General features: G+C 35.5%; 2 protein-coding genes across 6 annotated transcripts in view; one reads left to right on the top strand and one right to left on the bottom strand.

The window, feature by feature from the left end:
• Positions 1-8606: 8606 nt before the first annotated feature.
• LOC117918292 (mediator of RNA polymerase II transcription subunit 15a-like) lies at positions 8607-55560 on the bottom strand. Of its 5 annotated transcripts, none has more exons than XM_034834818.1 (14): positions 55354-55560; positions 40040-40109; positions 39481-39592; positions 38755-38875; positions 37545-38396; positions 28451-28537; positions 23204-23265; positions 19203-19277; positions 17795-18994; positions 17336-17674; positions 14581-14781; positions 14379-14467; positions 9367-9583; positions 8607-8854 (listed from the first exon to the last, which is right to left on the bottom strand). In XM_034834818.1, the coding sequence occupies exons 2-13, from the start codon at positions 40102-40104 to the stop codon at positions 9376-9378; spliced, it is 3411 nt and encodes a 1136-aa protein (XP_034690709.1). In that variant the 5' UTR covers positions 40105-40109; positions 55354-55560; the 3' UTR covers positions 8607-8854; positions 9367-9375. The 5 variants fall into 5 exon arrangements, with proteins under 5 accessions (XP_034690709.1, XP_034690708.1, XP_034690707.1 ...); XM_034834817.1 differs by lacking the exon at positions 8607-8854 and adding an exon at positions 45924-46082 and having other exon boundaries at positions 8983-9583; positions 55354-55559; XM_034834816.1 differs by lacking the exon at positions 8607-8854 and having other exon boundaries at positions 8983-9583; positions 55354-55559.
• An 11569-nt stretch (positions 55561-67129) lies between these two features.
• The window catches only part of LOC117917246 (beta-galactosidase 6), a 14220-nt gene continuing 12648 nt past the window's right edge, over positions 67130-68701 (top strand). The window contains exons 1-4 of the mRNA XM_034833455.1: positions 67130-67314; positions 67619-67714; positions 67802-67914; positions 68011-68077. Coding sequence (XP_034689346.1) covers positions 67150-67314; positions 67619-67714; positions 67802-67914; positions 68011-68077 — 441 coding nt within the window. The 5' untranslated portion in view covers positions 67130-67149. The remainder of the gene's footprint in view (positions 67315-67618; positions 67715-67801; positions 67915-68010; positions 68078-68701) is intronic.

Raw genomic sequence — 68701 nt, 5'->3', positions numbered from 1 at the left:
GAAAGAGCTTTATTACTGAAACAAGAATCACAACTGGAATGGAAATAATCAAACTTAAAGTTTTTCTTCCACCTCAAAGAATCTTCTCTAGCCCTAAAGAAAATGGCAAGAGTCTTTACTATTTTAGCTCAATCTTTCTCTTGCTCATGCTCCAATCTGATGGTGTTAGAACCTTGGGGCTACCTATCTTGATGCCAATCCATTCTTCCATGAATGCACAACAAATGTTGAAATTCCACATTTTCAAATACAAAGTGTTATAGTGGGATTTCAAAGAAACGAGCTTCATTTTTTAAGCTTCTCATTACCCTCAGGAGTTCCACTATCGTTTCAAAGAGGACTAAGAGTGCACTTTGTGAAGCTTCTTTTCTATCTAAAAGAAATAGGATTGTGGAGCTGTGAAGTAGCAAAGCCGACTATAGATACACTCCACTTGCACTTTTAGCTTAGGTTTCTTAGTTAGGAACTTGCCTTTTAGTTATAACTTGTCCTATTTGGTTTTGTAAAGGGTCAACTAGCCTAGAAGACACAAGTGGAAGTTGGCTTGGTGCCCTATTCGATTAAATGTTTCATACTTTTTTAACTTACCACGTGGAGTTCTCTTAGGTGTCTACAACATATCCAATCAATCTCGTGATGAAGATAATTTCCAATATTCTACTATGAAAGGTATCACCACAACAACTCAATTTATCAGATAAACTACTCAAGGCTCCCATGGTTTAGTAAATGAGATTCATGTGTCTAATGAAATAGCTAGGGTTGATAATATAAGTCTAACAACAATTATTGCTAAGACTGCTTTCTCTCTTTTGTTTGTGGAATTTGCCCTTCAAACAAGCTTATTCATGCCATCAATGCCATTTGAGGTGAGTTCCTCTTAAATTGAAACTTGCATTTTCCCAGTGTGTTAAGGGGTTAAGCTTGCTTAAAAGCTCTCAAGAGTTTAGATGGTTGGAAGCTCAACTATACAAGTTCTCGGACGATGTTTTTAAACAGAACTTTGATAAGCAAAAGGTGTAAGCACCGCGAGGTGTGAAGCGATCTCATACTAAACAAAACCCTTGCATCTATTTGATGCATCATCACATAGCTTTCATCTAACTCCTCAAGAATCATGTCATTTGTCTATCATGTGTTGCCACCAAAGTCATAAATACTCGAAGTAAGCCCGTTTAGAGATAAGGGCAAAACTTTTGTCAAAGTCTTTATATCCCTAAGGCCTATTACTAATGTGAAATCATTTCTTTTCGTCGCCTTATCTGAGATGATAGTTATCTTTCTAAGATAAAATTTGAATGGCAAAGCCAAAAATAGAAATCTCATTCCCTTAACTACTGATTTGATGGAATGCCTATGCCATTCTTCTTTCAAAGGCAAAACCTTTATTAAATTAATAAATAAAAAGGCTAAGGTCAAGCGTTGCCTTACTTTTTCCTCTTGTCTTTTTCTTCATCCTATCCCTTCTCTCTCTTTCTTCACAAACTCAAGTCCACCACAATCCAACGTCAACGTTTTCACCAAAGAGATTTGAACCTCGAAATAAGAATTCCTTTAAAATTGGGAACCATGGGTTTTTAAGATTGCCAATACCCATGTTTCCCGAAACAACACATTTTCCACTCCTTTCATTTAGAATATCTTTTGGAAGAGTTCTTTCCTTTCCTTAACCTTCTCGTTTCACTTGCCAATTCCACCTTAAGTAAGTTATAGTGCTTCCCAAGAAGGATGAGCTCTTTGAACTATAAACTCCAAGACAAAGGAAAGGTCTCCTCCGAAGAGGATTCAAGGGGTGCAACTTCTCAGGTCGGTCAACGACTTCATAACCTTGCCCTCTATATGATGATGAGTCTTCGAGCTCAAAGCTTAGCCCCCTTCACTTGGATAACTGACCATACTCTCTTTTGGAGGATTCCTCAAGGCATTGTTTTTGTACAAGTAGTAATAGTATAGGATAGGATAGTCTGACAAGTGAGTATTACATTCCTCAAGGCATTGTTTTTGTACAAGTAGTAATAGTATAAAAAGGGAAAATTGCTATTAAATGCGTAGTTGGGGGAAGAGAGTAGGTAGTTCAAAGAAATATTCCCCTTTTCGTACGCTCAGTAGGTTAGTTCGGTACCAGTGGATAAAAAACAACTGCTTAAAATAGCTTGAACAAGAAAAAACATTAGTTGAACTAAAACAGTTTATGGAAGATCCAAAAACTTTAAGCATGGTCAAGGCTTTTATTGATTAGAAAGAGGCATTCCACTCTTACAGAGCCAATAGACGAGAAAATACAAGACATAATCCTTAAGATCGAGTGTATTGCATAAGTCTTTCCCTTATCATTTGGAAGAATCACCGTTCCTATAGAAGCATAAATCCAAATGGATTTCACTCATAGCTCATAGAAAGAGATTGAAAAACATGTGTATAGCATATAAACCTTTTTCCTTCTTGCGAACCACGAGAGTGCATAGTGCCTAGAGGAGCAAAGCTCATTTTCCTTTCAGGGTAAAACGTCGCATAAAAAAAGATTGGCTTATCAAAAGTCCGATTCCTTCGCGAACAAAATTCAGAATCAACAAGGGTATCACCTCTCTAAACCCAATTCTTTTATCTTTTGAGCCACTACATGATCTACCACCAACCTTGAATCCAAAGCTAACTTATTTTCAACTTCAACATCCAACATAGGGAGGGATCTTGGAGGAGTTTCTAATCTACAACCACCCTGAGGAAGCCTTTGCAAACAAAAAGGAACATTGTAACAAGAAAACTAATATAAAAATTAGAATCCTTTACAATCTTATTAGCTTTATACACAAAACTAAAATAAAATAAAGAATTTGAAAAAATATGGATTTAAATATTTATTGTATTTCAACTTCTTCATTTTTTTTTCATTATAGAATAATAAGAAAATATAAACTATCTTTTTTGTTTTAATAATTTTTTATCCTTATATTAAAACAATATTAATTAATCTCCTTAAATGTATTTTTTCCAATTGTTCAATTTTATTGTATTGGCAAAATTTCTGGAGGCTCCAATGACTCGTCTTAATGCAGCACAGTTTCAGGTGTGTCATTCAACGTCCCAACCGAAAGCCATCATGGTTTTTTCGATCACTTTCATTCATTGAATTTTCCCTTACAAAACATTAGCCCCCATCAAACAAGTATCCAAGGGAATATACCTTCTGGGGTACCCACATCACATGGGGTTCATTGACAATCAAAGCGATATGTGGACCTTCACTGTCGGTTGACTCCATCACAACCCTTCAATATCCAATGCCTTTATAATACCACATGGGACATATTAGTGAAAAAAACTCACGGATTTTCAAGTTTTAACATTGAATTAAAAATTTTATATTTTTTGAAAATATTTTATTAATAATAAGAGACCATAAGAATACTAAAAATATGAATGGTATCGTAATCATATTGGAAAATTTTAGATGATGGATTTTGGGATCGCATATTTGATTGTTGTTTTTGAAAATTGTTTTTTTTTTTTTTAACGGTTTTTTTGTGTTTTAAAAAAAAAAAAAATTGTGTTTGGGAATTGAATTCTAGAAAACAATTTTTGTTCTAAAAAAAAAAAGACATGTTTGGTTGAGTTAATAATTTTTTTTTTTACAATAAATAAAACAACAAACATGTTTGAAAGTTTTTTTTTAATTAATAAAGTGTTTTCTTCCATTAATTTGATATTATAAATATATAAATAATTTTCATATGTACAATTTTGAAATCTTTACATCAGTTATAATTTTCTTAAATAAATGATGGTTTTATAACTATGTGTAAGTATATTAATTTCAATAATTTAAGGAAGAAAAAAGGGTTTGCGGGTGAGAGTGTGGTGGTGGGTGGAACTCACCTTTGTGAAAACACAAAAAGTAGTTAAAAAATACAAAAAAAAAATTGAAAAATAATCTATTATTTGAATAGTGAAAAAATAATGAAAAGATTTTTTTTTTTATTATTCTAAAAAAAGTGGTTTTTAGAACATGAAAAATATAAAAAATAAAAACACACCCCTTCCTCAAACAAATTTATTGTATTTTTTACTTTCAAGAACAAAAAACAGATCTTGAAAACAAGAACCAAACAGAACCTTACTTCCATCCATCCGCAATTATGAGAGACAAGGTTTTTGATAAGTGTCTTAATCTACTTCCCTAATCAAAGAGAAGAAAATTGAAACTAAATGAATTAATGGGACGGTGTGGATTAATCGTTTTATAGAGAGTGACAGCAATTAAGAGGAGGGTGAGAAAGTGGCATGATTCACGTGCTGTGGTGAAGGTCCACATGTTTCTATGATTGGGACTGTGATTCACGTGTTCGCTGAACTCTATTTAATAATTGGTATCATCATCTTCTTCGCTATGGAAAGTTGGAAACATTTCAACGAAGCTATGGACCTGCTCTCCAAAGTTTCAACTGATTCTTTTTGGAGACAGCGGACAGGAAAATATCCAGCATTAATTGAAAGTGTTATCCTTTTCTTTTGTTTTTTTTTATTATTTTTTTATTTTTTTATCCATTTATGAAAAAAAAATTATCAATATTTGATATGATAAGAAAGAGAGATATCGGTCTTATCAGACCATCTTTCCGTTTGGAATGCCAGATTCATTTTGTTTCAAGTCTTTATGACCATGAGCTTCTAAAGAAACTTCTCATCTTTTATCTTATCCTATTAAAACTATTCAAACCTATTAGGGTTAATTACTTATAAATACCTTATTATAACCCTTTTGGGTTGAAGTGTATTCATTAGAGCAATTAAAGGTTACTGCATTGCGAATGTGGATCAACTTGTAGGTATTAGAAAGTAAATCTTCAGGGTAAAGTGCTAAAGTAAATCTGTATAATTTGATCTCAAATAGTGGATTTGGATTAACAGTTTTAGACCTTATGGTTTTTTTATCTCCACAGTTACTGTGGGGGTTTTTCATGTAAAAAATCCTTGTGTCTCATTATGTATATTTATTATCTTGTTTGCATTGTCTACAATTGAAAAAATTGATATTCCCTAACATCTCGTAGGGAAAAATTTTGTTATAATATACAAATAATTTTTTAGTGTTACCCAACTTGACTTCCGAGCTTTTTCAATAACTTTGGCAACCAACTGAGTCGTAGGTTATCTATATAATTTTGTGGGATAAGTCGAAGCCTAATTTCCATGAATATCATTATATATTTTTCTCATTAACAAATTAGATTTTGGAATCATGGATTAGACCTTGAACTTAGCTTGGGTCATGTTTTGAAATTTAAGGTGTGACATTCAACTTCTCAAACATATCTATTTATGATGGCCTTATAAAAATAGTTGTAAATTGATCTTCTAAACTATAAAACTCAAATTCAACTTTATTATCTTTTACAAGTTCCCTAATATAATGATAATTGATATATGTGTGTTTGCTTCTACTAAAGAACATTCATATTCTTTGTCAAAAAAGCATACTTGTTATCACACAATTTGAGAGGATAAATGATTTGACATGCTATCAACGTGGCTACTATGCGTTTAACTTCCATAGTTGATAGTCGATAATTCTATAACTTGTTTCTTTAAAGACCATTATAATACTCTTTTTTCATATATACACATATATATATATTATTCATATTCCCAAAATTAATTTGGTTGGTTTTCCCATAAATCGACTAATAATTCTCACTCAATGCACATATGGTATAATAGAAGTTAAATAGTGAAAAGTTCCTATTTTTCCTTTCAAATATAATTCTCTTGTGTTTTCCTTCTTCGTCTCTAATCACTTAGCAAAAACAATGTTAATTGTTGGTAATGTTTCATCTCGAATCATTTTAGAATGTCTACGACATAGTTCTTCTAAAAAAAAAAAACATCATTTGTTTGTTTAAATTGAATGCCAAGAAAATAGGGTATTAATCTCATATTTGTCATATCAAATTATAGTATCATTGCCTTACTAAAATCTTCAAATATACAATTTCTTATGAAATTAGTTCATCCGCATAGAGGCATAAAATAATTATATTACCATTAGAAATTTGACTTGATGTTAAATGTTCACCTAATAGGAGTCTTTTGAAAACCATGCTATAGCAAATAAGTGTTAATCCAACAAAAAAATGTGGTGCTTTTTTTAGTCTATTCATTTTTTTTTTTTTTTTTGAGTTTATAAATTTTCTTCTCTTACTATTCCTTAATATATTTTGGTGGTTGTTCAACAAATTTTTTTTTTTCAATTACACCATTTGGGGTTGGCTTTACATCTTTTTGGTGAATTTTTCCTTTTTTTTAAGTCTCAAGTGAAATTATCATGCAGATGGTGTCTAACTTGGCAATTTATACAAAAACTTAAAAAAATTAATAATTAGCTTTGTTTGTAGCCTATAGCCACTAATCTTACCTTAAACTAGTTAACTTTAAAATTAGATTTATATTTCATCTTATAAACCCATTTAAAAACAAGAAGTTTCTTTCAATTGGAAGAGTGGTTAATCCTTATGTATTGTTGCTCCCTATTGATTGACTTTTATTCATTTATTGCTCAAATCCACCTCTCAAGAAATTTGGTATGAATTTATTGATAAACAAAATTTAATTGAAGCTCATTGGTAATTTCAGTTTTATTTTATAGCTTCATAGTCCTTTGAACATATTAACACGATATAAGAATGTTTAGATGTCCTTGTGATTTGAACTCCTATTCCATCTTTAAAAATAAAATAAAATAAAAAGAGAAATTTTAGTAGGAGAAATTATGCTTGATATAAGCATATCTACTATAAAATCATTCTTATACTCAATTGTCTTTCATAAAGTCTTCATCAATTGAAACTCGTTTTTCCTATCTTTCTAAGTTCATGCCCAATTTTTCATTCTCTAATAATTTAACAACTACTTACAATCAACTTCCTTATTTTTGGATTATAGAATTTATAACTTTTGGGGACATCACTATAACTAACAAAAATATGCTTCTTACTTTTATTATCAATCTTCTTTATAGCCTCTTGCGTATGTAGGGATATGCAATACACCCAAAAATGAACAAGAAAAAAACATTTGGCTTATGTTAACTCTTACTCCCTCTTCTGTTCTTCAAAAAACTTCTTTCATGGGGCACTTGTATGATAAGGATGCTACAAAGGTAATAATTTTTTTGCCTAAAAAGCTTTTGGAAGTGACTTAACATTCAACATGAGTATTGTCATCTCCACAATTTTCTTTTCTTTTTTTCCTCGATTATACCATTTTTTAAAGGCATGTAGCTAAATGTCAACTGATGTCAAATATCCTAAATTTTTTAATAGTTATAAATTTAATTAAAGGTGAATTCACCTCCTTTATCATATCTCAATGTCTTGATATTGCAACTACTTTGTTTCATAACAAGACTTTAAATTCTTTAAACTTGCCAAAAGCCTTCAAATTTTCCTTTAACAAATACATCCAACTTTTTCTTACAAAATCATATGTAAAAGTCAAAATATATTTGTTACAATTAAGAGATTTTTACATTATTAGGGTTGCATATATTTCTATGCACCAAACTTAAAGGTTGCCTATCTCATATGGATTTCCAATTGGAAAAGAATCCTTATTTTGTTTCTAATCTAGCTCCAATGGTGCTTACTCTACTTATTCATTCTGCATTTTAGTTCGACATTCAAACTTATAGTATCCATACCTTATACATTTGAAATACTATATGTGAGACTTGTATTTGGATTCTAAGGCATTTCCCTTTCCTTTTGAAGAATTTTTATAAGCATTGCCACCTCTATTGGTAGAGTTGTAATGTCCCCCTCTTCCTAGGCCCTAACCATGATCTTTACTATCTTGTTGGGCACCATAACCTCTTATATATATACTTACTTTATAACACCTACTTCGAATTTATAGAATTAAATTTTTTATTCATTCATTACTCATGTGAACACAAACAACTCATCAAAGCCTCAACTATGAGGGTGAACACACTATTTCCTTCTTCAATAATTACAAAACATATTTGACTAATTAACATTTCTCTGTTTTCTTAGACTAACCTCGAAAACATTATGCCCACTCTTGTTTTGAAGTTTTTTTTAGGACTTTGAAAACGTTATTCCTATTAGTATTTTTAATGTTTTTAAAAAATAAGTCTAGCATTAGTGTTCCTAAGAAAAAGAACCCACAAAACGTTCATGAGAATAGCCTTTTGTGTCATAGCTTTGTTGCCAATAGCATTTTTGCGATAGGGCTTTTTTATGTATAAAGGGTGTAACACCACAAATGTATGTCCTGCTGGAATGGTGAGTAATTGATGGTGGAAAAAGTTGAAGTGGCGGGTAGTGTTTATCGCATGTCCTAGACTATAGCCCAAGGCCGTCAACAAACCTCAACTATATCATGAGATGCTTGAAGCCTACACATAAACTAAGGATGCATTTGGTAAATGGAAATATCAATGAAAATATTTGATTTTCATAATAATGAATTTTCGAATCTCAAATCTTCGAAGGAATGGGTATTCAAATATATAAAACTATGTACAAAGAAATGAAATCACGATATAAAACAATAGAATTGAAATATAAAGCAATGAGACTATGATATAAAGCAATAAGACCATATATAAGATACAACATAATCGTACACCGACTACAAAACAGTAGGACCGAGATAGGACCAAGGCGCTTATGTAACACCCTCTAGTTGGTATTACCTTTTTGTAACATGGAAGTACCTTGTCAGTAACATAGCCAAACCCTCTTAGAAAATTTTCTGTTCAAAAAGATAAACTGAGGCAGCCTGACATTGGGACACCTTCAGTTGCAACACACGGCATTTCGGACAAGAATCCCTGCACCAAATCAATTTTTCATATGCTGCGCTGCCATATCATCATATTCTTAGTTGGCCATCCTATTTGGAAGACCATAATGATTATCAAATCTTTTAAATGTGTCCAGTTCAAAGCTACGCACAAGATTTTGCCAATATGTTCTAAGATTGTCTTTTATGTAGAGAGAGAGAGAGAGAGGAGCTTCATTATACATTTTCAAGTTTCTACCAATATATTTCTAAGATCATCCTTGGATGTACAACAAAACCAAAGAGAATATCCAAGGAAATCCAAGTTGAAACAGTTGGGTATACACACATGAGGCTTGTTCCTTTCATGGATATCAACTCAAATTCATCTTTGCAAATTATGTCACACCCCTTGTTCCATTTTGGAAAAGTAAGAACAAAAATAAAGGTGAAAAGGTAACCCAAAACAGTTTCTAAATCTCATAAAGATTCTTCTATGGCTATATGGAGCATATCATATGACTTGGGAATCTGGAAGCAATGAGTTGGCAACGCACTTACACACAATAATCAAGCAGCACTTAGACAGTTCTCCCATGTTCCATAGGTCGTGCTGAAGCTCCCTCCACCACTCTGCTGTGCATACTCACAAATGACTGCACGTGCACAATCATCCCAAGTCCTTGCTATCTGCTCAAGCGATATTGGTTCCAGAATGTTCTCGAGGGAGGTGCTCAGCTTCAACTTTGCCTTTTCTGACAGATCTTCATACTGCCCACTGTCAAAGTGAACCAGAACAAAATTTTAGAGAGAGCTACACCAAAACAAATTGGGAGAGAAACATACTGCCAAGTTAAATTCTGGAATGATTCAGAAAATTTTCCTCATCCACTAGTAGTGAAAAAATTAAAAGACAATTTTATGAACAAATGTAGTTCAGAGATAAGTATTTTTATATTGTTTCTCAATTATTTGAAAGAATTCAAAATTACATAAACCATTCAGATGTATAAAAAATGTGATGGGTATTTGAGAATAATTAAACTGTTGATATTTACATGGTCAAACAAAACCAAATGAATGATCCAGATTAGGCACAAGGAGAGAATGAAATTGATGAAGCTTATGGGTGCAAATAAATTAAGAAGGAAAATAAGCCACTAAGGAAACTCAAACCACTATAATTTTATTATCAAAAAAGCTAAAAATAAAAAATAAAAAGAAGATAAAGAAAGAAAAGAGAGAAAATCGCTTTGGAGTACTTTTTGGACATCAATTTTCATCATCCCTTTGTTCTACTATAATTAAAATTAGATTTCATTTATCTTGTCTAAATCCTAGTTGTCCTCAAATCTCCATAGTACTAAAATGAAGTTTACATAACAATATCAACCATGTTAGCAGTTCATGGCAAACCCAGTTGAATCATCACATCTGATGTAAATAGGTTTAGGCTCAAAGCATACTAATGAGATACTCCTATATAGACAATTCACTTGTTGACTTTTCATCTTTCTTGTGCTACTTACGATGCCAACATGCATGACCTTCTCAATACAAATATGGTATTCCTTGTAGATGATGATGATGACAATAAGGAGAAGAAAGGGAGGGAGGGAGGAAGAGCAGCAACTTCTAAATTGTGTGTAAGAAAACCCCCTCTGCAACCTTGTACTAATGAAAAAACCTGAGCAATACTTTATCTTAGCCATTGAATCAAACTAACTCCAACCATTAGTTAAAATTAAAACCTAACCAAAATGACCAAGATATCCTTATTTAACCACTTTTATAGTAACTAAACAGTACTGCTAGAGGGAATCATAACATACAGGCAGGCTACAAGAAGAAATTGCATATTGCTGTGCACTTGAGAAGTTCCCATGTTAATTGCCGGAAGAGCAGAAGCAAGTTGGCTGATCTGAACCAGGTTAAAGTAGAAGAGCCAGTTTGTGGGGACTGTCAATTAGATTCAAAATGCCTATCCAATTTGGTAGGGTTATATCATGCCCATTCTCAAATTCAATATTAGGATTAGTTCAACTTGAGCAATTATTGTGTAGGATATCTCCCATGTAACTTCATGTTCTTCAAGAAATGCATCAAAAGCTTTCTATAGATCATATTAGAGATGTATTAGAACCCTAATGCTTTGAGATCATTGTTTTCATACCAAATTGAGCCCATCATTCTTCAAAGAAAAGAGGCTGCAAAGATCTTTACAACCCCTCTGGTAAACCAACGAAAAAAATAAAGAAAAAACCTTATGAATAAGACATTCAATCAAACTATTTGGACCGTCAATTAAAATTAGAGGAATAAAAGTGGGATGGGAATCCCTCACTCAACCACCTGGAACAGTAGCATTAATAATATATTACAATACCACTGTAGTAAGTTGGAACCCCCCACTCTTTCTTTGTGTGTTTCTTTTTCTTCATTATTTGCCTTAGCTACTTCAAAGGAGGCTTGGATGGGGGACTTGTGGTCTCACTCTAACAGTAGAGGTGTGTGGACTCCTGGATTCTCTAGGCATCTAAACGATTGAGAGATTGAGAATGTGGAGCACTTCTCGGCAAGACTACTTGTTAAGGGGCTAGTTGAGGGAGGAGGGGACAAGGTGTGCTGGTTGAATGCAAAGAGTGGAACTTTCTCTGTTAGGTCCCTTTACTCTAGCCTGGAGGAGGGGAGATCTAAGTCGTTCCTGTCTGGTATGTGTGGAATGCTTGGGTTCCACCTAATATGAGTTTCTTCACTTGAGAGGTGACTTGGGGAAAAGCTGACTCTTGATCAATTACAACGGAGAGGTTGGTCTTTCGCCAATAGATGTTTTCTTTGTTACACTCACAAAGAGTCAATTGACCACATCCTTCTACATTGTAACAAGGCAAGGGTATTGTGGCAGCTTTTGTTTTCTCTGTTTGGTATCCCATGGGTGATTCACTCCTCTATCAGAGACACTTTGTTAGGTTGGCATGACTCTTTTGTGGGGAGGAAACAAAAAAAAAAAAGTTTGGGGAGCTACTTCTTTATGCCTTTTTTTTAGATAATTTGGAAAGAGAAATAAAAGATCGTTTGGGAATGAGGAGCTCCCTGATCATAGACTGGAAGTCCTGTTTCTGTGTAGTTTGTATTCTTTGTCCAAGTTGTTTATAGGTGATAGATCGATATCCTTTTTTTATTTCATTGATTGGTTGGGTTCAGTTTGAGGGAGGGAGTATTTTTTTGTTTTACCCCTTTTTTTGGCACTTTTTTTGCGGCCATTGTATATATTGTGTGTACCTTGGTGCGCTTTTCAATTCAATTGCTTCTTACCTATCCGAAAAAATTAATAATAAAATATAAAAAAATATTAACCCACTCAAAGATGAAGAGCTCAAAAAATGCATACTAAATAATCTAAAGAAAACTTCATGTCGAGTAACAAAGAAAGTTGAGTTGCCCAGCTCAGACAAGGAACAAAGAATTGGATCTAGGTTGTGTAACTTTGTAATGATGATGCATTTACCCTCTATTGTCAAACCTGTTTTCCACTTGACAAGATGCTTTTTTTAAAAAAGAGTTTCAGGCTCCAATGTGCCTAGAATTTGTTGAACAAACAAGGCAGGAAGACTACACATGTAAGTGGTTGTGTTTGGAGGAAGGATTTCTCATCCTTCTTTGTATTTACTTATTTTATAGTATAAAAATGCTTCTGATTTAATATATATAATCCATCAGGACCTAGATAGTCATGGAGATCAAAGGTCAAGCATTGAGTGATAATATAACTTGGCAGGTCCAGCTTATAATCATTAAGTTTCACTTTTTGGAGGATCTAGCAATAACAATTCGAGTTAAAATTTGCTGCACAGTTCTAAAATAACCAAGTGGGTAAAGAAATGAATTCCTTGGATGTTATCCCTGAAGCCACCTCAAAAGTAAACAGCCCACCTATATGGTTCAACTGAATATATGTATTTTTTGCTTATGACAACACCTGATCACATCTCTGACCTTGCTCCTTTTCCCAATTCATGACACTCAACCTCTCATGTTTGTTACCATCAGAAGAGAGGTCCCCCAATATTTCAAAGGATAGGAAAGCTTAGTGCTACTTTGACCACATTACCCAATGTCCCTGCAATTAGTAAGTGTAAGTTTCCCTTTAACTTTTTGTAAAAGAACAAAACTTTATTAAACAAAAACACATCAAAGAACAAGAAAACAACACACCATATTTACACATACTATATTAATAATATTTTTTTCCTAAAACAAACTCAACTGATACTTTCCTGTGTTATATTCTCTTTATGGCCACAATTTCCTTGTTCAGATACTTTATCTACGAGCATTCCTATTCATTCATATATTCATTCTTTACGTACAAACCCTTTTCCTAAAGTGGGAACAGAAGGCACAGGCCAAGTTGGACGAGTATTTGCTTCAGGTAGTGGAAAATACAAAAAATGATAAAGGTTTGATGAATCCCTGTCCAGCATAGTATCTTCTGTAGTAGATGTTGAGATTTGAATATAGGAACATATTCATCATATGCCCAGAATTAGGACAGACAGTGACAAATTAAGTGATCAAGAATTTGGAATATTGTGCATTGTAAAAGAAGATTCAAGAAAATTTGAGCCGAACAAATGCAACCCTTGTTTTTCGAAAACATTATTTTTCTCTTCCTCTTTGAAACAGGAACGTGGAACAAGGAAGAGATGGGACTATATTTGCTTTTTTTTTCCAAAGTTATTTACAATTTAGGGATTTGCGACTCAGGATGCTTGTGAACAATTTAGGAATTCACAGTTCAGTTGTGAATAATTTGAGAAGTAAACCAGATTACACCATGGGTAAAAGACTTTCCAACAAATCAAGGTCAGCTAGACAAACTAATATTTGATACAGGGATAAGAACAAGTCTATCAATTTTTCAGATAATGTTAGAAACATGTCAAAAGGTTAGGTATTTCTAAATATTTTCATAGTTCTAGAACAATTTGGGAAAAAAAAAGGGCCAACATTAAAGGCGAAAGTTTGAAAATTTTTCACATGGACAAGGAAAACTTGAAAACTGTGTCTGGCCAAAAATTGGCAAAATTTGACAGAATGCAGATCAATTTAGATTAGGACACAGCCAACACTGTCACCTGAGAACTTTTGTGGAAAAAGGGGTTCACTATTGGTGTTTGAGCATTCAGAACAATGAGTGAGTTAGGTGCCTGACCCTCATACACAGCTCAGCTTGCATGCACTTCCACTAAAGAATGGTAGGTCCCATGTTTGAGTACTGTGCTTATCCGGTACATGGTTCTTGGGGAGGGATCATGTTTCAATGGTTTCTCCCTTAGAGGGCTAGTGGGTTTCTTCATTATTGAGAGAGTGAGAGAGAAAGAGAGAGAGTGCAAGTTGCATTAGTTTGTGAGCTTCAAAAAGTTGGGTGTGGAAATGCATAGACACACTATCACAATGATGAAAATATGACTCCTATCCGAAGTGAACAAAGAATTGCTTCAGGTGGTGCATATGGTTTCTCCAGGAATAATCTGCATAAAGCATGAAACTAAAATACCACATTATCTTACCTTACATCCACAGGCAACCTATCCAGTAGCATAGGGGAACAACTGGGATAATTTGTGGGAACAAGCAAATGTAAGGGCAGAATTGGCATCTGCATAACAATACAAAGAAGGAAAAAGAAAAGTAAGACCAAAAATGAGTACAGGAGAAAAGAGTAATGTACATAATTATAGATCATGTTAAAAAAATAGTTTGAAAACACACCACTTTTGCTGAAGCTTGGTGTGACTTTGAGTTTGAATAGGCAACCACAGTACTGAAGGAACACTTGACAATGGTCCCTTCACCACCTTCAGTTGCAGCAATAGCTGCATTTCCTGTGATATCTTCGTCACTGAGATCTACCACAGTGTCTACCAGTCGCTGATTGATCTCCCTTATTTCTTCCAAGAGAACATGATTGGCCTGAAACATGTAAAAACTTATTTCTTTTATAAAAACTCAAAGAGACATTCTAACCCAATGTCCAAACAAGTTTAAAGTGGGAGTTAATTTTCATGGTCACGTCTGCCTTGTAGACTACTAACAGAAAGAAATAATAGTAGTGCAGCACTAATTAAAAATTGCTCAAAAATCAACATTAAGGTAGAATGTGATTTCTCCACCTCATAATTATTTCTAATATGAGATAAATCATAGCATGAATACTACCCCCAATCTGATAAATCTGTCTAATCATGAAGCCATCATTGCCTGTCAATTATGAACACGTATACTGCCTAAACACAATTATAATAGTTAACGATTGAGATGCCATTTGTACCACAACTATATCTTACTTTCCCATTGTAGATGAAGATGAAAAACTGTCCCACAATCTTGATTTGTTTTCCTTTTTGTAGGTGAAAAGAGCTCCCATACATGCAGGCAATGGGAGAAGAATAGAATTTTGGCAAGATGTTTGATGCAGTGGTTCTCTTGTAAAGGATTCCTTTTCCTCTCTTGCTGCTGTTAAGGAGGCATGAGTAGTAATTTGCAGGAGGTTGTGGGCAGCTAGGTCCTTCAAAACGCATCTTTCTGAAGACATTTCTAAGATCCGAAGTTGGATAGCATGAAGTTATTTAGGAGTCTTCAAGTGTTTAGGAGGTGCAATCAGGACAAAGATAAACTAGTTTGGGAGGCTAGCAAGAAAAAAAATTGTCAGTATTTCCCCAAGAAGATAGTGTAAGGCTCTTGGGTTTCTTCAAAAGCGTCTTCATTTTTTATTTTATTTTTGATGTGCTGTGTGAGAGGGTGGTTGGCATATTATTGCTCTTTATAAAAGAATGTAGAAGAATCAACTAACCATGTTCCTACTATGAGCAAGCAAGGGGATTGTGACACCTTTTGTCCTCTCTTTTTGGCATCTGTTGGGTCCTCCTCCCTTAAGGGGTTGGCATTAAATTTTCTTGTACAAGAAGAGAAGGAAGGTTTGGAGAACAACTTCTCTTTGTTTGTTTTGGATGATGTGTCAACACTCAGATCAATCTCTAAGGGACTCCTGTATTTGTACCCTCTTCCATTGGTCTTGCAGCATCTTCAAGCTGGCCCTTCATCCTTGATCAACTTCATTAAATGGTTGAGCGCTAGGTAGTGGGAATGTTGTGGTTTGTGCTTGTCCTTTCCATACCTTTTATTTTATTTTATTTTAGTTTTTGTAGGAACTTTCACGATTAGGAGTTGGAGGTGGTGGAATTGTTTCCTTAGCAAATTCAACAATGGGGGTTATAGGGAGGCTTTGGATATTTTGGTGTAAATATGTTCCAAAATAGGCAGCTCTCTGTTAAATCCTTTGGTAAATCACTATCAATGGGTCGCTCGATGGCTCCTTTATACTTCTGCTAATGAAGTATGGGATTCAGGGGCTAGATTGAAAGGCGATTTCTTTGTCCAGTTGGTATTTTAAAATATTTTGATGACTGACCTATTAATGAAGAATTAGTCTCAATTAATTGATGCAGCTTGTTTGAGTAACAGGTAAACTGGCCTAACTACATTCTTATATATTGTGGGAAGGCCCATAATTTGTGGCACCTTGTCTTCTCCTTGTTTGGGTGCTCTTGGGTGTTGCCATGGCCAATGAGGGATCTGTTGTTTGGTTGGCATGGTAGCTTTGTAGGAAAGAGATGATCTAAGGTGTAGATAAAGGCTCTTTTGTGCTTGTTTTGTATATTTGGAAGGAGCACAATTGAAGGGTGTTAGGACACTGAATGCATCAATATGGCTTTAAAAGAGTCTTTCCTTTCTTTTTGACTGGTCTATGATTTTTTAGGGATGATAACTTCCTTTTTTAGGAATTCATTGGTGCTCAAAGAGGGTTTAGGCCATGTGAGGGCCTTTGCCTTTGTTGTTGTCTCATTCAGTTATTTGGCACTCTCTATGGTATATATACACCTTCTGTACCATGGTTCTACTCCTTCTTTTGGGCACCTTTCAACATCTCTCTTATTTGGCTATCAAAATAAATAAGTAAATGAAATAAACAACACCCATAGCAACCAATTTCAGAATCTGCTAAACATACATACACACACACATATACATATATATATATATAAATGTTAGTGATTGAGGAGTACTTTTCCTATCAACACCTTCCAAAATCTCAAAGAAGAACAATGAACTAGCTATTTTATGAAGGCAAATGCATTCATAAAATAGGCATAGAAAAGATGAATATGTTCAGATCCATAACTAAAAGATCATGGAAAATAAATGCCTACAACTTGGAGAGAACAAAGAATAAAAATCCAAGGTACTAAAATTAAAAGTTCAATTGAGTATACGGCTCTTTGAATACCATATTTGCAAGACAGGATTTGTTTGGTGATAAATAATTCAGGCAAGAAAAACACAAAATGCTGATGATAAAATCAACTAAGTGTATTGCTATGTTATATTGACACTGTTATTATTGCATGACATGATATGCTTGCCTAGTGCACCTGATCATGACAAAGTACAACAGCAGTTGCAATACCTCAAGCTTAGGTTTCTTCATGCGAAATGTCACACTCAACTCCATATCAGATGTCTCTGAATCAGTAAATCGCTTAATTCTATCACTTATGCCACCAGATAAAATCCTCAAGGGTGCTGTAGTTATACAGCGATTCACTTTCATTTTTCCAATAGTTCCATCTTGGTTGCCAAAGTCTCTTGCTTCCAAACAAACTTTGGTTGTTGCTGACATATCCTCACCAATTGCAGCTCCAGCCCCATTTCCTGACAACGATCCTGCTGTCCCATCAGTCAGATTAACAACTGACTCAATGTCATTAATAGAAGCACTCAATGCTTCATCTGACATTGATTTCACCTGAAATTTAACAATGATGCCAAGATTTTGTTATAGCTATCAGCAATTACCACCTAACAGAAGCAAAGAAGAGCATGCACCAAAATAATCAAAATGGAAAATGTATCAGCTTAGACTGACCAATTCAATTAAGCGCTGAAGAGGCTCTTCAAGCAAGGATGAAGATGATATCCCAGGAGTGCTGATAACAAGGGATGTTGCTGATCCCATTAGACTAGTTGCTTGTTGACCTCCAATGTCTCCAAGCATAGGATACTGAGAAAAGGGAGTTGAAGGAGAAGGCACATTGGACAGTGAGTCTACAACTTTCAAAGAGGTTTCAGTTTTTTTAGAAGAAACTAATATATTTTTCTGATCAATCTGTGGAGAACTTTGAGGAATCTGATCAGAAACAGGCTGAAGGAGTTGGGGCAAAGAAACAAAGGAACCTCTAGACTTCAACTGATGCTGATTATAAGCCAAATGCTGACTTGCTGAGCAATGTTGTAGGACGCCTGGTGCAAAATCCAAAGCTTGCTTGACCTTTAACTCATCTTCTTTATTCATTGTATTCTGTGGCATTTTATGGACACCCAATTGTGCAGGTTGCTGCTGCTGCATGATATCTTCTTTCTTTTTCAACTGCTGCTGCGTCTCATGCTGTTGAAATTGTTTCATCATCTGTTTTGCATCTGCCATTTGCTGTTCTTTTTGTTGTTTAAGATGTATCTGTTGTAGTCTACTAGAATTCAACCTAAGGGGATCAGTATTGTGCTGTGGAATATTCACACTGTTTTGGGATAAAGATGTGTCATTCATTGATTGTTGGGGAGCGCTTACAGGAATGTGTGGAGATCCCACAGAATCCTGCTGCAATGGTTTCACTGCATGTAATTGTTGTGACTTTGATTTGGTGCCAGACAGTTGTGGATTCATTATGTTTTTCTGTGCTGTTGCAACCTCAGATAAAGAGGATATAAGATCATTGTGCAAGTTGTCCACATTGTTTTTCTGCATGGATGATACAGTACTCTGTAACTTCATAGGCTGCAAATCAGACTCCACTTGAGGAGTTTGAGATTGTGACCGCACTGACTGCAAGGAGTGCATATCAGGCATGGGAAGTTCCTCTTGCTGGACAGAAGAATCAGGCTTTCTGGATCCATTTGAATATAGAATACCAATTATACGATTCTCCACCTTCTCCAATTTCTCCTTATAAGCAAGTGAAATCCTACTTTTGGGGACCTGTAAAAATTTTATAAGAAACTCCAATGTTGACATTACGTCTTTTAACTTCCGAGATTGATCTCCCATTGGTTGTTGAGGAAGAGAGACAAGCTGGAGAACATTATGAAAGACATATTAACTCTTAATACCTAAAAAAAATAAAAATAAAAATAAAGAAGAAGAAGAAAAGAAAAACCAAAAACAAAGCAAAAAAAAAAAAAAAGCAAAAAAAAGGAGCAGAGGAAAGAAGAATAATTTTCATAAAAATGTGGCAAAGCATTTACACAGTGAATTGCAAAGGTGTATAGTGGTAGAGTACCTGCTGGTATCTAGCAGCAAACTTCTTATAGATTTGAATCAGTTCTGGTAAGTACATATCATTCATACTCTTAATCTGCAAGATACAGTCATCATCATTGTTAATGATTTAAAGCTGTTGATTCCTTAGGACCAGGATATTGAAAATTTTCCATATTACAAAAGAGCCTTGGATTTAATCAATTTTAGTTTTGAAAGGCTTGTTTCTATAGATGAAACTCTTTATTACCAATAATATTTTTTTTCTCCTGATCAGAGGAGCTGTCAATAATATTCAAGAGGCAATGAATGCATTTGGAAAGAATGTAAACACTTTATATACTGTGTTTCAAGTGCAGTTTTATTTATATTTCTAATCTTCTCTTTTTTATAGGTAAGTTGTAATTAATATATCATACAAGAGGCACCTATTAAAAAGGAGACACAACCTTAATACACAAAGTATACAAGGAGTACCAAAACAACAGAAAAGAAAAAAATTAAAACAGTTGCAAAGCAATGTCCAATTCCCCGCCCAAACCATCCATGAAATGTAGAAGCAATTGATTTACACCATCCAGAGGATCTTTTGAGATAATAAAAAGAGATTTTTCAAAAGAATATTTCATTGTCCAATCAAAATGCTCCACTTCTTCAAAAGTCCTTTCATTTTGCTCTTTCTAAGCAAACCAAAACAGCATAACGCTCCATCCCTTTCTAGCAAAATCCTTTTGCCAACTTGGTAACAGGTCCTCTACAAAGTGCGGCTGGCCAATGCGAGAAATCACCTCCCAATGCAGCCCAAGCCAACAAACAAAAACAGAAAGAAAAAAAAAACACACAAAACAAAACAGGAAAAAACAAACAAAAAACACTCTTCTTAGTTGGAAAATAATTTCCTTAAGAAATATTTATTCTTGGATACAGTGCATATCAGCTTACAAATAGACCCGCAATGAAAAACCACAGAATGAATATGTTACAAAAACATCTCAACCATCCTCAACTCCCAATCTTGAGAACAGCTCAAAAACCTCAGCCACATGTAAGCCTGATGCATATCTTATCCTCACAAGTCAGCCACCCAAAACAATTTCTTTGCATCAAAATGTTAAGGTTCAAAAGCACTCTTTCAAGCAGCGCCCCTGTCCTCCCCCCACACACAACAACCACCCTTTTGAACTTATCCTCAACCTATCACCCTATGAAAAGATAGTTCTTGCTTAAATACATACCAACATATCCTAATAGCTCTCCAAAGCCCCATTCCCTAGGCCTTCCTCTGCTCCTAAGAACAATGACACACCTTAAATTTGACTAATAAACCTCCATAACCATCTTCTCAATAATGCCTTAATAAGCACTAACAATATACAAAAGCCCAGGACACTTTCAACTTGTCAAAACAAAAAGTCATTCATTTAACCAAAAGGATTTTCCTCCCCATTAACTTACACCAAAAGGAAATTGCTGCTGAGTCTTTTCAAACCTAATTTGAATTGCCTATGGACTATAATAGAAGACATAGTAAATGGATAAACTAGAAAGGGTAATTTAGATGAGCATAACTTTGCTCAGCAGATAAGGCATATTTCCAAGAGGTCAATCTCCTATTAGAACACTCCTCTAAAGGTCCCAAATAACATTGGGCTTAAAGGAAAGCCTTCAATAGCAAGCTCAAATAGGTAGATGGTAAATTCCTTACACTAAATTGAAGCAACAACACCAATCAATATGCATTCATCCACATTTCCCACCATGCTTACTTGTATTCGGGGTTGACTTTAGGTCTAGAGCCTCAAAACATAGAGAAATCCACCTCTAATAAGAAAATTTGTCTTCACTTGGCCTTTGGAAGGCAAAAATCGGGGCTTGGAACCATATAGGAGTTGTACCCACTCACATTATGTTTGCACGACTCAACCATGCTAAGTGAGCCCAGCACACATCTGCACACTACGTTCATCTCATTCACCCAAGCATCAACCACTTATGGCCAACCACATTACCCTTTTATGCATGTCGTACATTCCTCCTCATCTCCCATTCGCTCTCAAAACAGCACGCGTGCCCCAAACCTCCAACAGGAGTTTCAGTTCCTTCTAAGACTATTGGTGATGTTGTTGACCACCCTCCTTTGGTACAAAGATGCATCACCAACCAAAGAAAGGCAAGTGCCCCATGCATGGCAGCCCATGTCCCTCACCCTTCAACCAATCAACACATGGGGGAGGCATAAAAGCAAGATTGGATAGAAAAGAAGGTAAGCGAACTCTCTCTCATTGCCTTTATCTTTCCTTTCCTTGTGTGAAGCTTGTGTGAAGCTTGACTTAGCCATTAGAGGAGGATTTCTGGGATCCTCCCAGATCTTCTTTTTGTTGTTAGGGGTGTCCTACATTGGAGTCTTGCAAGTTTTGGAAGCAAAGGATTTTACAGTAGCAAGCGGCCAAACTGGGCATATCGGAGCAACACCAACTGAAAAAAAGTATCATCAAATGCAAATGAGAAATCTCCAATCCCCTAGCTTCCTTTACGTCTACCTTAACCCATTGGTGAAACTACCCTCCACTGCCTTGGCAATAAAGCAATTTACAGCCTCCATCACTAGAATGAAAATGAATGAAGAATGAGGTCTCCCACTTCAAACTTCTTGAACTATGAAAAATATTAATCAAGTGTCATGTTTTAAAGAGCTCTAAGATTATAAGCACTTAATAATGTTCTCTTAACACCTTTAATTCTCAAAAGAAACTTTAATTATCAATATAAAAATATGTTATATTTTAAAAAACTTTCAAGATTAAATCTTAAATTATCTATCATCTAGCACTTTTGTTTCTTCAAGCTTAGAAATAAAAAATAAAAAAAAAAGTTATCTGCATATTTTTCACAGTTCAAATCTAGAAATTGTCTTTATCGATTACTGATAAGTTTAATACCATTACATCGGGTTGTAACTTAATTGGGCTAACTAGACCTACAAGCAAACATTGGCGAACCTGTTGTTTGATCAAGTTAAGGTTTGGTTTGAAGAACATATACACATAACAAATAAAAATAAAAATAAAAATAAAAATAAATAAAGAAAAACCAAAGAAGAAGAAGAAGAAGAAAGCAAAAAAGCAAAAACTGACCTCAATTCAATTAGGGTTTGGTCTAGTGACAAAAGCACTATTAGCCTAACCAATTTAATAATTTATCATCATATTTATGCTTATTATTTAGGGAAATTAGAAATATATTAAATAGGCACAATGAGAAGAGGAGATGTAACCGATGGAGATAGGAAATGCAGAAGGCACATAAAAGGGAAAGCAACCAAAAAAAATAAGGACCCAAATTCAGCCTCACCCCTAATGAAGCTACTATGAAATCTAAATAGGACATATTTGTATCTCCTAAGGACCCCTAGTTCATGGGAACAAGCATCCTAAGTAGGTTTTTCAAAGCTAATGTAGTTAGCTCCAAGTGGTTAAAAATCCTTCTATTACGTTCTTTACATAATGCACTAAAATAAACAAGATGGGTTTCTACTTCAAACTCTCTCATGACCCTTACCCACAAAACTATGATGTCATCCATGCAACATATCTTTAATTGATTGAAGAAGCACCTAAGATAAGCCAAATAGGAAATGAAAGTGCATTTACGAAAGTGGTTAACTATGTTTTTGATAACGTAAAGGAAAGATTAGGCATTGCACGGTCTTTTTAGAACTTAAAGAGGCATTGTTGTGTAGCTAGTCCTAAACCATGTTTTCCTAAAACACCAGTTGAGCAAAGAGCACAATTGTACAATTGATAGGCATTGCATAGATAATAGCACCTAAATGACATAATGATTGGATTTGATCTTCATTAACTCACCTTAAGCACAAAATAATTAAATTTGGTAAACATTCAAAACCATTAAAGAAGTATTGACATAATCATGCCACATATGGTATCTATGAAAAAACAAAGGTCACAAAATAAGGTTTAAGAAAATTCGTTGCAATATAATGTAGGGAAAAAAAAATATTACCTTTTGATAGACTTCCTCTTGCCAGTCACCTAAATTTGCATGCCTTTTCTCTGATGTGGGATCTAGTGCCACAAGAAATTAATAAATATACACACTTTGTTTTGGATAAATTCTCAAACAAGAAATTATTGCAAATTTAATTTCAACTTCTAAAGAAAATGAAAATGTTCAAAATAGGAAATCCTAATGAATTGATTTCCAACCCAATCAGTACATGATTACTAAATTACAAATTAAAAGAATAGCAAAGGAAGTTCTTTTGGGGTTAACTACTATTTAGGAAAAATTGTGGAGTCAATGAACAATAGAGAAAGATGTTTGTATGTGACATGTCAAGCTTTGCATACTTATGGTAACTTTACTCATCAAACCTTCATACGAATGACACCTTTGATTGTATGAGACTAATGATCCACCCAAAAACTTAAGTAGATAGGGAATGGGTTAAACCATTTATATTAAACTAACAAAGTGTTTTGGTATAAGTAAACAAATCTGCAACTAAAGATGGAGCAAGTCTATAGAAGTTAAGTTAATTCGCCTAATTTATTCGAGAACTAGTAAGGGAGGCAAACAACCCCAATTTAGCCTATATTAATTGATATGAACGGTAAGAAAGAGAGCACAGAAAGTTGGCATTTTCTGTCAATTATAAAGGGCCTTCAAGCAAAGAAAGGAGTGAAAAGACAAGGAAGGAGGTATTGTTAGCTAATGAAGTTAAAGATTCTTTCTTGGAATGTTAAAGGGGTAAATGGAGAGAAACAAAAATTATATAATCCCTTATCAGGTCTCAAAGGGTTGATTTGGTGTGCTTGCAAGAAACTAAGGCACAATGTATGTCAATTCAACTAGTAAAACATAGTGGCGGACAAATACTTAGACTGGGGAGCAGTGGGAACCAAAAGTACTGCTAAGGGAGTTGTAGTCATTTGGGATAATAGGGCCCTTAATCTTGTAGAGAAGAGGTGGGTGCCTACTCCAACTCCTGTTGCTTCAAGACCTACAAGGATTATTTCATTTGGTTTTCTACTGGGGTATATGGGCATGTGCTTAGTAAGGAGAGGGTGGAGTTTTGGAATGAACTGGCTGACATTCAAGGTCTCTGGAATGACCCTTAGTCAGATTTCCAAATGAAAGGAAGAATTGTTCCAGGAATTCTTCAACAATGAAGCAATTCTTTGAGATAATTAAGGAGTAGAATTTGTGTGATTTGCTTCTAATTGGAGGACCATATACATAGTGTGAGGGTTTGAATAATCAGTCCCCATCAAAGCTAGATCAGTTTCTTGTCTGAGAGGATTGGGAGAGTCACTTCAATGGCATTATTCAAATCCTGGCTAAGCCAGTCTCCAATCATGCCCCTATTTTGCTAAATGAATGTGAGGTGAGGAGAAAAACTCCTTTCAGGTTTGAAAATATGTGGCTCAAAGCACAAGGGTTCAGAGGGCGGAGTAAAAAGTGATGGACAGGCTATAATGTCAGAGGATCATTCAGTTATGTGATGGCTTGAAAATTGAAAGCTTTGAAGAAAGACATACAAGCTTGGAACAAGGAGGCGCTTGAGAATGTCATAATTAGGAAAGCAGAGGCTTTGAAGCAGATTGGCTATGGGATTTAAGGGAGAGGGAGGCTCTCCTCAATGTCAAAGAAGCTAAAGATAGAAGGAGAGTTGTGGAGTGTAACAAATTGATTGTTTTTTAAAAGATTTCTTAGAGGCAAAAATGAAGAGAGTTGTAGCTGAGAGAGATAAGAACACTAGTTTTTTCTTTTTCTATAAAATAACCAATATGCGCAGAAGAAGGAACCATATAGATAGAGTTTGAGTGAACAAAGCATGGCTTCCTGAGGATTCAGAAATTAAGAAGGGGTTGCAAATGCTTTCCCTAGTCTCTTATCAGAGTTTAGGGATTGGAGACCTAGGATCACTAGGATGGATTTTGTGTCTCTTAAGAGTCGGACTCAAAGAGATTCCTTTCTTAGGGGAAGAAGTGTTTTCCGTCTTGTCATGTTTGAGTGGGGACAAATCTCCAGAGCTAGATGGTTTCACCATGACTTTTTGGCAGAATCGTTAGGACTTTGTCAAGATTGAAGTATTGGGCTTCTTCAAAGAATTTTTCAAGTGGGGCTACTTTGTAAGAAGTTTAGTTGTTACGTTTTTTTGTGTTGATTCCTTAGAAAGTGGGTGTCAAGGATTTGAAAGATTTCAGGTCTATTAGTTTGATGGGAGGGCTATACAAGCTGGTAGTCACTCATAGGCTGAAAAGAGTTGTGGGTTAAGTAGTACCTAACTTCCAACATGCATTTGTGAAGTGCAGATAAATTCTAGATATCTTACTGTTAGAGCCCATAGATTTAAAGCAAAATGGTAGCATTATCAAAGTCATTTGTAAGCTTAAAAAAAAAAAAAAAAGGCTGATGATCATGTTAACCGGGGTTTCCTACTATTCATCATGGAGAAAATGAGATTTGGTCAGAGATGGATGGGATGGATAAGTGGTGCACATCTTCAACAAGTTTTTCAATCTTTGTTAATGGAAAGGCAAGAAGATCTGCTTTCTCCTTATTTATTTGTGTTGGCTATGCAGGCATTCGATCATCTAATTATAAAGGAAAGGGAAGGGGTTTCATTTCTAAGTTCAAGGTGGGGAGGAGAGGCAAAAGGAGTTGAGGTGACAAATCCTTTAAACACTAACGATACCATCATTTTTTGTGAGGTAAGCCAAGAGCAATTGTTGCATTTAAATTGGATTCTCATGTACTTTGAGGCGATTTTAGGGCTGAAAATCAATCTAGAGAAGAGTGAGCTTATCCTAGTTAGGAGGGTAGAGTATTTGAAAGTATTGGTGTTTGAATTAGGTTGTCAGATGGGTAGGCTTCCTTATACTTATATAGGACTTCCTTTGGGGGTTCAAGTTAAATCAACGACAGTGTGGGATGATGTAGTGCAAGAGAGATTTCAAAAAAGATTAGCCACATGAAAGAGGCAGTATTTGTCGAAGGGGGGAGGCTTACTCTAATTAGAAGAACACTTTCTATTGCATGTCCTAATTGGTAATTCCAAAAAAGGTAAGCTTAAGGATAGAAAAGATTCAAATAGACTTCCTATGGGAGGGTGGAACTCTAGAGAAAAAGCTTCATTTAGTTAAGTGACCAATAGTGTGCAGAACTAAGAAAGAAGGGGGTCTTAGCATCAAGAATCTTTCTATTCTCAACTCTACTCTTTTAGGCAAGTGGAGTTAAAGGTTTTCCTCAAAATGAGAGTCCTCGGAAACAGGTTATTACTAGGAAATTTAGGTAAGAAGAAGGAGAGGTTGGTGTCCCAAAGTGACAAGGGAAGGTTTCGGAGTGGCTTTGTGGTAGGCCACTAGGAGAAATTAAGAGTTTTTAAAAAGAATAATTCATTTTATTCTAAGGGGTGTGAGGAGAGTAAGATTTTGGTTGGATAAGAGGTGTGTCAAGTCATTGCTAACAGAATCTTTTCCCACTTTATTCAGCATACCAAGCTTAAAAAGATGTGTGGGTGGCGGATATGTGGGAGCAAGAGGGAGGAGGGGTCATTGGAGCACATGCTTTCTTAAATAGTTTCATGACAAGGGGTTAAAGATGGTGAGGGCCTTTTTACAAAAACTTCAAAAGCAAGTGGTGATTTAGGACTCTAAGGTAGGATGCCTTGGTTAGATAGATTGCGAAGTTCTCAATTAAAGCATACTTTCTGCTAGAGTTACTTGGAACTCATGGATTCTAACAAGGGTGAGATTTTTTACATGGGAACCAACCTAGGGAAGAATATTGACTTTAGATTAGTAGAAGAGGAGTGTTTTTAGGGAATAAATGTTATTTGAGTAAAAGGGAAGAAAAATCCATTGATCACATTATTTTACATTGTGCATCAGTTGGAATCTTGCGGCAACTGATTTTTTTCTTTGTTAGGAATTGACCAGCTGATCCACTCTTCTATAAGACCAATGTTGTTCAGCTAGAACAGGCAGTGCTTTGTCAGGGAGAGGTGGAAGAAAGCGTGGTTGGATGCCCCTTTGTGCCTTTTTTGAACAATTGGTGGAAAAGAAATGGGAGGGCTTTTGAAAGTATGGAAATTTTAGAACAATCGCTCAAATCCTATTTTACATGCAGTTTTTTGGATTATGTTAGGCACTTGATAGGAGAAACATCAATTCTATACTGGATTTTGTTGATTGGTTAAGTACAATGTAGGCATGGGAAAGATCTGTGCTTTTCTTTTTCTACTTTTTCTTGGTGCTCCTCATATAACTCTATATACTTTGGTGTGCCCTTGTTGTAGTTCCTTTTGTATCACCTCTTTTTATACATTTTATATATACCTTGTGCTTGTCAAAAAATGAATTAATAAGTGTAGAGAAGGACAAGAAATACTTTCCAAACATACAAATGTTGATCGAAAGATGAGAAGGTAAATCAGCTCCTCAAAATGAACAGCAAAACAGCTGCATAACTAAGGATGTAACACTCAGGGTAAAACAATTGGCTATAAAAGAAACTTGTTGCTTAGCTCCTTCCTTAGCTAAATCATTTGTTTAACATGAATAGCTAAATGAGGAGCTCATGCGAAAAGCAACATAAGGTTTTTTGTTAGGCGAGCAAAAAATATAATTTTTTTATAAGCAAGCAAAGATATTTTATAAGAGTTTAACAAAACGCACAACAAATACACAGGTTGTATATAAAAAACACCAAGATACAAAATAAAAAGGCAAAAAGCTTAAAAAAACAAAAGCCTTTACAAAGTCCCTAACCAATCAATAAAATCTATCATGGTTAGAGGAAAGCCCCTCTATAAACATCCTAACCCACAGCATAAGGTTACCAAGAAAATAGGATTTAAGGGTTTGATCAAACAATTCTTTGATTCTAAATACTCTCAAGTTCCTTTTCTTCCACAAAGACCAAAAAACACATAATAGTATAATCCTTCACTTCTTTCCTAGAAAGGAACTGTCATCCCAAGAGGAACTTTTTTACTAAACTTAATATCACCCAAGCAATCCCGAACAAGGAGAACACCAAATTCCATAACACTTTAGCTCTAGCACAACATAGAAGGATGTGATCTATTGACTTTTCATATTCCTTGCAAAGAAAACATCGATTCACCAAAGACCATCCCCTCCTATGCAACCTATCCAACATCAAAACCTTTCCCCAATAGGCTTCCCATACCCTACTTTGGTCGAAGCCATCACATTTAAAATAACTTGACTAAAAGTTTACCTTTTTTTGCATCCATCCAATCCATCTTGTCCTCCTCATCCCTACTCATAGCCTTGGCCAAACAAGCAAAAATAATATTGACAACACCTAGTGAATAGGCACATCAAATTACATAAGGCATATATAAAGGGCACCAGAAAGAAAACAGAAAAATGATTAAAAAAAAAAGAAAAAAGAGGGGGGATAACAAAAATAAAAGCTAATCTTAGCCCATTTTCAACCAATTTACAAAATCAACCATAAAAGTAGAGGTCCCATCATGTAGCACCAAACCGTTCCCATACATCCACCACCCAAGCTTCCTTAGATAAAACAACAAGGGAAAAGATTCATTCAAAGAAAAAGCATCACTAGCAATCCTTCTAGAAGTTCACCATCCTTTCATTTCCCATAACAAAAGAAGTTCTACTATTGATAACACCCCACCTTCTCTTGATTGCCTTCTATAAACCTACCATAAAACCACCCCTCTTCTTCCCCAAAATTTCCTATAACAAGCCACTTCCATAAGGATTCACTCTTACAAGCATAACACCAATTCCACTTGCTGAAAAAAAGTCTTGTTGAGGATAGAAAGATCTCAAATACCCAATCCACCTTTCGTTTTCCCTTGTAGGTAATCAACCATTTCACAAAGTATGGTTTTTTCTCTAGAACTCCCCCTCTCCACAAAAACTCTTTTTAAATTTTCTCAAGCCTCGGACTCACCATCCTTAGAATGCCAAATAAAGATATAAAAATAAATGAGCAAGCTAGATAAGGTGTTATTGATTAGAGCAAACCTCCCACCTTTAGAGAGATATTGTCTTTTTCACATAGCAAGCCTTTTGTGAACTCTCTTTGACCAATCACAAACTAACAGTGATTTAAAGGAGGCAGAAGTAAGTAGTGGGAAGATGCCCTCCTTACAACCCAACAAACAAACTAACTCCTCCACATTAGCTACCCACTTGACTGGAAATTAACTCACTCTTCTCCGAGATTTTACATAAAATAATCTTGAAGAAGTCAAGAACCAAACTCTTCTAAGACCCAATCTATGAACGCTTTCCAACTTAATGATATTAATTGTTGATTTCCGTGTGATTATCCCTAATTTGTTGGGATTTTGATTTTATATTCAAACCAGGATTTGTTTCTCACTCTCTGTTTTGAGTTTTTTTTTCCTTTTCTTAGGCATGTATCTCCTAGATTGTAGCTAGATTTTTATTTGGCAGATTCAATTCTTAGCATATATAGTTTCAATGTTGTACATGCTCAATAGAGAAATATAGAAAGACACCAAGTTTCTACTTGTATTCTCCGGCGTCTGTTTATTTTTTGGGCAACAGGTGACTTGAACCCCCTGCTGATATCTCGCCATGAATTGTCTTCTCTAATCTAGTCGCAATTTGTCCTAGGTTCATGAGTCCAACCACAATCCAATCCAGACGCGCTTCAATCCTATTACAAATTGATCCAGTCCAGACGAATCTTCCAGAATGACTACCAATAGTCAACAATTAGTCTCTAAAGTCAACTCTAGGTTGGAGACTGTCACTTCCAATGACCACGAAAGATTCGATGGCTCTTTTCTTCCCATCACAGGTCACGAGTTGAATGGGAATAATTATCTCCAATGGTCTCAGTCCGTTCATATGTATATTGGTGGCAAGGATAAGGATGGCTACCTCACTAGAGAAATCATTCAACCCAAAAGTGATGATCCTAGATTCCGAACTTGGAAGACAGAGAATAATATGGTCAAATCATGGCTTATCAATCCCATGACCAACGAGATCAATGAAAACTTTCTTCTCTACAAGACCACAAAAGAGATGTGGGATGTTGTTAAAGAAACATATTCCACCAAAGAAAATACAACAAAACAGGTTGATATCGAGACTGTTCTTCATGATCTCCGTCAAGGGGATTTAACCGTCACCAATTACTACAATATTCTTGGTCACCACTAGCAACAATTGGATGTTTATGAGGAGTGTGATTGGAATTGCCCTGAAGACGCTGCCAAGAATCAAAAGATTGTGGAGAAAAGACGGCTTTTCAAGTTCTTATTGGGCCCCAACAAGGACCTTGATGAGGTCCGTGGGAGTATCCTTGGTACCAAACCCCTTCCAACAATCCGTGAAGCCTTCGCAGAGGTAAAGAGAGAGGAGAGCCGGAAGAAACTCATGTTAGGCAAGCAAACTGCTGCAGCTACTACTGAAAGCTCTGCTCTTGCAGCCCGGGGTCAGTCCAGCAACAATGGAGGAAATCAATAGCAACGAAAGGGAAGACTTTGGTGTGACCATTGCAAGAAACATGGTCATACAAAGGATGCATGTTGGGATATCTATGGTAAACCTGCAAATTGGAAACTGCGGTCAAATGGACATGACAATCGAGCGAACAATGCCACCACCTCTTCCACCTCTCAGCCCAAATCAAACCTGTTAAGCAAAGAGCAGTTAGATCTTTTACAGAAACCACTCCAACAGTCACAGCAACCTAAACCACCTCAGCCCCCTTCCATAATTGGTACTGGTTCTGTTGCACAAAAAGGTAATTTCCTGAGTGCTCTAAATGCTAAAAAAAAAAAGGACAAGACCATGGATTGTTGACTCTGGTGCATCTGACCACATGACGGGAGATGTAAATGATTTTGACACATATGATCCTTGCTCTTCGAATTATTTTGTCCACATTGCTGATGGATTATTGTCCAAGGTTGTTGGTTTCGGTTCAATGACTGTTTCAAAGGACTTAACTCTTCACTCTGTCTTACTTGTTCCAAATCTAGATTGCAATTTGTTGTCCATTAGTAAACTGGCAAAATACCTTAAGTGTGTTACTAAATTTTTCCTAATCACTATGAATTTCAGATTATGGATTCGGGGATGATGATTGGCAATGCTAAGATGCATGAGGGGCTCTACCTACTTCAAGCTAATGAGTATCCTAATCCCAATCATTCTCAAGCCAACAATTCTCAAGCTCATTCTGTTCAGCCCTCCATTTCTGTTCTTTCCATTCGTAGTGATAATAAAAATGATGCCATACTGTTGTGGCATTATAGATTAGGCCATCCAAATTTTGTGTATCTTGAGAAAATGTTTCCATGATTACTTAATAAAAATTCCAAGTCTTTTTAGTGTGAAATTTGTCAAATGTCTAAACATGTGTGTAATTCTTATCCTAACCAAATTTACAAGACTTCTAATCCTTTTTCAATGATACACAGTGACATTTGGGGTCCATCTAGGATCAAGAACATTTCTGGATCAAGATGGTTTGTCACCTTTATCGATGATCACACTAGACTCACTTGGATATTTCTCATGATGGATAAATCTGAGGTTAGCCAAATCTTCATAAACTTTCATAAAATGATCCCAAATCAATTTTTTGATAGGAAACGACAAAGAGATATATTGATAGAAAAAAGAAGTACAAGAGAAGCATGACGAATCCTCCCACCAATGAAAATCTAAACTACAAGAATACAAAAACAAGAATATACAAAGAAAAAAAAGGCAAACTCACTAGGTTAGACCAACCCATTGGAGCTACACACTGCTAGTCAATCAAGTTGTAACATATTAAAGGGAATCCCCTTAAAAACCTTGGAACAAAAAGCCCAAAGAGAAATAAAGAAATAAATAGAATCCCAAAGATTCTCTGAATTTCTTGCTTTATCCTCAAATATCCTCGCATTTCTTTCCCGCCACACAACCCAAATTAAAGCAATGCACGCAGCTTGCCACAAAACTATCCCTCTCTTAGATAAACTAAAACCCTTATAATTGATGTACATCATGTCGAAGATGCTCCTCAGGGGAACCCAATTCATCTTGGCTATCTGAAATAATCTATGTCACAACCCCATCGTCAAAGAGCAATGTAGAAAAAGATGATCTGCTGATTCTCCATACATCATGCACAACTTACAAATGTCAGGACTAAGAGCCTTGTAGGGTCTTCTCAATTGTATCAAGTCATTAGTATTTACCTTCTTGTTTGCCACTAACCAGACAAAGGACTTGACTTTGAAAGGGACTTGAGAATTCCAAACGAACTTAGTAGGGAAAACTGGAGAAAAACCAGAAAATTGGGACAAGGCTAGAAAGAAAGATTTGACTATAAAAAACCCTGAAAAATATAAAGACCAGGATCTCGCATCTAAAACCAATGGTGATAAATGCAAACAATCAAGTGACCGAATGATCCAAAATCAATTCCAAGCCCAAATTCAAATCCTCAAGACCGATAATGGAAGAGAATACTTCCATTCTGCCCTAGGTACTTATTTGATGAATAATGGAATTGTACACCAAAGTTCATGTGTTGATACTCCTCAACAAAATGAAGTAACTAAGCGGAAAAATAGACATCTACTTAAGGTTTCCCATTCCATCATGTTCACCTCTAATGTTCCTAAACACTTCTAGGGTGAGGTTGTTCTTACTACCGCTTATCTCATTAATAGAATGCCATCTCGTACTCTCAACTATCAAAGCCCTTGTCAAGTCCTTCTCCAATCCTATCCTAATTCTAGGCTAATCTCCTCCATTCCCATCAAAGTGTTTGGCTGCACTGCCTTCGTCCATATTCATTCCCAACATCGCTCCAAACTTGACCCAAAAGTTGTCAAATGTCTCTTCCTTGGGTATTCTCCAAGCCAAAAAGGGTATAAATGTTACTCTCCTACTCAACGGAAAATTTACATATCCATGGATGTAACATTCTTTGAAATTCAACCCTTTTATCCCAAAACTTTTGTTCAAGAGGAGAATGGACTTGGAGAATATTAGTTTTTGAACACAAATACTGATTTTCTTGATACAAGTTATGATTCTTCCTATCCTTCTTCATCTTTCCTTCCACCCGAGACCGAGACATCTTCCAATCTTCAATCAGAACCCATATTCGAGACCACACAGCCTTCACAATCTTCAAGTCCTGGCCTTCCACCTGACCAAACTGAACATCCTGCCTCACCAGAAACAGAAAAAAAAAGGGGGGGGGGGGGGGGGGGGGGGGGGGGGGGGGGGGGGGAGGGGGGGGGCGGGCTTAGAAGGAGGGGGAAATCCAAGTCCATCTGATGCAAAACCAAGAGTCTAAATCGGATTTAAAAGATTATGAAAATTCACCAGGTAACACCACTGCTGAACCTCTTTTGGATGAAGTTTCTAATGATCTAGACTTGCCTATTGCTCTAAGAAAAGGGGTGAGGTCCTGCTCTAAACATCCTATTCAGAACTTTGTATCCTATAATGAGCTGTCTCCATCATATAGGGCATTTGCCTTGAAGATAACTGAAGTGAAGGTTCCTACAACTATTCATGAGGCTCTCAGTCAATCAGATTGGAGAAAGGCTATTTTTTATGAGATGAGTGCCTTGGAAAAGACAGGTACATGGGAAATTGTTGATCTACCCAAAAGATAAGAATACGGTGGGATGTAAGTGGATCTTTACAATCAAACATAGAGCTGATGAAAGTGTTGAAAGGTTGAAGGCACGACTCGTTGCAAAAGGATTCACTCAAGCTTATGGAGTTGATTACTAGGAGACATTTGCCCCAGTTACAAAACTCAATACTATTAGAGTCTTACTCTCTCTTGCTGCTAATATGGACTGGGCACAAAACCAAGAGTCTAAATCGGATTTAAAAGATTATGAAAATTCACCAGGTAACACCACTGCTGAACCTCTTTTGGATGAAGTTTCTAATGATCTAGACTTGCCTATTGCTCTAAGAAAAGGGGTGAGGTCCTGCTCTAAACATCCTATTCAGAACTTTGTATCCTATAATGAGCTGTCTCCATCATATAGGGCATTTGCCTTGAAGATAACTGAAGTGAAGGTTCCTACAACTATTCATGAGGCTCTCAGTCAATCAGATTGGAGAAAGGCTATTTTTTATGAGATGAGTGCCTTGGAAAAGACAGGTACATGGGAAATTGTTGATCTACCCAAAAGATAAGAATACGGTGGGATGTAAGTGGATCTTTACAATCAAACATAGAGCTGATGAAAGTGTTGAAAGGTTGAAGGCACGACTCGTTGCAAAAGGATTCGCTCAAGCTTATGGAGTTGATTACTAGGAGACATTTGCCCCAGTTACAAAACTCAATACTATTAGAGTCTTACTCTCTCTTGCTGCTAATATGGACTGGGCACAAAACCAAGAGTCTAAATCGGATTTAAAAGATTATGAAAATTCACCAGGTAACACCACTGCTGAACCTCTTTTGGATGAAGTTTCTAATGATCTAGACTTGCCTATTGCTCTAAGAAAAGGGGTGAGGTCCTGCTCTAAACATCCTATTCAGAACTTTGTATCCTATAATGAGCTGTCTCCATCATATAGGGCATTTGCCTTGAAGATAACTGAAGTGAAGGTTCCTACAACTATTCATGAGGCTCTCAGTCAATCAGATTGGAGAAAGGCTATTTTTTATGAGATGAGTGCCTTGGAAAAGACAGGTACATGGGAAATTGTTGATCTACCCAAAAGATAAGAATACGGTGGGATGTAAGTGGATCTTTACAATCAAACATAGAGCTGATGAAAGTGTTGAAAGGTTGAAGGCACGACTCGTTGCAAAAGGATTCACTCAAGCTTATGGAGTTGATTACTAGGAGACATTTGCCCCAGTTACAAAACTCAATACTATTAGAGTCTTACTCTCTCTTGCTGCTAATATGGACTGGGCACAAAACCAAGAGTCTAAATCGGATTTAAAAGATTATGAAAATTCACCAGGTAACACCACTGCTGAACCTCTTTTGGATGAAGTTTCTAATGATCTAGACTTGCCTATTGCTCTAAGAAAAGGGGTGAGGTCCTGCTCTAAACATCCTATTCAGAACTTTGTATCCTATAATGAGCTGTCTCCATCATATAGGGCATTTGCCTTGAAGATAACTGAAGTGAAGGTTCCTACAACTATTCATGAGGCTCTCAGTCAATCAGATTGGAGAAAGGCTATTTTTTATGAGATGAGTGCCTTGGAAAAGACAGGTACATGGGAAATTGTTGATCTACCCAAAAGATAAGAATACGGTGGGATGTAAGTGGATCTTTACAATCAAACATAGAGCTGATGAAAGTGTTGAAAGGTTGAAGGCACGACTCGTTGCAAAAGGATTCGCTCAAGCTTATGGAGTTGATTACTAGGAGACATTTGCCCCAGTTACAAAACTCAATACTATTAGAGTCTTACTCTCTCTTGCTGCTAATATGGACTGGGCACTAAACCAATTAGATGTGAAAAATGCCTTCCTCAATGGTGACTTGGAGGAGGAAGCATATATGGAGATTCCCCCTACCTTCGAAGGAAACAATGACTTTAACAAGGTATGTAAACTCTGGAAAGCATTAAACAGTCTCCTCATGCTTGGTTTGACAAATTCACAAAGGTCATCAAGAAGAATGGTTATACTCAATGTCAATCTGATCACACCTTGCTTGTTAAGTTCTCTACAGGAAGAAAAATAGCTATTCTTATTGTGTATGCCGATGACATAATTCTTACTGGAGATTATGATGAAGAGGAAGTTAGTTTGAAAAATCTCCTTGCCAAGGAATTTGAGGTAAAAGATTTGGGTGATCTCAAGTATTTCCTAGGAATGGAAGTGGCTTGGTCTAAGAAAGGGATTTGTATTTCCCAAAGAAAATGCATCCTTGATCTTCTAGAGGAGACTGGTATGCTTGGGTGTAAACCCTTAGACATCCCTATGGACTCTAATGTCAAGCTTGGCTTAGATCAAGACAGTCCTTCAATTGACAAAGGACAATATCAACAGCTCGTAGGGAAGTTGATATATCTTTCCCACACAAGACCAGATATCGAATTCTCTGTTAGTTTGGTTAGTAAATTTATGAATAATCCTACCAAAGAACACTTAGATGTTGTCTATAGAATCCTTCAATATCTTAAACGGGCTCCTAGAGAAGGGTTATTTTTCAAAAAGAATCCTAACAGAGAAATTATGATCTACCCTGATGCAGATTGGGTTGGCTCTCCTATAGACTGTAGATCTACATCTGGTTATTGTTCATATGTCTGGAGCAATCTTGTTACATGGCGGAGCAAAAAGCAAACTGTTCTTGTTAGGAGTAGTACTGAAGCCAAATTCAAAGCCTTAGCCAATGGAATTTGTGAGGGCATGTGGATTATGAGACTATTGGAAGAACTCAAGTTTTCTATTGATAGTCCTATGAGAATTTTTTGTGACAATCAAGCTGCAATTCGTATTGCTAAAAAACCTGCTCATCACGACAAGACTAAGCATGTGGAGATTGACTGTCATTTCACTAAAGAGAAGATTGATTAGGGGATTATCACTCTTGGATACATGCCAACAGCTCTTCAAACAGCTGACATCCTCACCAAAGCTCTTCCTAGGGTCAACTTTGAAGAAATGAAGTCCAAGCTGGGCATGCTAAACATCTATAGCCCATCTTGAGGGGGAGTGTTGATTTCCATGAGAATATCCCTAATTTGTTGGGATTTTGATTTTATATTCAAACTAGGATTTGTTTCCCACTTTTTGTTTTGAGTTTTTTTTTTTCCTTTTCTTAGGCATGTATCTCCTAGATTGTAGCTAGATTTTTATTTGGCAGATTCGATTCTTAGCATATATAGTTTCGATGTTGTACATGCTCAGTAAAGAAATATAGAAAGATACCAAGTTTTCTGCATTATCCTTATCCCTCTCTCTCTCTCTCTCTCTCTCTACAGTTTCTCTCGCTGTATGGGTCTCCCTATTCAGCCTCTATCCTCTATCTTTCTCTCTGACCTCTCTCTAGGGTCTTTCACTCTCCCCCTCTAAGGGGCGTCACTATCTCTTTTGTGATAGGTTTTTTTATGTTTTTATTTTGGGGGTGGGGGGGGTCCCTCTTGGGGCTTGAACTTAGAATTGCCAACTTTCCCACCCCAACCCTTTGCCACTCAAGCGCAGCCACAGGGATCTCTTTGTAGCTCCTTTGAGCCATCCTTTTTCCCTTTCTTTGAGAGAAGGCTTTTGTGCTGACCCATGTAACCTCTACAAACTATATTTTCATGGCTCAAAGCAATTTCTTCTGTCGTGGTAGTCCAGAAACATTACCTAGTCGAACTAACTGCCGCTGCTGTTGCTTTGACTGGTTGTTTTGCTGGCCTGATATCAGCTGCAGCTTCTGCAAGAACGAATGTTTAGCCTGCTGGTCAACCAACCCATCTGGTTGTTCCATTACTGTTCTTTGATGATGAATAACAGGAGCCTGCAGTGGTTGTTGCTGTTGCCTGACAACTGATTGTGGATGTTGCTGAAGCGCAGATTTTGTTTGCTGTTGAACAGAAGACTGCTGACTCTGTGGAAGACCAGAACATGGGGCTGATTGTGTTACAGAAATATCGATGATGGGAGAAGTCTGTATAACAGATTGCTGAGAAGATAATAGCTGATTAGGCTGTAATAAGGTCTGCTGCTGCTGCTGCTGTTGTTGTTGGGCATGAGGAGTTTGAATGGCTGACTCTGTGATACTTTCCTGCTTGAATTTCTGATTCGGAATCTGATGTTGTAATTGCCGCTCACAACAAAATTGTTGTGGATTCTGAAATTGCCGCCAGGTCACAGGCTGCGAAAAATCTTCTTGTTCCTGCACCTGCCTCCAAGAATTTGCAGCATTATTGGAAGATACCCCTTGTCCCACTGACTTCATTACCAAGCTTGGTAAAATGCCAGACATGCTTTGTAATTTGACATCCTGGCCAACAACATTTGGCTTGGGAATCTTAGTTAAACTGGTCATATGAGGCACTACAGATGATAAACTGATAGAACTCTGTGCTCTATAAGATGCAATATTACTGTGAAGGTTCTGGGACAACGGTTCTTGGTGTGCTAGAGACTGATTAGCCAATGGAGCCAAAGGTGACTGCTCTTGCTCAAGGACTTCAGAATGAACACTGTGAGAAGCTATTCAAAATAAACAAGCAAAACAGACAAGAAGTTAGAGGAATGAAAATTCAGGTAAACATTAAAACAATGAACATGCAAATAGAGAAGCAATAACTTAGATCACATTGAGAAATTTTGGATTAAAACAAAATTCAATTATGTCGTGAGAAAAAAAAAAGTGTGAGGATGAATTATCCTTCAAAGGTAATGATACAGTCAAAACAGAAAAGAAGCAAAGTCAATATACAACCAAAAAGCCCAACTACACATCTACGATCGAGTGTAAATATGAAAAACAGATGACATAACCAATCATGAGTTAATGATGTTCCCATCAGCACATTTCTTAGGAACCTTCTATTTTTCATTTCACTACCTGGATCTGTAGAAATTGCATCAGTATCAACTGAGTTTGAAGGCGAAACATTAGCTGCAGTATTCTGAGGCGCTGTATGTATTGACAGCATCTTCACAGATATCCTTCGAAGATAATCCTTCTGAAGAAAGGTCAAAAATTTATATCTACGGAAAAATGCACACATCATGAAGTATTAAACATGTGTGTGTAGTCTTTCTTATAAGCATAAAATAAATGAAAGAAAATATACAAACCAAAAAAACATGAATTAGCAACTACAAAACAGTTCAAAATCTTCGCATTTGCTGTAGAACATGTTCATAAAATGAGAATGAAGATGTTGAGAAGGAAGACCGGAAAAACAAAAAGTAAAAACAATAAATAAATTCATTTGTGAGGTAATGGATATAGTAGCATTTGAAATTGAAATTCAAGAAATAGAGTAGAGACCACTTGGCAAGTGCATCAAATACCAATGGTTGCACTAGTTAGAGCTAATATGGTTCAATAACTCAGGTTTTAGGCATGACAATGAAAAGGAGAATCCTGAGACGGTGAAATAAAATAAGGTAATATAACATACTTTGGCCCTGTGTAGATAGGAATTGGAAGCAAGTTCCTTGATGCAAATGCAATAATTAAGGCTTCCTTGAGTTGAGTGTCAGTTAAAAAAAAGATATATAACCAATTATTAAGGCAAATGACGATTACAGAAATGTGACATTGCCCATGTTATGAATGTACCTGGCTTGTAGCAGTGTTATAAATCTTTTCCTCAAACCGCACAGCAATATTCTTAACCTCAGATAACGCCTGTTGCTTAGATGATGGAAAATTCTTTACTAATGTACTCATTCTGCACATGAAAATCTTCAAGTTTTGAGTACGCCACTGGTTGTACTGGCATAGTGAATTAAAAGCAATAGGGTTTTTCTTCTATATTTAAAGAGGTACATAATAACTAAAGGATCTATAAATCTTCAATAGTTCAAAAACCAAGTAATTAAATTGCACAAATAAATACTTATGTGAGACCTTAATTGAAAAATAAAACAGAAATTACCAATATTTAATATAAAGTTTACAAATAAAGTAAAGATTAAAAAATAAAAATATCAGTAGCAAGGGACAGTAATGAGTTATTATGCACACATGGTATTCTGTCTTTTGGTTGTTCAATGCCAGAAGGTGGGGTAGGAGTTCTCTCTCATAGACACCTTTTCTCAAATTGATGGAGTTGGCCTATGACCTTAGTTGTATTGGGTTATTTGAAAATCACAAAGGTAAGGGAAGAAATACTTACATCCTATTAACAATCCTTTCTCGAGCATCTGGGAGGAGTTGAGTTCTCCAATTGTTGGCATCCATGTTACCTTGAGTAGATCAAAAAAATAAGATGTAACAATTTTCCCAAAGAATTAATAGATGACATACAAATAAAACTTTTGCAAGAAGTATAAGCAATGAAATTTAGGGACTCACCAACAGGAGTACAATGATTACATAACGGGAAAATGAACCATGAAAGAGCTCCAGGCTTCTAATGAGCAAACAAACAAATGTACAGAAATGGAACTCTTCATTGTGATTATTAGAGCATTCAGCATCCAAACACCTAACAGTACTCAACTTTCCAACAACCTAATAATTTTCAATTCAACTAGAGCTTTTGAATACAAACACATTTCTTGGACAACTACTCAAATTTTTTTAAATATGATAAACAGCTTTCTGATGATGCTAGAAACAAAATTCTCGAGCTCAAGGTTTCAATTTTTTCACAGTAGTACCCTTGTTGACTGCGGCTCAAATAATGACTAAATATTCTTCATTCAAACCCATATGGTGCTTAGCATTTGCTGCTGCAAAGTCAGTATCTGACTAGTAAACTCTAAATATATCAACTTTCCGAAAAGCTTCTAAAAGCTCTCAAGGTCACTAAATAACTTAACATGCTCAAGCTTTAAATCTAATTTCAATCAGCTTGAGTATCCAGTACTTCAAATGTGAATATGGCAGTCTCCTCCAAGCAATTAGCAACAGTTTCATTGACAATAAATGAATACTAACAGAAGATTTAGACAATACCATATCTCTACTACTTATAAAAACCCGTAGTGCCTGTCCACTCGCTTTACCCAAAATACCAAATCATCTAAATTATTTCCAGCCCTATCTTCTCCTCTAATAATTAGCCATTTTTCACATTCTCCATGCTTTTATATCCTACAATTTTTATAACCTACAACAACTTCTATCCTTCTCCCATCTTCTAATTTTTTATCAAAAACAATAATGTAATAGAACAGAAAAAAACAAGTACATGAGAAGCATGAGAAATCCTCCTTGGATTTACAAAAGCTGATCAAAAAATGGAAGATTAAACCTTCTCCAACATTCTAATAAGACCCATACATCCATATAGAACCATCTAAGAATATTCAATATAAAAACCTTTCATCCCTCCATGAGGATTAGCACATCTCCTTCGAATACAAATCAAAAAAAAATCTCTTCTCCTCACTATCCAAAACCTTATGACATGCACACCAAATGCCAGTCAGATTGAATAACATTGAGAAGAATGCCCTTAAGCGCCATGGTACAAGAGACCCACAAAGATGAATAGAAACAAATTAAAAACTATAGTGTCTCTAAAGTCCTCTACTTGTCCTCGAAAATCATAACATTTCTTTTCCTCCACACAATCCATATCAGCATGAGACAAGCGATTTGCTACAATGCTTGCCTTTGATGGTGTTCCTCAAACCCTTGTATGAGATAATCATTCATATCACATATGCTCGTAGAAGGAACCCAATCCAAACTGGCAATCTGAATATAGGTTGTGCCAAAGGCCCAAAGGCCCAAAGTCAAAGAGCAATGTAAAAAAAGATGGTCAATTGTTTCTCCACTCCTAATGCACAAAATGCAACAATCAAAGTTAAGGGCTTTGTAAGGTCTTTTTAACTGTACTATGTCATTAGTGTTTACCCTCTTGTGTGCCACTAGCGAAGAAAAGGCTTTGACCTTAGATGAGACTTTAGATTTCCATAGAACTTTAACTACATAGGAAGGAATTGTGTCTATAGGATTGGACAAGTCAAAGAAAAAAGACTATCAAAAATAATCTAAGGAAGATAATGACCAAGCTCTTACATCTAGAATGGAAGGTGACAAGTACACGCAGGTGAGAGAGGACATGAGTCCTTCAAGGCCCTCTATCTCCAAGTCATCAAGGTTAAGACGAAAATTAATTTTCCAAAACAAAGGGGAAGAAAAGTCAAGGATAGCTGAGATAGGAAGATTTCTAATTGTGACAACTCTAAAAGGGCTTGGACCACTTCTTGTAACAATGATGCTCAAATTTTAAAATCCAACCCAGAATTCTTCCTTAACTAACCATTACATCTTCTCCAAACTCTTTCCTCCTCATCTTTTTAATCCCCTAAAAAATACTCTTTCTTCAATTCGAGTACCATTTTTTCTTCTTCAAATTTTTGTTTATAGACTCCCAAAACCGTATTCTCCCACTTAACTTTTGTAACCCCACATTTATTATCATCCCTGCCTCTTCCATAAAAGAAGTTGCAACTCACTTATTCCTCAAATCTTTGTAACCTCCAAAAAGTATTCTTTCTTAAATTTTTTTCTTTTATTTTTCATTTTCCTTTTATTTAAAATTTTGTTATGATCATTGCATGGTCTGGATTTAAAGACTTTTAACTTGGACATATCTTTTTCTTTTGAGTTTAAGGATCATATTTTGATTGTTTTTTACTTTTTTTTTATCAGAAACAAAATATATTGATAATAATAAAGGTATAAGAGAAGGATGAGAGGCCCTTCCCTCAAAATACAAATCCTGATCAAAGTAAGACTAGACACCCCTCTATATAAAAACTATACACAAAGGCATCCCCCAACTATCTTAAACTTTTGTATCACAAACCAAAACCCAACTGAGTTAAATAACATTCAATGGAACTCCTCGATAGTACAAGAGGCCCAAAGAGAGAAGTAGAAGTGAAGTAAATCCTACAACATCCCTTCCAATCCCCACTGTTCCTCAAAAGTCCTAACATTTCTCTCTTACCACATAATCCACAATAAAGTGAGCCAAGCAATTTGCCAAAGACTTTTGCCTCTGATTGAATTTCTCAATCCTTTAAAAGAAATAATCATCATATCTCCAATATTCCTAGGTGGAATCCAATCCATCTTCACTAGACCGAAGAGCTTGTGCCATAGCCCCAAAGTTAATGGGCAATGTAGAAAAAGATGGTCAATCAATTCTCCATTTCCTTTGCATAAAATGCACCAATGAGGACTAAGAGATTGGTAGGGTCTTCTTAACTGTAGCATGTCATTGGTGTTTAACTTCCTATATACTACTAACCAAGCAAAGGCCTTGACCTTTGAAGGGGCCTTTGATTTACACAATAAATTGGCCGAAAGGAACAGGATAGGATTTGAGAAATTGGACAAGGCCAAGAAAAAAAATGTTACTATGAATAAGTCTGAGGATGATAAAGACCAAGCTTTTGAATCTACAGCAGAAGAAGAAAAGTGCACTGAATTAAGGAAAGACACGAGTCTTTCAAGAAGTCCAATTTCTATATCAGTGAGATTGCGACAAAAGTTAAAATTCCAAGAGAGCGGATAAGAATTACCAAGGATAACTGAGACGGGGTGATTTTTTTTTTTTTTTTGATTGGAAACACCACAAAGATATATTAATATAAAAAGAAGTACAAGAAAAAGGATGAGAAATCCTCCCACCAAAGACAACTAAATTACAGGAAAATACACATAAAACAAACGAACTCCCACTAAGGACCAATCCCTATGGAGAACACACCGCTATCCAATCCAACTGAATCACATTAAGGGGAGTCCCCTTAAATGCCTTGGAACAGAAAGCCCAAAGGGAAGCAAGGAAAACAATAGAGTCCCAAAGGAACTCTGAATTCCTTGCTTTATCCTCGAAAATCCTTGCATTTCTTTCCCACCACACAACCCGAATTAGAGCTATGCTCGCAGCTTGCCACAAAACTACCCCTCTCTTAGAATTACCGAAGCCTTGAAATTTGATGGACATCATGTCATATATGCTCCTTGGGGAAACCCAATCCATCTTAGCTAACTGAAATAACCTGTGCCACAACCCAATCGTCAAGGAACAATGAAGAAAAAGGTGATCTGCTGATTCCCCATGCTTCATGCACAGGATACAAATATCAGGACTAAGGGTTTTGTAGGGTCTTCTCATTTGCAACATGTCATTAGTATTCACCTTCTTGTGTGCCACTAACCAGACAAAGGACTTCACTTTGAAAGGAACTTGAGACTTCCACACGAACTTTGAAGGAAAGTTCTGAGGAGATCCAAAAGATTGAGATAATGCTAGAAAAAAGGATTTGACTGAAAAAAGCCCTGATGAGGATAATGGTCATAATCTAGCATCTGGGACCGAAGGAGAGAGATACAAATCATCAAGAGAGCGCATGAGGCCTTCTAAGTCCTCAATCTCAGAATCTGACAGGTTACGCCGGAAATTCAAATTCCACAAGAAAGGCCGAGATGGACCGAGAACTGAAGAAATCGAAATGTTTTTATCCACGACTACTCTAAATAGTCTTGGATATTGGGTTCCCAAAGGTTGGTCCCCCCGCCACAAATCTTCCCAGAACCGAATTCTTTCCCCGTTTCCTACCACATACCGAGGTGATTTTTCACTAAGATAACTCTATAGAGACCTAGGAATTGTGAATACAAAGTTTTTGGCATGTTATGACTACTTTGATTTTGATTATAAAATCAATGCCAACAACAAACAAAATATGATCCTCAAGTGTTGCTATTCAAAAAAAAAAGTTAAAAATAAAAAATTGATTTTGATTAAAGTAATTGTAGATAAAGAGTCTTAATACCGTTCTCAAATTCAATTACAAAGTCAATCTCATTTGTTCGTCTCTTCTCTTACAAGGTGCAATCTCAAATCTTATTGTTATTTTTGGCTAAATTGAAGATTTTTTTGTTTGGAATTTGATCATTTCATTTCAAATTGAGGATTATTTTTAAAATAGTTAGTATGGTGTGAGGAAGGGAATCTCTAGTTTCTTCCAACAGCGTTTTTTTAGTTGAGGATTTGTCATCTTGGGACTAAGACTACGGTTTTCAATCAGATTTATGGCAACTCAGGAAAGATATGGAGAAGGTTTTAGTAAAGATGAGGTTTTGGCTGCAATTTCTGATTTGGGTAAGAATAAAATAAACCCTTGGATCCAAATGGTGTCAAATGGTTTTTTAGCATCACAGTTGGGATTTTGTTCATAGTGAAGCAATGAGTTTCATGCAGGATTTTTGCTCAATTAAATCTCCTAGAATGACTTTGAATGCTACATAATTTGTGCTAACTTCTAAAAAGATGATGTGGAGGATATGAAAAAACTTTAGGCCCATTAATTTGGGGGTGGAGCAAAGGTGGTCCAAAAGTTTCATGTGCTTTCATAGAGGGGAGATGGATTATGGATACAAAATTTTATAGCCACTAAAGCCATAGAATCTAGATCAAAAGCTCAAGCCCTTGTACACAAGATGGATATTTAGAAAGTGCACCACCATGAAATTCAGAGTTTTTTTGCTTTCAGCAAGCAGTACGGGTTTGGGGCATAAATTGGTTGGTAGGATTAGATTTTTTATCTTTGTAGTTAGCTTTCTGACATTGGTTAATGGGAATCCCAATATTTGTATTCAGGGCTCAAAAGGTTTGAGATACGGAGATCCACTAATGCCCTATCTACTCATTCTAGTGATGGAGCAATTGAGCTATTTTATGTCAAAGGCAATGAAAGGAGGTTTCATTAAGGACTTTAAGGTGGAAGGTACAGGGGTTTGTTTTGAAATGCCCCATCTTCAATTTAAAAATGATGTTCTAAAGTTCTATGAGGCCAACATATTCTATATTTGCCTACCATAAAAAAAAAACACTTTGCAACCCAAATTCACAACCAAATACATTCATTAGGATGGAACTAGGGTGATCAATAGCTTCGTGGTAAATTTTGGGAACAGAGACAAAAGACAAAACTAGAGCATAGGACTTGAACAAGAAGAAAATCTATCACAAGATAAAAATTGAGCAATAAGGTATTGAAGCACAAGTACACTTATCTAATATTTACCTTTCTGAAGAGCAATTGGATGGTCAGTCTTCAGGCATTGAAGAAACTAGAACATGTTAGAGACTCTAATTAAGTATTAAGGTTGAGATTGACCTGGCCCACTACTTTTAGGTGCTTTCCTTTGCTAATGGACTTGCTAGAGTTTGAGTTGTAATGTATCTGAAACAGTATTGATAGGGACAGGGATTGGAGAAGAAAATGACAGAATTTATCATCTAAAAAGGAAACTGCATTAAAGAAATAAGAAGTGCTTTCAAAGAAAGTAACAGCAATGCTCACAAAGAACCTTTAGGTAATGGGATCAAAGCATTTATAACTTTTTTATGTTAAAAAATACCAAGAAGATACATTTAATAGAATGAGAAGAGAAATCCTCTGGATGTGGATGAAAATTATGGATGAAGCAAACACAACCAAAAGTTCTTGATGGAGGTGAAAATAATGGAAGGTTCAAAAGTAAAATATAGGGTCTGGTTCTTCAAAACCACGGATGGCAATCAATTCATTAAGTAACAAGCAGTGAGAATGCCATCCCCAATAAGGTTTCAGCACCTTCATATGAACATAAATGTATAGACAATTTCTAGTAAGTAACAATTCTTCCACTTGATAATACCATTTTGTTAGGGTGTATGTGTGGATTAAGTTGATCAACAAAATCCCCTATATGAGGGCTCATACCCACACATGGATTGGCAAATCATAGATCATAGGTTACAAATAAATAGATAGGAAATAAACAAACAGAAATACTTAAACTCAAGACCTCTAATTACTAGAGCTCTAACACCATACTAAAAGGGAAAAAATGTAAGAGAGAGAGAGAGAGAGAGAGAGAAGAAAAGAATGGAGATAAACAAATATGAAACATTACCTATTACTAGATGGTTCTCTCCTTATATATTAATAAAATTCAATTTATAAAGTTAAACCTTTAACTAACATAAGATATAGATATCCTTAATCTAACACTTAAGATTTTGAAAGGGGAAACTATTTTCTTCTAAGAGAGATTGGTTAAGAACCCAAAGTATGACTGCCTATGAACCTTGGTATGATTACCAAAGACTTCTTTTTCTTTTGCTTTCTTGACCTCTTTCATCTTATTCTACCATTCAAAAGAACTTTTATAATGTCAGATATTAACATCTCACATCACATAGAGATGGTAGTGATGATGATAGTGGCAATGTGGCAACAGTATAGAAATACAGCAAAGTAATTTGCATTAATGGCAATATGGCAATGTGATGATGGGCTTCAAAGAGAGGATTTGAAAAATGGAATTAAAAAATATACAAACCACTTTATTGCATGAGATGGGAGAAGATGGAGCTATCAAAGGTGGAAGAAGTCAGTTTGTAGTGGAGTCCAAATCCTTTGAGATTTTGGTTGAGGATTTGGGAGGGAAACTGAAAGGCTGCATTTGGGAGAAAAGCAAAGGTGTTTCCTCTTGGATTAGATTTGGGGAGGCTAGTTTACGTTGCTTACTAGAAGGAGTTGAAGCCTGTTGTAGAGAGGTCGATAACCGAAGTTGGATCATTGGTTGGATGGATGGGAACAGGAAGTATAGATTAGAGTGTCGTTTGAATAAGGCAGAAAGGTTCATTCTTTGCTCTGTTCGTGATATTGAAGCAAAAAAATACAGCATTATTTTTCCAAAAGGGAAGGGACAGTCAAGTGGATGGAATTCTCTGGTCGAGAGGTTGAGAGGCCTTGGTGTGGCCCCGATAGGAGGTTTAAAGGTTACCAGTGGTCCCGAGGATTCGTTAAGGATGAGGGGGGGCTCGAAGGTTTTGTGGAGGGAGAAGGGGGTGGAGGTGAAGTCATTTGCAGATGCTGTTAAGTCAACCCCGGGAAGGGTAGGCAAGTCAGTTTGGTTAGAGGTGGGGGAAAGAGAAGTGCGAGGAAGGTTAGATCAAATGAGAAGTGTCTGGTAGGTTGGTGGGGTATTAATTCAGCTTCATTACCTGAGCTGGAATACGTAAGGAGTTGGACTCTTCAGCATTGGGCTTTAAAGGGGAATCTGAGGGTTGTTGTGTTAGGCAAAGGTCTCTTGCTATTTGATTTTGAGTTGCCACATGAGGCTAAGCGTGTTCTAGCCAGAGGCAAAAGAAGTATTAAAAAAAATTTTATTATCTTGGATAGATGGAACCCAGAGGTGGGGTGCCTTTGCAAGAACTCCAATGCTAATGAGGCTTGGGTAAGGGTGGTTGGGCTCCCACTCCATTTGTGGAGTCTTGAGGTGTTTAAAAGAATCGGAGATGGGTGTGGAGGTTTTGTTGCAATGGATGAAGATACCAGATCTTTGTCTAAGCTGCAGTGGGCTCGGATCCTAGTGAAGCGCGTAAAAAAGGAGTTTCCTAATTATGCTCATATTGTGTTGGGGTCGGGTTGCTATTCTTTTCAGCTTTGGTGGGAGTCTCCACCTTGGTTCACGTAGGTGGTGCTGGCAGGAAGTTCCTACGGGGAGGGTAGTCCAAGGGTAGGAGATGTGAAGTTGGTGGAACTTCACACGATGTCTGCTTTGGGAGTCAAAGGGAGAAGGTGGAGTAGTTGAGGTTGCAGCTGGGTGTACAGGACGTGTCGCCTGTTGGAGGTAACCCATCCATCCCTCCTGTTGAGGTCTCTGGCATAGAGAGTGATGTGAGGGGTAGGATAGGTGTTTCTATTGGTCTAGTGAGAAGGGGCAGGGAGTCCTCGTTTAACAGTCTAGACGACTTTGTTTTAGGGCCAGAAGGCCTTTGTTGTGGGCCTAGTTGTGGGCCTAATGGTTTAGAACTTGGGGAGGTCCAAGGTCCTTTTAATGAGATCCAGGTGGACTTGGGCCGAGTTTCCAAGCCCATTGATCTAAATGGATTGAAAGGTTGCAGCGAGGGGGTGACAGGTGTGGGCTTTGGGCCTGTTAGTGTTGACGCAACAGGAGAAGGGGCTTTAGATGGGGACGAGCCTCCAATCACTCTTTCTAGGGCACAAAGTGAGCCTTCGATCAGCAAAGAAAGAGGCGTAAGTGGAGGCGCAAGTGGAGACGACGACCCTCTTGTAGGGTTGTCGAGGGATGCGTTGCCGACGGAGGCCTTTGAGACGACGGAAAGGGGATCGATGACAGTCGAAGCACTGCGCGAGGAAGCAGCCAGGTACATCGAATCTCTTTATTTCCCTGTGGGGGGTCAGGAGCTCTCTTCTTCCACTCCTTCTTCTGGTTTCGGTCGGGCTATGTTGAACGAGGGGTCCTTCGGTGGTTTGGCCTCCGTGACTGACAGAGAGGAACAGATTCCTCTGACTATCATTCTGGCTTATGGCAGCAATGGGGAGATGGCCTCAAGGGGGAGAAGTCTGTGGTTGGAAAAGGTGTGGGGGGTGAGTTTGAGGAGTTGTTACAGGATCTGGAGGGGAAAGGTTGTCGATGGGACGACAGCTGCCTGGCGAGGTTCAGCAAGTTCCTAGGTTTTTCTACGGAAGGTTTTGAAGGTGAAATTTTGAATTTGCTTCTAAGGACCAAGAGAAGAAGAGAGCAAAATAATAAGAAGGAAACGTTAGGGTCCATTAAGTTTGACTGTGAATTGAAAAAATTAGAGTGGTCCATTAATTATAATGGTGCGATGAAGGAGAATTCTCTAGTTAGAGAAGGGGGGGCCAGACTCTCGACCATTAGATGAAGCTAAAGATTTTATCCTAGAATGTTAGAAGGGTCAATGATAGAAATAAAAGGAAGGTAATTAAGGCTCTAATCAGGTCGCAAAGAGTGGATTTGGTGTGTCTGCAAGAGACTAATATTCAAGATATGTCCTAGGGGGTAGTTCACAGTCTTGGTGTGGGAAGATTCTTAGGTTGGGGTGCAGTGAGTGCAAGGAAGGCAGCTGGTGGGGTGGTAGTTTTCTGGGATAATAGAGTTTTGGAGTTAGTAGGTATGGAGATGGGTCTCTTCTCAATTTTGTGCCTTTTTAAAAACTGCGATGATGGATTCTTGTGGATCTTTACGGGGGTCTACGGACCTACATTGAAAAGATACAGAGAACTGTTTTGGGAAGAGTTAGGTGTCATTCGAGGGTTGTGGTCTGATCCTTGGTGTATTGGAGGGGACTTTAATGTGATTAGATTTCCCAGCGAGCGTAGTAGAGTAGGAAGATTGTTTGGGTCCATGAGAAGGTTTTCGGAGGTGATTGATGAGTTGGCTTTAAGAGATTTGCCTCTTCAGGGGGGGCCTTTTACGTGGAGTGGAGGGTTGAATGGTCAATCCAGGTCAAGACTGGATCGTTTTCTGATTTCGGAGGATTGGGAGAATCATTTTAGCGGGGTGACTCAGTGTACTCTCCCAAGGCCGATGTCTAATCACTTCCCAATTCTGTTAGATGGGGGTGGTGTGAGGAGAGGTCCAATTCCGTTTCGTTTTGAGAATATGTGGTTGAAGGAAGAGGGGTTTAAGGAGCTGCTAAAGGGCTGGTGGCAAGGTTTCAACTACAGTGGGTCTTATAGTTTTATTAAAAATTAAAGGCTTTAAAAATCAAGTTGAAGAATTGGAACAAGGAAGTTTTTGGAAAAATGGGGGTGAACAAGAGGCTGGCTCTGGACAAAGTGTCTTTTTGGGATGATCAGGAGCGGCAAAGAGTTTTAAACGAGTAGGAGTTAAAGGCTAGAAAGGAGGTCAGGGAGGATTTCAAGAAGTGGGCGCTTATGGAGGAAATTTCGTGGAGACAAAAATCAAGAGAAACGTGGTTGAAGGAAGGCGATAAGAACACAGGATTCTTTCATAAGATGGCAAATTCTAACAGAAGAAGAAATTGCCTGAAAAAGATTAAAGTTAATGGCATTTGGCTATCAGAAGATCAAGAAATTCAGAGGGGTGTGATGAGGGCCTATCAAAATTTGTTATCGGATCCTGGTGGTTGGCACCCTAGTATGAACAGTCTGGAGTTTGACAGAATTAGGGTTGAGGAGGTAGCTAGGTTGGAGGAGATGTTTTCTGTGGAAGAGGTGTTTTTGGCCCTTTTAGAGTTGAATGGGGACAAGGCTCTTGGTCCGGACGGGTTTCCCTTTGCCTTCTAGCAGTTCTGCTGGGACTTTGCCAAAAATGAGATAATGGGTTTTTTCAAAGACTTTTTTTAGAGGGGAAAATTTGTCAAAAGCCTGAATACCACATTCCTGGTTTTAGTCCTTAAGAAAGGCGGGGTTGATGATTTGTGTGATTTTAGACCCATCAGTTTGGTGGGAGGTATGTACAAACTGCTTGCAAAGGTCCTAGCTAATAGGTTAAAGAAGGTAGTGAGTAAGGTGGCGTCTTCTACCCAAAATACTTTTGTTGAAGGAAGGCAAATCCTCGATGCTGCATTAATTGCTAATGAGGCCATATACTCTCTGCTAAAAAGGGATGAAACTGGTGTGTTGTGTAAATTGGACTTAGGGAAGGCTTACAATCATATTAATTGGGATTTTCTGCTAACAGTGATGCAAAAAATTGGTTTTGGGGAGAAATGGGCTAGATGGATTAGGTGGTGTATTTCCATTGCTTCTTTTTCAGTTTTGATTAACAGATCGCCAATGGGTTTTTTCCAGAGCGCTAGGGGGTTAAGACAAGGGGATCCTCTCTCCCCTTACTTATTTGTTTTAGGGATGAAGGTTTTAAGTTGCCTCATTAACAGAGCAGTAAGGAGGGGTTTCCTTACAGGCTGCAAAATAAGGGGAAGGGATGGCAATGGGATCCAAGTTTCTCACCTGTTGTTTACTGATGACACGTTGGTTTTTTATGAGGATTCCCAAGAGCAAATGGCTTTTTTAAGTTGGCTGTTAATGTGGTTTGAAGTCATTTCTAGGTTGAGTATCAATTTGAATAAGAGTGAAATTCTGCCAGTGGAAAGAGTAGAGAATGTAGAGGTCTTGGCTTCTGAACTGGGCTGCAAAGTGGGAACTCTTCCTTCCACTTATCTGGGGCTCCCTTTAGGTGCTCCGCACAAGTCGATGGTGGTGTGGGATGGCGTGGAAGAGAGGATGCGGAAGAGACTTACCTTGTGGAAGAGGCAGTTTATTTCCAAGGGAGGGAGAATCACTCTCATTCAGAGCACTCTAGTTAGCATGCCTATCTATCTCATCTCATGTCCTTGATGCGTATGCCAAGAGTTGTTAAATTGAGACTTGACAAAATCCAAAGGGATTTCCTTTGGGGCGGGGGAGCGTTGGAGAAGAGGCCCTTGTTCTCATAAAAAGAAGGGCGAATTGGGGATTAGAAATCTTTCTATCCTCAATAGGGCCCTTTTGTGCAAATGGAGTTGGCATTTTGCGGTTGAAAGGGAGTCCTGTTGGAAGCTTATAATTAGTAGGAAGTTTGGGGAAGAATGTGGAGGGTGGAACTCCCGTGAGGTTAAGGAGGGCTATGGGGTGGGGTTTTGGAAGGAAATTAGAAAGGTTCTCTGTTGCTTAAAATTGTTTCCTTCTCTGTGGGGGATGGCAGAAGGGTGAGAGTTTGGAAGGACATTTGGTGCGGGAATAATTCCATTTGTGAGACTTATCCATCTTTGTTTGCCTTAGCGGTCTCTAAAGATGCGTGGGTAGCAGATTGTTGGGATTCTTTGGGGGAAGTGGGGGGTTAGATTCCCCGTTTCTCTAGATCTTTCAATGATTGGGAGGTGGAGGCGGTGGAGAGGCTCCTTTTGACCCTTCAAGGAAAGAGGCTAGCTGCTAGTTTGGAGGACAGAGTGGTGTGGAAAGTGTCAAAGAATGGGATTTTTTTCTGTAAAATCCCTTTACAATTCTCTTGATCCTAGCTGTGCAGTCTCGTTTCCATGGAGCATCATTTGGAGGCCTTGTGTTCCTACAAAGGTGGGTTTTTTTGCTTGGGAAGCTTCTTGGGGGAAGGTTCTAACCCAAGATCAACTCAAGAAGAGGGGCTGGATTTTAGCTAACAGGTGCTTCTTGTGTTGTGCTGAAGAGGAGACGATAAATCACATCCTTGTTCATTGCCCCAAGGCGAGGGTTATGTGGGATCTTGTGTTTTCTTTGTTTAGTGTTACTTGGGTTCTTCCGCTTACGATTAGAGACACTCTCTTAGGTTGGTTCGCTTCCTTTATGGACAAGAAGAGTGGAAAGACTTGGCAGGCAGTTCCTCTCTGTTTATTTTGGACGGTTTGGAAGGAAAGAAACAATGTTTGTAATCTCTTCTCTTGGGGTAAGGCTTGTTTAGAAGTAGGACCCCTTTCTTTAATTAACTTTGTTGATTGGTTGGGTTCTTGTTGAGGGCTAGTGAGTGCTTACCTTTTTGTCTTTCGTCTTTTGGTAACTCTTGTATACTCCCTGTATGCTTCGGGTTGCCGTTTAAGCACCCTTTTTCTAATATATCTTCTGTGGGTTTATCTATCAAAAAAAAAAAATGGAATTTAAATAAGGTATTTGAAAACTCTAAATGCTCTCAAGAATTTGAAAACACCTTCCCTATTGGGCAAACAACAAAATTTGCTTCAAAATGATTTAAAACTCCTTCATCCAAGGATTCCCTTTATTTATTTATTTTTCCCTCTTCCATCTTTCTTATTTTCCATTTCTTCAATTGATTAAACAATGAGGATGAGGAGAGAGAGGTCAATACACATAAATTCACTTTGGTTCTTAATCCTCAAAAAGTTTGTCATTCCTACCAAGCTAGATAAGACAAAAGGTACCTAAGATTGTTCACCTAAGCAAACCTCTCCCCTATTGGCACCTCACGAAGCCTAAAAAGCAAGCAAAAAACATATCTACAACCCTTAAGCACTAAAAAAAAAAAAAAAAACCCAAAAAGGCATCTAGAAAAATATCTAAAACTACACAAGTACTCAACCTAAAATTTAAGGGAAAAATTAACAAAAATCAACAATTTTATAAATTGGGAAAAACATTTTTTTTTTACCCATTTTTTGGGGGAAAAATCCAAAATTCTGACCCTAGATAAGGATCAAAAATGGCCAAAATATAAGCAATGCTTTCAGTTCCTTCTAGTATAAAATAGGCAAAATATTTCATTTTTTTATGAAAAATCCAAAATTTCACTCAACCACCAAAAGGTTGAAACAAAAAATCCAAATATCAACAATGTTTTTAAACCCCTTCTAGCATAAAATGGGAAAAGCGTTTTGTTTTGTCCTTTGAGGTGAAAAATCCAAAACTTCACCAATACTCAAGGAGTAAAAATAGGTCAAATATCAGCCATTTATCATCCTCTTTTTGGTGGAAATCTGATAATTCACTTATAATTGGACAAAAACAGTTAGTATTCTCAATTTTTTAAGCAAAAAACAAAATATCCACCAACACAACCAATAAATCAAAAGAAAAATTACCCAAAATACCAGAAATTATTTGATCTCTTCTCATAAAAAATGGATAAAACATTTTATTTTGCTCTTTCTTTGGCAAAATTTTGAGTGGAAACTTGCTTCCTCCATTACAAATTTTGCCAAAATACCGCAATATCTTACCACATTTAGGAATATCCTGTGGTGTATCCAATCGATAGGAAAAAAAATGAAGAATAAAACCTTAAACACCTCAAAAAGAAAAGTTTCAACAATGTCTTTTCAATTTAATCAAAACCCTAGAAAGACTAACATATCTTCAATAATCAAGGACCAAAAATATAGATAAATAAATAAAACCCAAAATATTGGCAACTTTTTTCATTTGCTTTCCAATATAAAATGGGTAAAACATTTCATTTTGGCCATTTTTAAGAAAATCTTTTCAAAGCAGATTTTGGAGAAATCTTCATGGCATGCCCCCCACTCCACTCCCATTTTGCCAAAATATTACAAGATATTCCCAACTTTCCAGTGATACTTGTGAAGACAGAAAAAGAAAGTGTTGCTTTGAATGAAAACAAAAACCTGAATTCCATCAAACTTCGAATAGTTTATCATTCAAATTTCATGAGCTCCAAAGCCTACAAAAACGGAGCATCTCCAGAATACTCACCAAAAGAATCAAAAACAGAAATATCAGCCAGTCCATATAAAATGGGCCATATCTACAGCAAAGGGCCCGATGCACCCCCATTTTGGCCCAAAAACACCCTCTAATGAATGAATAGCTGAAGAATTCCTCATTCCATTTCTCCAAATCAAAATCCAAGAAAGATAAAATCCAAAATTTCTACATTGCTGAAGTAACAAAAATTAAAATCGAAAAAAGACAAAATATCTGAAACATCGACAACTAATCAATCCCTTTGCTCATATTCGGTCAAACATACGAATTCTCGCCAATTTTTCCAGCGTAAGCTCCCAGCCCAAATTACCCCATTTCCGCCTAGACATCATGATATTTCGCAGTATTTGAAAAAAAAAAAAAAACAATTCGTTATCTTCAAACATAGAACCACGTATCCACTAGAGTTCAACAACTTGTGATTCAATTTCATCGGAATTATCAAAACAAACGGAGAGATTATCAAATGGTGAAACCGTACCTGAAAAAGCGATCACAATTTACTCGAAGCAGAAGAAAGAAAGAGAGAGATATGACGAAGACGAATCGTGGAGAAGTCCAGTGAAGGGAACCAGGGCAAGTACTCGATGACTCCAGCCAGCTTTGCTTCTTTTTTTCTTTTTTTTTCCTTTTTTCTTCTTTTTTCTCTTTTTTTTTTTTCTTTCATTTTGATTTTTCCAATTAAAACCCAATTAGAAGACGCCTAAATTCATCACACACAGCTTCAGTTATGACTCATTTCCAAAACTGAGCACACTTGGGCTGCTTAATTTATAGAGAAAATTATGAAAATTTACTTTACAAAAAAAATAAATTAATTAGAAAACTAACCAACTTATAAAAATATGAGATATTTGTCAATTGTTTTTCCTAAATAACTAAAACCCTTTCAAAGCCCAACAACCTAGCCCCCCATTATTTTATCTTTTTATTTGTTTATCAATTGTTCATAAATTGGTAGGTTTTGTTTATTTTTTTGTAATATTGTTAGTTAATTGTATATCAATTGGTTGATGAAATTTGACTCTTTGTGTACATTTTTCTCTCTATTTGTGAAACATGATGATATGTGGTTAAAAAGTAATTTGAGCTCAAAATCCTTTTCAATTTCACATCACATCCTTACCATGAAACAAAAGGAAATTTTTTTTGGATTTGGAAATAATTCCTAACAAAAAAAATGAGTTCATATAAATATATCAATCTATGAGTTCCTATTTTCGAAACAAGCTCTTCACGAATCATTCTTGACATATGCTTCCCAAAAATTACAAAAAGTCCGTTCTTAAAATGAACTTTTGATATGCAAAACCACGATTTTGATAGTCTTGTAATTTAAGTTGTTATATTTTGATTCTAAATCATTCTTAGATTAAGTTGGTCTTGGATTTGATTTGAATTGAGGGCATGTGGCTGTTGGGCTTACTTAGTGAGGCAAAAAGAAGTGTTAATGTTAAAAGGGGTTTTTGGCTGTTAGGAAAATAGAGGAAAATGAAAAGAAAATATGCATGTTATATTGGTTATTGAATTCTTTGTTGGGTTGGTGGCTTAAGAGAGTAGGATAGCCTTATCATTGTCCAATTAATGTAAAAGAAAAAATATATTGCTAATTGTTGTTGTATGTATATGAGGTTTTGTACTTGTGTTCATGTCACTAAGGAGTTGTGTTTTTTCACAATTTTAGGTGTTTAGTGTGGTCAGTACAAAAGTTATCAGAAGGATGGCATGGAAGGACAATAGGAGGAAGGTTGAAAGGACAATAGGAGGGAAGCTTGGAATGCAATAAACTGGTGGATGATGAAACATAAATAGGCAATCCTTTGATAAAGAAGAAATTTCAATTAGAAGATAATGACCCATTGGTCATCATTCTTTGTTTTTTAAGGTACAACTTAAGAAAATAAAAGGGTAAATATGAAATTATAGTTTTCATAGATGATTAGAGTCATAGGTAGGTTTTCTTCTCTTTTGCTCTTTTGCTCTTTTGTAGGCTTAGCATAAAAGTGGACCAATAAAAACACGTCTACCTTAAAAACCTTTTTTTATATCTTAATATATTAAATTTGTTAGGACATTAAGAGGGTGTTTGTTTTTTTGGTTTTTTGCTCAAAGCAATTTGTTTTCAGAATTTAGGTTGTTTGTTTTTCTACTTTTTTATGACTTATTATAAACTTTTTACTGAATAGAAAAAGTCAAAATATTTAGCTTTTTCTAAATAGAAAAAATAACATATTGATTTTTCTTTACTTTTTAATACTTAATAGAAATAAAATACTAGAAAAACAAACAAGTTAATATTTAATACTATTAAGCATTAAGGTTCTATTTAGAATTAAGTAAAAAAAACAAATACCACCTAAGTCTTGTTTTTACGTTGGCAATTTTGGTCCTATTTATGTTTAGCAATAGAAGTCTTTTTAGATAATGACTTGCTATCCATTGAAAATCAGGGGGTGTTGTTCGTCTAATCGGGAAGTCATGATACGTCTAAAGAGGTTTGACTTGTGGCAAATTAGGCTACGTTGAGGTATTTAGAGGATCGATTTTGTTTTAAACTTAAAAGGTTTCAAAATTGACTTTTTGTAACATGGTAGGACAACTCAAATGGTTTGGAGCGCTCAAGCGAGCCATACCGCTCAAGTGCCCGAGGCACTCAAACGGTGGGTGAGTTGGCTCAAGTGGTCATGCAAATTTTGTTGAGATTTTCATGTAAATATGATTTAGAACTCTTCCAAAACCAAAACTCTTAAGGCTTTTGCCTATAAATACCTCTCCATTAACTCCTTGAGGGTTAAAGATCGTTAAATGATTGAAAGAATATCACATATTTTCTAAAGAGAAAGCCTAAAGTGTCACACCATTTCTAATCTCTCATTCAATAATTAGATCATTAAATATTGGTTTGAAGACTCTCCTCCCTTTGACTAAGTTGAAGTGATCCACTAGAGCAATCAAGGGTTACTGCATCATAGACATGAATCAAGTTATAAGTACTGGAGAGTAAGTCTTTAAGGTAAAATAGCTAGGTAAATTTGTGCAACTTGATTTTGTATAGTGAATTTAGATTAGTAGGTTTTAGACCTCGTGGTTTTTTATCTCTACGGTTTATGTGGGGGTTTTCTACATAAAAAATCTTATGTCTCATTGGTTATATCTTTTATATTTAATATTTTGTTTGAATTACCTATAATTGATAAAAATATATCATACCTAACATCTTGTAAGGTAAAATAATTGGGTATTACATATAAATTTTTATTGAAAATTTTTAAATCACCCATTCACCCCATCTTTGAGTGTTTCCTATTGGACTTTTGGTCTTTTAATTGGTATCAAAGCGAGATAACAAATTGATTATTTATCATATTGCTTAAAAAAAAACTAATTTTTATTGATTATATTGTTCAAAAATCAAATTTTTATTAATTTGTAAGTCTGATATGGAACAATCTAAAAGTGGTGCTCCTTTGAATAGTCTACCCTACTTTGATGGGAAAACTACTCTCATTTGAAAGAAAAAAAAGGATGTTTTTCCTTATAATGCAAGGTGAAAGAGTGTGGAATTCAGTTGAATATGGATGGGGACCCCCATTGATTCTTGATGCTCGAGGAAGATCAACAAGAGAACTGAAACCTAAACACAAATGGGACAAAGCCGACAATAAAGAGAGTGAAGTCAATGTTAGGGCTTTATTTAGTATTTTTAATGGAGTTTGTCTCGATGAGTTTTCCAGGATATAAAATTGTAAACGTGCAAAGGAAGCATATGATATTCTTCAAGTCACTCATGAAGGTATGACTAGTGTAAAAATCTTTAAATTGCAAATGTTTGCCACTAAATTTGAGAATATTAGGATGCATGAAAATAAAAACTTTTCTTCATTTTATTTTGAATTAAGTAGCATTGTTAATTGCACTTTTAACCTTGGAGAACCTATTCCAAATTCAAGGGTAGTTAGAAAAAAATATTGAAATCTCTACTAGAGAGATTTAAACCTAAAATAACTGCCATAGAGAAGAGCAAGTAAATCGATTCCATGAGAGTTGTTGAACTTCTAGGCTTCATACAAACTTATGAGATGACCCTACCTAGTTCTCAAAAGCCTAAAGATTATACTTTTAAGGCCTTTAAGAATGAGGATAAAGATATTTAAATGTCATATGATATCACTAGGGATGAATTGGCATATATGGCTAAAGAATAAATAAAGGTCATGAAATTTAACATAAGGTTTTACAAAAACCAAGAATCTGGAAAAGGAAAGAGAACTAATGAACAAACACTGAAAAGTCTTTGAATGACAAAGGAAAAGGTTCCTCCAAAGGTAAGAAAATTTGTTGCTTTAACTACGGAGGTTTGGGACACTTTGCTAATGATTGTCATAGCCCCAAAGATATCAAAATGTCTATACAAGAAATATGAAGTGACACAGACTTTGAAGAGAGTGTTTCCACAACTTCTAAAGATGAAAGCTACAATCCTAATGACTTCTTAGCTTTTATTGCATTTGTGGAATTTGTGTATGATAGTGATTGTGATAGTGATGATGAGTTTATTGATGAACAAGGATGAATTCTTAAGGAATCTTGTTGTTGAGTATGAAAAGCTAATTGAGAGTTATTTAAAATATCATGATATTTTTGAAACTCATAAAAACAAGATTGATATCCTTAATGTAGAAAAAACTAATTTACTTGAAAAAATTAGATTTCTTGAGTCTGAACATCATTTTTTCCTTGAAAAGAATAATGCTCTAACTTGAGAGATCAAAAGTAATAAGCCTTTTTCATCTGTGAATGAAAATTTTCATCTTAGAACTAAAGTGATTAATGAAATACTCGATAAATGCAAAACCCATGGTGGTAAAAGAGGTTTAGGGTATATCAACAAAGATGAAACTCCCTCTAATGGAAAAATCGTCTTTGTCAGAGGTAAAGATGAAACCCCTAACCAAACAACATCTCCTAAAAAGACAATATTATGCACACACTATAAGAAACGTGTACACTCTTAATTTAGATGCTATACTAAATTCCTAGAAAGGTTTGAATCTCAAATAAATAGGCTAATAAAATATTTTATCTCCCTTAAAAATAACATATTGAACAATAGGAAATGGAATAAAACTAATCAAGAGCCTAGAAGTCAACCTAGTTCCTTTAAGTCACCACTTAGGACTAAACAAGTCTAGTTGAGAAATGATAGGGCTAAATGTCAAGTTGTGTTTAATGTTTTTAAAGTTAAATATTCTAGTGAGTGGTGTTTTGATAGTGGCTACTTAAGACACATGATTGGAGACAAAACCTTTTTCACATTCTTGAGGATTATAATGGTGAGACAGTTGTTTTGGGGATGCGAGCTTAGCTCATGTGCAAGGCAAGGGAAGTATATCTATCCCTGGTTATCCTAAATTAGATGGAGTTCTCTATGTAGATAGACTCAAGGCAAACCTCCTTAGCGTTAGTCAAATATGTAACAAGGACCATAGGGTGAATTTTTTCTCCAAGACTTATGTGAGGTGGTCAATAAAGTAGGAAAAACAGTTATCATAGGACATAGGACAATTGATAATTGTTATGCTATAAACCCTAACTCTAGAATGCCTCTTGTGTGTAATAGGGCAAAGCTAGATCCTATTAAGCTTTGGCATAAAAGGCTAGATCATATAAACTATAGGGACCTTGTGCACTTAGTGTACACTAAAAAATTTAGAAGTATTATTAGACTTGGTGGTGAATTTAAACCCATTTGTGGAGAGTGCATAAAAGATAAACAAACTAAGAGTTCACTTAAAAAGGTTAAGGGGATAAAGACCACTAGACTGTTAAACTTGCTTCACATGGATCTTATGAGTTCAATGCAGCTTGAAAGTAGAAGTGACAAGAGATATGTCCTTGTGGTTGTGGGTGATTTTTTAAGATACTTCTTTGTGAGTTTTCTTAAGGAGAAATCAAAGGCCATAGAGAACTTAAAGTCTTTATTCAATAGAATACAAGTGAAAATAGGTCATCCAATTGTAAAGATTAGGAGTGATAAGGGGAGAGAGTTTGACAATATGGATGTTGACCTCTTTTCCAAGTCTAAAGAGATCAAACATGAGTTTTCAACCCCTAGAACTCCTCAACATAATGAAGTGGTTGAAAGAAAGAACATAATGTTACAAGAAATGGCTAGGGTAATGATTCATATGCATAACACCCTTATGAAATTTTAGGTAAAAGTTATAAATACAACATGCTATACTACCAATAGGGTTTTTCGTAGGCTTAGAACAAAGAACATCGTGTGAATTGTGGACTAGGAAAAAAACCTAATCTTAAATACTTTAGGACTTTTGGCATTGAGTGCTATATACTCAGGGATAGGAAAAACCTTAGAAAGTTTGATGTAAAATCTAATATAGGTATCTTCCTAGGCTATTCTACTACTAGGAAGGCCTAGAAGGTTTATAATCAAAATTCACAGGTAATCCAAAAATCCTCTAATATGGTTATAAATGATAGTTGGTATGATCAAGATATAATTGAGAGTCAAATTTTAATCCAGGATTCAATTGAAGATAACCCTAAAGATCTGGAGATCGCAAAAGATAATCCTAATGATATCCTTGAAAAAGACATGGATCCTAATAAGGATGATATTGTACCTCTAAATGACACTTTTGAAGAAATGAGGAATAAGCATAGATTGAGATTGCCTAAGAACCATCCAATCTCAAATGTAATAGGTAATGTTAATGAACTTATAGTTACTATGAGACAATCAAGGCTAAATGAGATGGGTCTTATATGCTACACCTCCCAAATGGAGCCAAAGAATGTGGAGGGAGCTGTAGGTGTTGAATCTTAGACTACCCCATTCCAAGAAGAGTTAAATCAATTCACTAAGAATGATGTGTGGTACTTAGTCCCTAAGCCTAAAGACAAACATGCTATAGGTAAAAAAAAAATGGATTTTAAAGAACAAATAAGAGGAAAATGGGATCATTGTGAGAAATAAAGCAAGATTGGTTGCCCAAGGACACTCATGGATAGAGGAGATTGATTATGAAGAGAAATTTGCATTTGTAGCAATATTAGAATCAATTAGGATACTTTTGGCAATAGCATGCTCCTTAAGGATAAAATTTTACCAAATGAATGTCAAAAATGCATTTCTAAATGGGATTCTAAGTAAAGAGGTTTATGTTGAGCAACCTAAGGGTTTTGAGGATTCAAAATTCCTCACTCATGTCTATAGGTTAAATAAAGCTCTTTATGGATTAAAGTAAGCTCCTGGAGTTTGGTATGAGAGGCTCACGACCTATCTTTTGGAGAAAAAGTTTGAGAGAGGGGGGTTGATAAAACCTTGTTTATTGATAGGTCAAATGATGAGTTGTTAGTGACTTAGATTTATGTTGATGATATAGTTTTTGGAGCTACCTCTAGTGATCTTGCCCTTGATTTTGCTGAAGAGATGAAGACTAAATTTGAAATGAGCATGGTTGGTGAACTAACCTTCTTCCTAGGATTGTAGATTAGACAACTAAACGATGAAATCTTTTTTTCTCAATCCAAATATGCTAGGGAGTTAGTGAACAAATTTAGTCTAGAATCCACCAAACACTCTAGGACACCTATGAGCACTACCACTAAGCTTAGTAAGGATACATTTGGAAAAAATGTTGAGAAAAAACTCTACTGAGATATGATAGGAAGCTTACTATACTCATAGCGAGTCGTCTTGATATATCCTTTAGTGTTGGAGCCTGTGCTAGGTACCAAGCAAATCCCAAAAAATCACACTTAACAATTGTTCAAAGGATTATTCGATATATAAATGGGATTCTTGATTATGGTTTGTGGTATCCCTATGATTTTTCTCTTGTGATTGTTGGATATTCCGATATTGATTGGGCTAGAAATATTGAGGATAAAAAAAGCACATCCGATGTTTGTTTTTTCGTTGGTGATTGTCTTTTGGTTTGGCTTAGTAAGAAAAAAACTCAAAATTGGGACTACCTCCCAATAGTTTCTTAGGGCAAGCCACATGGTTTTAAATCTTGGGAATTCAAGAATCCAAAACTTCAAACAGATCACCATTTAGAGTTGAAATGAGAGTGATATGGTTGATTGAAACAAGGCTATGCAAAGTGCATGATAGCATAGTGACATAAACTTTGAGTCAAAATTAGGACTATTTGAAGTGAGTTTATTGGGGCAAGTCACATAGGAGGTTTTGAATATTAGGAAATTAGGAATCCAACGCTTCAAACGGATTGCAATTCGGAGTTGAAACGAGGAAGATATGGTTAATTGAATCAATGTTGCGTAAAGAGCATGCTATTACAAGATTACATACGGGTCCAATTGCTTATAGTTGTTTGGGCTCATTTTTTTGGGCCTCTTCTTAGGCTCATTTTTTTTGTGGCAATCGGGTCTTTTAGGGTTTTTCAATTTTTACTAACCCTAATATTTGGTTGTAGGGCTATTTTGGTAATTTGGATTTTATCCATATTTAATTACCAAATATGCAACTGGATCCCTAAAAGCCCTGTGAATTTTTTCTTTTATTATTCCCTTGTTTTTATTATATGTTATCTTGATTAATTGCATATATGACCTTAAGATATTTTGGTATTCTTAATTGAAAATAAAATTTCATGCATTTTTTAAAATTGGAAAAATTATTTAAGTTAGAATGTGCATGGTTATAAAATTTTATTTTAAGAAAAAATTAATTGGAAAATGATTAAGAGTTTTCTTTTCTTTTTAAAATAAATTTTTAGATATTTTAATTTTATTTAAAATTTTCTCAAATATTTGAGATCTCTAAGAATAAAATCTTTCTTTTAAGGAAAAAACTCTTATTTTTCTAAATCTCTATAAAATAACATTTTTCCTATTTTGCATAAATTCTTACTTAAAGAAAATAAGTTAATTTTGGAAATTTATGATAGATAATTTATAATTAAGAAAGTTACCAAAATAAGTGTTAAAACTTAAAAAAAAGTATTTTGGTATTCTTAGTAAAATTTCATGAGAAATTTTTTCAAAACTATTTATTTAAATTGGTTGTTGCTAATAAGAATGTTAAATTGGTATTCAAAATTTTCATAAATTTTGAATAATTTTCACCTTAGCGATATTTTTCTCGAAATATCTACCGATATTTCAGATATATCCGTAAAATCGAAGTATCATATATCCGTATTTACAGATATTTCTAACTATAAATATAATGCAATTTCTTTTAAAATTATTTTTTAAAGTTATTTTTCATTATCCTCTTTTAGAATAATAAACTTGGCCTTCCGATCGATTTAAGATGATAAACACCAAATACCAATCCTCATACTGCTATATTACACATATATTTACTAAGTGTGTTTGACGTGATTTTAGGAAACGGTTTTAGTTTTTCTAACATTTAAATATAAAAAATTTCAAATGTTAAAAAAAATTATAATAGCTTCCTAAAATCACTACCAAACTTAGAGCTCGTTTGGTAATGATTCTATAAAGCACTTTTAATATTTCTAATACTTAAAAAAATTTATCATTCAAGTATTAAAAATGTTAGAAACGTTTTTTAGAATCACCCTCAAATGCACTTTTAGTCTTGATTGTAAGCGCATATAAAATGACAATAATGGTATGAGAATCCTGAAGGTTTATTTGTAAAGTCTCTGTTATTTGATTTCTTTCTTCTTTTTGTTTTTTTAAATGGATATTATTTATAATATTAATATAGAAAAAAATGGCAATAAATGGAAAGAGAAGGCTTCTTTCTCCCAACACCTATGGACTTCATCTAAGATTTCCTGGTTGATGGATGGAGTGGGGTATAGTATACACATGGCACATGATTTTTTTTTTAAAAGGAAAAATCAAATTACTTCTTGGCCTTTGAAAATTGGGTTAGGTGCGGAGAACATGTGACTCATTGGTTGTTTCTTTGTAAGGTTGTATTTCTTGGTAATTATTCTTGAAAATAGCTCTCTAATTTAAATCATATTTGACAAATTTCAATTATTTTTTGTGAATATTTTTAAAGAATATTATATAAAAATAGAATAAGTTAAAAAAATTTATTTTTTATATTTAAAATTTAAAGTAAAACACTTTTAAAAAATAAATAGGGTTTATTTGGTAACTATTTTTTTTTAAAAATGATTTTTTATTTGTATAATCATTTTTCAAATAATCCTTAAAAAACAAGTGAATACAGTGATAAATAATTAAAAGATATTATCTGGAAAAAAGATCATACTTTTTTTTAAATAAAAAAAAAAACAATTTTTGAATGTCCAATTTTCTAATTTTTTGTTATGCAGAACATAAAATTGTTCTGCCAAACAGGCACCCTTAAGTGATATTTTTTAGGACAATTTTTAAAAACTGTTTTTAAAAAACGTGACCATATTTAAATAAGACCTTTTATTTTCTCCTTTGTAAGTAAGTATTGTGTGGTCTCTCTTTTAAGACAATCTTGTTTGGAAAGTTTATTAAATTAAAATGAATACCGTAGATAGTGGGAGAAGCTTGGCACCTCAGCCACGCCAAGATGATGTCTTGCTGTTCAACCATCACCATCTCATGGAAAACAAGGCTCTGATTTTTATTTGATTTTTATTTTCAATGCATGTTCTATAAAAATAATATTGAAATTTTATGTCATTTTGACTTTTCTATTTCCTTGTAATTATACTATTTTCTAAAATAAAATTCAAATGCTTCAATATGACTACGAGAACCGAGTAAATTGGGTTTTGACTCACTAATTTAAAAAGATATTTAAAAAAATCAGTTTTATCGATCCATTTAAAAATATTTTAAAATATATACATTTTTTCCATAAGTTATACAATTATTTTCTAAAATACCATTTTACTTCATAATATTAAATAAATTTATCAGAAAATTAATTATCATTTTAATTTGATAAAAGTTATATCCTTTATTACATAAATCCACTCATCTTCTCATTCTTTTAATAAAATTAAATAAAAATTTTATCATTTGAAATCAATAATAAAATTAGAATTTTAAAATTTTAAAATTACAATAAAAACTAAAATATGTAAAAATTAAATACAAGTAAAACCAAAAACTTAAAAATTAAATACAATTAAAACTAAAATACTTAAAAATTAAATAGAATTAAAACCCAAAAAACTTAAAAATATAAAATATAAAATATTGATTCTTATTAGTATTTTGAGAGCTCTCTCTCGAAATCTATATTTTTAGCTTAAAATTTTTTTTTTAGTTTTAATTGTATTTTCAATTTTTAAAATTTCTTATTTTATTCATCTCAAATTAATTCTCTACTGTAAAAAAAAAAAAAAAAAAAAAAAAAAAAAAAAATTCAATTGATGCAATTAATGAAGCAAGTAAAAAGATCATTCTAGAAAATAATTATCTAATTTATAAAAAAATGTATATATTTTAAAATGTTTTTAAATAGATGAAAATAAAACTATTTGGAATTGTTTTCCTATATATTTTCAAATTAGTAAGTCAAAATCCACTTTCCCCTAAAAAATTTGATTAATGCATATGGAGTAAAAATAATTTATAAAGTTTTTGACATTTTTCTAAAACTATTCTAATTGCTTATAAGACCTATTGAGTAATGTTTTCAAAAACGGTTTTATAATAATTTTTAAAAACAATTTTTCAAGACCCCTATATAAAAATAAGTTTTTTTCCACTTAATCTCTATAAATATTTTTTTAAAAAAAATTCAAAAACATCTTAAATTTGTTTTCAAAACAAATTCTCAACAAAAAAAAAGGAAAAAATTTGTCAAATATCATTGTTATAAATATTCATGTTTTCCTAAGCTTTTTTTTTTTTTTTAATTATATCAACCATAATCTATATCTAAATGCCAAATATATCATTTGTTGAAAATTTTCTTCAAAATTGATGAAAAATCCTATGTGACAAGCACACATACATCAGTATATATAGTGCCTTTGAACATGTCCAATTTATCTTCATATTTATCACACAACTTTTTCTATCCATTTCTCATTGAAACTCTTAATAAAATACTCTATTTGGTAGTTATGCATAATTAAAGAGTAACATTGCTTCAAAAAAAAAAAAGAACCAATAGAGGAAAAACAGGTATCCCAAAAGGAGTCATTCACATTATACACCCATGTCTACCGGCAAAGCAAAACCTCAATCACATTACCTTTTCTACCAACCTTGAGAGCATAAGATATATAACCATCTCCCTCTCCCTCTTCTTCTGATTATCTCACAAGCTACATATAGGACATCCATGTTGCATTGGGTATATTGGGTGGTGGTGGTGGTGGTAGCGGGGGTGGCGACATTCAAGGCTAGGGGAGCACAAGTCACGTATGATGGAAGGTCACTTATCATAGATGGCCACAGAAGAATTCTCTTTTCTGGTTCTATTCACTATCCTCGCAGCACTCCCCAGGTACTTACAGCTTTTCGTTCTCAATTCATAACTTTGTTTTTTCCTTCTACTTTTGGGTGCCACTGTTTTGTTGCTTTCACCCAGCTAACAGCATAGCATTTGATGGAAAGATGGCCACTGTTTTGTAAGATGTAGCATTAGAAATTTAATGGACCAAGCACACGCATGCAGCTTCTCAAGGGTCAAGACTCCCCCAAAGGATAAACAGATAGAGAAGTCTTTGCCCAATCTGAAAATACACTAGGCAAATCTAGGTCTTGTACGTTGTCTTTTTATCAGTTAAAAATGCGGAAATGGTGTGCAGATGTGGGCGTCACTAATAGCCAAAGCCAAGGAAGGAGGGGTAGATGTGATTCAGACCTATGTGTTTTGGAACCGTCATGAGCCACAACCTGGTCAGGTCAGTAACTGCTAACTACCAACACACCCACCTCCGCCCGTCTCTCCCATATATATTAATGCTTCTGAATTGATGTTAAACCCGCAGTATGATTTCAATGGAAGATATGATCTGGTGAAGTTCATCAAGGAAATCCAAGCTCAGGGACTCTACGCTTGTCTTAGGATAGGACCCTTCATTGAGAGTGAATGGAGTTATGGGTGGGTATGAGACCGTTATCATCTACCCTACACCCACCACTCCACACTTCAATAAAAAAGTGACTGAAGTTTTTGTTCGATTTCTGGGTTATGCAGTGGGCTTCCATTTTGGTTACATGATGTTCCTGGCATTGTTTATAGGACTGATAATGAACCCTTCAAGGTATGAATCTTTCTTCGTTACAACATTACATGATGCTTCTGACATTGTCTATAGAACCCTCACACCATTATAACTCTCTCTTTATCAATGTGAAAATTAATAGACACTAAATACAACTATCAACTTTCATACCATAATGTTCTAGAATATAAGGCACACAGTAGTAAGTGATTGACCAATAAATTACATGACAGATCCAGATAACTAGATTAAATCCTGTATTGTTGGAAGTTAAGCCCTTTTTTATTGCATCGATCAAGTGGGTGATGGCTAGTTAATGGATTGATATCAAACCTAGATTTGATGTTCTCGATGATCCATTTATTAGTGTGTATTACCAAGCCATTCTTTGCATGAGAACTTATCAAATAATTATACAAATCCTGTTCACAAAAGGTCATGGCAATATCCTCTAGTTACTTAAGAGACTTAATGCAATTGCGGTTTTTTTCCCTACAATTGTTGTGTTGTGTGTGCGCTTTGTTGCTTGTGCATCTCATGGGGCTTAGAAGGCTTGTAAACAATGCAGTGTGAAAAACTTGGGGTGACATATAGATAGATGGATAAATTCATTAAAATTTTTCGCTGGTGGTTCATCCTACAAAAGTTCCAACATTATATTGG

Source organism: Vitis riparia, chromosome 7 (assembly GCF_004353265.1).
Source record: "Vitis riparia cultivar Riparia Gloire de Montpellier isolate 1030 chromosome 7, EGFV_Vit.rip_1.0, whole genome shotgun sequence".
Taxonomy (NCBI): Eukaryota; Viridiplantae; Streptophyta; class Magnoliopsida; order Vitales; family Vitaceae; genus Vitis; species Vitis riparia.
This window is presented reverse-complemented; position numbering and strand designations above follow the sequence as displayed.

What these genes read in the sequence shown, in the direction of transcription:
- LOC117918292 (XM_034834818.1), bottom strand. Translation starts at nt 40,104, where the DNA reads ATGGATGCCAACAATTGGAGAACTCAACTCCTCCCAGATGCTCGAGAA. An exon ending in AAGAGGAAGTCTATCAAAAG is followed by an intron (nt 19,278 to 23,203) that starts GTAATATTTTTT and finishes TGTATCTTGCAG; the next exon opens with ATTAAGAGTATGAATGATAT. An exon ending in TTGCTGCTAGATACCAGCAG is followed by an intron (nt 18,995 to 19,202) that starts GTACTCTACCAC and finishes AATGTTCTCCAG; the next exon opens with CTTGTCTCTCTTCCTCAACA.